General features: G+C 46.7%; 2 protein-coding genes across 6 annotated transcripts in view; one reads left to right on the forward strand and one right to left on the reverse strand.

Moving 5' to 3' along the window:
- Nucleotides 1-274: 274 nt before the first annotated feature.
- LOC106590859 (uncharacterized) lies at nt 275-35,996 on the forward strand. Of its 4 annotated transcripts, none has more exons than XM_045710284.1 (20): nt 286-585; nt 714-921; nt 1,056-1,222; nt 1,366-1,496; nt 2,975-3,141; nt 3,328-3,413; nt 4,221-4,301; nt 4,626-4,740; nt 6,997-7,172; nt 8,515-8,736; nt 13,221-13,423; nt 13,613-13,744; nt 13,882-14,022; nt 16,989-17,259; nt 17,811-18,024; nt 18,403-18,670; nt 31,086-31,216; nt 31,409-31,569; nt 33,221-33,443; nt 34,932-35,996. In XM_045710284.1, the coding sequence occupies exons 1-20, from the start codon at nt 427-429 to the stop codon at nt 35,069-35,071; spliced, it is 3,396 nt and encodes a 1,131-aa protein (XP_045566240.1). In that variant the 5' UTR covers nt 286-426; the 3' UTR covers nt 35,072-35,996. The 4 variants fall into 4 exon arrangements, with proteins under 4 accessions (XP_045566243.1, XP_045566240.1, XP_045566241.1 ...); XM_045710285.1 differs by having other exon boundaries at nt 31,089-31,216; XM_045710286.1 differs by having other exon boundaries at nt 17,811-18,012.
- Nucleotides 35,997-58,842: 22,846 nt separating this feature from the next.
- LOC106589933 (calcineurin subunit B type 1) overlaps nt 58,843-70,941 on the reverse strand; it is a 54,993-nt gene continuing 42,894 nt past the window's right edge. The window contains exons 4-7 of one of the 2 annotated variants that reach the window (XR_006762525.1): nt 67,248-67,307; nt 65,426-65,610; nt 59,595-62,317; nt 58,843-59,547 (exon numbers count right to left, since the gene is read on the reverse strand). Coding sequence is in view for 1 of the 2 variants with exons in the window: in XM_014180385.2 (XP_014035860.1) it covers nt 62,270-62,317; nt 65,426-65,610; nt 67,248-67,307 (293 nt within the window). In the remaining variant the exon portion in view is untranslated. Of the gene's footprint in view, nt 62,318-65,425; nt 65,611-67,247; nt 67,308-70,941 lie in introns of both variants that reach the window. The other variant, XM_014180385.2, reaches the window with a different exon arrangement.

Below are 70,941 nucleotides of genomic sequence, written 5' to 3' on the forward strand. Positions count from 1 at the left end.
TGTATAACTATTTTTGTGGAATAAAATACATACAGTTTTGCATTCTATTACAAAATATTTGATTGCAATATTTTTTACTTTGAGGCCTCATTTTGGGTTTCAGAACAATTATTTTTGAAAGAAAATTAAAAAATGCTCTCGAAAAAAAAAGACACAAAATGTACTTCCATAGGCTATGCTGGCTATTTTAACAGTAAAGTTAGAAGAATGATTAATTTAGGTGGCAATGGCATCATTAACAGGACTTATCGGCCTTTTAATAGCGTTTGACCCAAACGGCTTTCCGTATTTCAAAAACTAGCTTGTTTCCATGGTTACATACAGACACTGAAATGTCAGTCCGTCAGTGTATGTGCGACTGTTTACAGAAATCCTAGAATATAACAACAAAAAAATAGTTTCAAACAGCTTTAAAGAAAAGCTAAAATGGACAATTGTGATTTGGAGAAACTTGCAATTTCGGGACAGACGTTGCAGCCTGCGTTCAAAGCAGATGTAACAACTTACAAAGTTACTGTAACAAGCGATGTCGACCGGGTTACATTGGACCTGCTCACAAGTGACTGCGGAGCCTGTTATAAAATAGTAAGTCTCAACAAAGTAACGTTTGGATGCGAATATTTGTTTAATACTATAAGATATCCTACACTGTGTACTACGCACATCATTGTTTTCTTCATGCTCTTGCAAATCTATACATTTGATATTTTCAGCGTTGTGGTGATGGCTCAAAGTCCATCAGACTGAATGATGGGTTGAATTTGGTTGAAATAGAGGTGGTAGCCGAGGATGGCACCTCCAAAAAATATTGCATTGAAGTCACCAAACTGTCTGCGAGGACTGCAGAGTTGAGTGACCTTACAATCGAAGGAAATGTTCAATTACAACCTACATTTTCGGCAAACATCTATGATTACTCAAGTAAGTGGATATGCATTTAAAAAAAAAAGATATGAAAATAAAGTATGTATTCAATTTTATTCTCATGACTTATTCTATGACTTATATAATGTGCAGGTTTTTTTTTTTAAACCTGGAAATCTTTTTTCATTTAGGCACAGTTCCTTTCTACTGTAACTCGGTGACCATACTGCCCAAGGTTCCTGATAGAAACATGAAAGTTTCAGTGAATGAAGAAAGTGATTCACAACCTTCTCTATTGACTGTTGGAGAAACTAGCCTCAGTATCAAGGTCTTATCAGCAGATGGCAGCAATTCTCAGGTAATTACACAAACTGCTACTGTACTGGCAACATTTTTATGGAAACCTTTGCTAAATCTTTGTGGACTTTAGATATAATGATACATCAAATATTCAGTGATTTCTGATGGATTAAAGAATGTCTCTTTCAAAACCACTCCTAGATGTACTATGTGTTGGTGATACGAGAGCAGATTCCCATGGCTGTGTCTTTCAGTGATGTGAAAGAGCAGGTGTACTATGAGTGCCCTGTCACTCTGACGGCCCTCTACAGACCCATATCCATCAACCAGAGGTAGAGTTACTATAGCAGGGGTATTCTAATCCTACCCTGGAGGTAGAGATACTATAGCAGGGGTATTCTAATCCTACCCTGGAGGTAGAGTTAATATAGCAGGGGTATTATAATCCTACCAGAGGTAAAGTTAATATAGCAGGGGTATTCTAATCCCACCCTGGAGGTAAAGTTACTATAGCAGGGGTATTCTAATCCTACCAGAGGTAAAGTTACTATAGCAGGGGTATTCTAATCCTACCCTGGAGGTAGAGTTACTATAGCAGGGGTATTCTAATCCTACCCTGGAGGTAGAGTTACTATAGCAGGGGTATTCTAAATCCTACCCTGGAGGTAGAGTTACTATAGCAGGGGTATTCTAATCCTACCCTGGAGGTAGAGTTACTATAGCAGGGGTATTCTAATCCTACCAGAGGTAAAGTTACTATAGCAGGGGTATTCTAATCCTACCAGAGGTAAAGTTACTATAGCAGGGGTATTATAATCCTGCCCTGGAGGTAGAGTTACTATAGCAGGGGTATTCTAATTCTAACCTTGAAGGAAGAGTTACTATAGCAGGGGTATTCTAATCCTACCCTGGAGGTAAAGTTACTATAGCAGGGGTATTCTAATCCTACCCTGGAGGTAGAGTTACTATAGCAGGGGTATTCTAATCCTACCAGAGGTAGAGTTACTATAGCAGGGGTATTCTAATCCTACCAGAGGTAGAGTTACTATAGCAGGGGTATTCTAATCCTACCCTGGAGGTAGAGTTACTATAGCAGGGGTATTCTAAATCCTACCCTGGAGGTAGAGTTACTATAGCAGGGGTATTCTAATCCTACCCTGGAGGTAGAGTTACTATAGGAGGGGTATTCTAATCCTACCCTGGAGGTAGAGTTACTATAGCAGGGGTATTCTAATCCTACCCTGGAGGTAGAGTTACTATAGCAGGGGTATTCTAATCCTACCCTGGAGGTAGAGTTACTATAGCAGGGGTATTCTAATCCTACCCTGGAGGTAGAGTTACTATGGCAGGGGTATTCTAATCCTACCCTGGAGGTAGAGTTACTATGGCAGGGGTATTATAATCCTACCCTGGAGTTCCAGAGTACTGCTGGTGTTCTGTTCTACCTGATAATTAGTGGCACCCACTAAATTAGTCCCTGTTAGAGGGGAAGAATTAAGAAAAAAGCAGTGGGACTGACTTCGAGGTCCAGATTTCAATTTGACGGTACTATACTATAGGTTCGAACCCAGGTCTCTTACTCTTCAGGGCCCATAGTCACACAGAAGCTCAGAGCAGTGCTGATCTAGGATCAAGTCCCCCTTGTTTATAAAATGTTATTCAATATTATCTGAAAGGAAAAACTGATCCTAGATCAGCATTCATACTCTGAGTCGCTTTATGAATATGGGCCCTGGTCTCAGGCAAGGTTATTTATCAATGTGCATGGATTCTTTCTCATCAATTGAGACTCAGACACTGTTTTCTGCAGTGATCCACAGCACCTGTTCTCAGCCCCCTACATTGACATGCTGGCGAGAAGGTCGAAGGTCGACCCGCTAAACGAGTGTCCCCTCGGAGACAGATGGAAGGTTCTGGAACACGATCTGGACAAGACCATGTCTTCTGCCCTGGTCAAGTGCTTCTTTGCATACCGAGGTACACTGTCACAAGCCAGAACGATGATTACTTTCTCAAATAAGATTATTTATTATATCGAAAGAATGTTGTAATGTTCGAATTTCACTCATTATCAATATCAGCTAATCAGCAGTTAGAGAAGGGACCACATCTACTGTGTGTTTGTCATTAATCATGGAATATGTCTCTGTTACCTCTTCAAAGGATGTGAGAGTGTGATGAAACTGGCTGAAGTGGGGTCACATGCACTGGAGTGTCCACACAAACCCTCAGCGGACCTGGACCAAAAGGTCAGCATGAAACATTGACGTGTGTGTGTGTGTCTGTGTGTGTGAGTGAGTGAGTGCGCACGTATGTGCAGAGGACTGAAATCCCAGCCATCGATATCTAGGCTCTTCTCGTGCTTTAACATTGGTGCTTACCTCAGGTACGTTTCAGCCTGTAGGTTGAAGTGCTTTAACCAAATGACCGTCCCGTAATAAAACTTGCCGCATTGCATGTCTGTGTGAAATATTAATGTAATCTTAATCCCTTATTAATGCAATCTTTAATGCTGGAATACGTAATGGTGAAACTTCCACGTCCGTTTGAGATATTACAACCACAACAAAGAATACCTTTAAACAACTTACACCGTTTCCCCCCCCTGACATTGACAAAACAGCAGAATATGTACTGGATGTTGTTTTTAACATGATGCTGGATTTCTATTTAACCTTTATTTAACTAGGCAATTCAGTTAAGAACAAATTCTTATTTACAATGACAGCCTTGTTCAGGGGCAGAACGACAGATTTTTACCTTGTCAGCTCGGGGATTCGATCTAGCAACCTTTCTGTTACTGACCTAACGCTCTAACCACTAGGCTACCTGCCACCCCAATGTATGCTACTCCTCCTCTCCTCCTCATCCTCTCCTCCTCCTCTCCTCCTCCTCTCCTCCTCATCCTCTCCTCATCCTTTCCTCCTCCTCTCCTCCTCCTCCTCTCCTCTCCATCAAAACAAAAACAATAACATAACATACTGTATGTGCTGGGTTGAATAGTGGCACAGTTTCCTCTTATGTGGATTTCAGCTTTAAATGTACCTTTCTTTCAGGACGTCACTGAGACAAGCTGGTACAAGAAGCATTTTGCATCCTCGACCTGCTTGGAGATAGAGACCAAACACACCTTGGAGGTAATAAGAACACTTTACATATGGTTACCTATGATAGAGGTTTAGACTTTGAAAATGACTAAAGCTATGTAATTACAGTGCAACACTCTAGTTATGGATTACTCACTGATACAAGGTATTTATATAATTGATGTCCTACAGAGAACTGAAATATTGTAAAGCGTTGCCTATTTTTCATATCTTGCTCTGTTCGCTATCATCGTTGTTGCTAAGATTGTTCAAACCTTTGTCATCTCATCAGATAGATAGATTCTCTGCTATTGTGTTGCTGATGAAGCATCATTCATTCTGCATAAGTGAGGATATTTCCTTTGTTCTCCACAGGTGCATAACTGGGAGAAGAGACTTCAAAAGGCAATAGGACAGGATAGTGCCGATAATCTGTGTTCCCTGGCCCAGGACAATCTGAAACTCTACAGAGAGCGTCTGCCCAAACCAGGTCGGTAAGAGTTTCCATCCAACGCAGCTAAGCCAAACCTCTGTGAGCATAGCGGATTAGCCTTGTCCATTGGAAAAATACACAAAGAGAGGCTAGTTAGCGTTAGCATAGCGAATTAGCCTTGCTTATTGAAAAATACATGAAGAGAGGCTAGTTAGCATTAGCGTCAAGGGCCTATCCAGACATGATGCAGGACACTGTTTGTCTTTTTTTTTGTCCACTTGTTCCTGACTAATCACTGAATCTGAGAAGTGATATCAGAGAAGTGTTGAATGGGAATCGTTGGTCCTCATTCTGAAATCTAATCCTAAATCTAATTCAAAGCCACCTTAACAGTCTTCCATGATGGTCTTGAATGAGGAACAGTAAAGAGTCTTTCAGAGTTCAAAGTGCAAGAAGTCTAGGGAAACAAGCACCAGTTTCCTCTTTTCTATCGTGCTGATTATTCATTTAGAACGTATGGCTTTGGGGTCAGTCCACTGGGGTCAGTCCACTGGGGTCATTCCATGTAATTTCAGCAAGCTATGACACTGACCATCTCAGATTGTTCTGAAATCTTTTCTGTCGTTAGAAACAGATAAAGTTAGCATTCCTGCAACATTATTTTGTTAAAATATCATTTGATCTTTGAAGAAATTAAGCTAATTGATTGCATCCACATTGGCCATTTTAATGTATAGGATTCATATAATAGTCAATGAATATATTACCTAACATCCAATTGTGGACCAAACTTGTTTCTAACAATGAGTAAGACATGAGGAATCCCATTTTTTTTTTGAAAAGCCAAACACGGACGCCCCACACCAATCCCACCCCAACAACCGGTATACAGTATCAGTTCTCCCTGTCTGACTAGTAGTATGGAGCTGCTGCTTGGAGTATTGTTTCTTCATACTATGAAATGTATTCTCAGTGAATTTGGTGATGTTACGTTTATGTTGTTAGGTCTTACATCCTGATATTTCCAGGTTCTGACCACTAGATGGTGCTGTTCCTGCTGTTAGGTGTTTTATTTCTTTCTTTAAGAATCCCGACGCTAAAAGGAGTTTACTCAAATGACTAAATTACATATTGGGTTCCTTCCTGTGTACTCGTTGTTGGTGTAGGGGGGGGGGGTCCGTGGGTGGCTTCTCATTGGGCACACACTGGTTCAATCAACGTTGTTTCCACGTCATTTCAATTAAATTATGTTGAACCACTGTGGAATAGACATTGAATTGACATCCTTTCCCAGTGGGTTTTGACAATTCCTTTGGATTTCTCATGTCTTACTCATTGTTATAAAAACGTTTGGTCCCAATTGGAATGTTTGGTAATATATTTATTGACTATTATATGAATCCTATAACATTAAAATGGCCCATTTGCATGCAATCAATTAGCTTAATTTCTTAGAGATCAAATTATATTCCAACAAAATAATATTGCAGGGTTACTAATCTATTTTTTTTTTCTCACTACAGAAAGTTTTAGACCAATCTGTCACGCCCTGGCCATAGAGAGGGTTTTGTTCTCTATTTTGGTTAGGCCAGGGTGTGACATGGGCATTCTATGTGCCCTTTTCTATGTTTTGTGTATTTCTTTGTTTTGGCCGGGTATGGTTCTCAATCAGGGACAGCTGTCTATCGTTGTCTCTGATTGGGAACCATACTTAGGTAGCCTTTTCCCACAGGGTTTTTGTGGGTAGTTAATTTCTGTTTAGTGTTTTGCACCTTACGGAACTGTTTCGGTTCTTCTCTTTGTTATTTTTGTTTTAGTGTTCAGTTTATTAAAGAAAGCATGAACACTTACCACGCTGCGTTTTGGTCCGATGATTCTTCCTCTTCAGACGACAAATACTGTTACACAATCTGAGATGGTGGGTGTCCAAATCCTCTTTCTTGTGCTTTTTGAGGTGGAACGACCCTTTGGTGTGTCAGGGCTATGAAGCCATAGTTAGAGAGGGAGGCTTAGATTGTTCTAGAGTGTAAAAGGCTGTAAAAGAACATGAGCGGTGGCGATACTTCCCTCATGTGTGTTAAAATAGAAGCTCTTTATTTTACTCTGGGATGCAAAGGGCTTGACAACAATGTAAAGTGACAGGGTAGATATTGCAGAAGCAATTTACACCCATTTAATATTTCATGCAAAAAGATGCAGGCGATCTTTCACAAGTGAAAGTAAAAATTAGGCTGGCACGGAATACCCTTTTCCTCATCATGTGTGCATGTGTGCGTGTGCGCGTGTGTGTGTGCGTGTGCCGGACCTACCCAGGTGACCTGCTGCAGTATGAGGATGGTCAGTCTCCTCTGGACTGTCTGGAGCAGGCTGCTGTCCATTATGCCTCAGCCATCAAGCTCAAGCCCCGAGACCCCAGACTCCACTTCCTCCTGGGGCTGGCCCTGGAGGAGCAACACTATGCAGCAGAGATGTACGGACTGAGGAGGAAAGTAAGTAAGCCTTGGTCAAGCCAGAAAGGCTCCTGCCCTATGGGCCAATCTCCTAATTCTGTAGCGTGAGGCAGCTTGATGTACAGTCCCCTGGACAGGACGCTAGTCTATCGCAGGGCCAAACCACTCATTGTTGAATTTGTGATTTCCAACTTGTTGTGTAATGTTTATGTCCAATGGCCGATTAGCACCAATACGTTTTATCTATTGTTTCTCTTCATTATTTTTCTATATATGACAATGATTAAAAAGGATTTGCCAGCAGATTGTCAACTTGATTCATGATGATGACTGCTAGCTAAGATTTTGAAAGTATGATGTTGACATGATCAGTCCAATCAAAGCTGCTGTACATGTAACAGTGTAGGTTCCGTCCCTCTCTTCGCCCCAACCCGGGCTCGAACCAGGGACCCTTGCACACATCAACAACTGACACCCCACGAAGCATCGTTACCCATCGCGCCACAAAAGCCGCGGCCCTTGCAACGCAAGGGGAAACCCTACTTCAAGTCTCAGAGCGAGTGACGTCACTGATTGAAATGCTATTAGCGCGCACCACCGCTAACTAACTAGCCATTTCACATCGGTTACATACATATAACATGAATTGACATCATTTTATCTGTGGCCAATGAGCTTGAGCCTTCTTGGATGGGCACTTCTAATATAACTCTATGGCAGCACACAAGGAGCTAGAATTTTTGCGCTCTTCCAATAGACTTGGCGGTGACGTAGTGTCCCCATGAGTGACAGAACACTGAGCCAATCACGGCACAACGTTCCGTATTTTCTGCTGGCTTGCCCCACCACCACAGAAAGCACTGAGCTAGAGTGAAACACCTGTATTTTGGAGTTGCCTTAATCAATTATATAATTGAGTTAATAAAGCTCCATACAAACATGGTTTCTTTTGTGTTTTCTTGATTAAGGCAACTCCAAAATACAGGTATATTATATATATATATATATATATATATATATATATATATATATATATTTTTTTTTACATTGTTTGCAAACTGATATGTGACACGTATTAATGCCAAAATAACGTGCAAAACAGGCAAGCCCCCCAAATAATGTGAGGCTCAGAACAGGCTCTGCCCTGCCCGCCCTGAATAACGGGTCGCCACTGACTGAAAGTAATCAGATTACACTACTGAGTTTAATTCATCCAAAAGTTAGGCTTCTGATTACTATTTTGGACAAGTAACTAGTAACTGTAATGGTTTACATTTAGAAAATAACCTACCAACCCTGTTCCTGTATAACGCACCCTTTACTCCAAAACATGACCAATTTGAATATGTGTATTTTCTTCTTCTTCTGTTTCCTCCTCCAGGCTGATGGGGACGTTGAGGACCTAAGCAGTGCCAAGTACACGGCGCGTCAGGATGACATCCTGGCTGTGTGTAAGCTGCATGGCTTCCCTGGCACGCCTACCATGGAGAACCAGCTACAGGCCCTGGACACAGAGTACCACCAGCTGAAAGAGCAGGGCCAGTCGGGCAAGGCAGACTACATCCAGACCCTGTTCATCTTCCTCTCCAAGAAGGCAGGCAAGGTCAGAGACACAATACATACAATTACAAAGATCTATATTGAGAAAGTGGTATTCACTTTTTCAGCAGGGACCCCAACCCCCCCCCCCCCACCAGAATTGCTTGCGACAACAACCCATCCCAAATCTAATGACACAACTTTCAAATCTGAAAAAAACGAAATACCCAAATTCTCCAAGATATCAACTGATAACCGTCATTACATTTTCTCTTATTAAAGACAACCAATAAATACTTTCACTCAATAAAATGTAAATTGGTCTAATAGTCTTTCTCCAAAAAAAAGGGGCAGGAAAACCCCCACAAGGGTTTTGAATACCACACTGTATTAAGCAAATATAATTCCACTACATGTATGATGATTCTGGTGTGACTGGTATTCTAGTATCAGGGACTAGGTAATATAGTATCAGGGACTAGGTAATATAGTATCAGGGACTAGGTAATATAGTATCAGGAACTGGTATTCTAGTATCAGGGACTAGGTAATATAGTATCTGGGACTAGGTAATATAGTATCAGGGACTAGGTAATATAGTATCTGGGACTAGGTAATATAGTATCAGGGACTAGGTAATATAGTATCAGGGACTAGGTAATATAGTATCAGGGACTAGGTATTCTAGTATCAGGGACTAGGTAATATAGTATCAGGGACTAGGTAATATAGTATCAGGGACTAGGTAATATAGTATCTGGGACTAGGTATTCTAGTATCAGGGACTAGGTAATATAGTATCTGGGACTAGGTAATATAGTATCTGGGACTAGGTAATATAGTATCAGGGACTAGGTATTCTAGTATCAGGGACTAGGTAATATAGTATCTGGGACTAGGTAATATAGTATCAGGGACTAGGTAATATAGTATCTGGGACTAGGTAATATAGTATCAGGGACTAGGTATTCTAGTATCAGGGACTAGGTAATATAGTATCAGGGACTAGGTAATATAGTATCAGGGACTAGGTAATATAGTATCAGGAACTGGTATTCTAGTATCAGGGACTAGGTAATATAGTATCTGGGACTAGGTAATATAGTATCAGGGACTAGGTAATATAGTATCAGGGACTAGGTAATATAGTATCAGGGACCAGGTAATATAGTATCAGGGACCAGGTAATATAGTATCAGGGACTAGGTATTCTAGTATCAGGGACTAGGTATGCTAGTATCAGGGACTAGGTATTCTAGTATCAGGGACTAGGTAATATAGTATCAGGGACTAGGTAATATAGTATCAGGGACTAGGTAATATAGTATCAGGGACTAGGTATTCTAGTATCAGGGACTAGGTATGCTAGTATCAGGAACTAGGTAATATAGTATCTGGGACTAGGTAATATAGTATCTGGGACTAGGTAATATAGTATCTGGGACTAGGTAATATAGTATCAGGGACTAGGTAATATAGTATCAGGGACTAGGTAATATAGTATCAGGGACTAGGTAATATAGTATCAGGGACTAGGTAATATAGCATCAGGGACTATGTAATATAGTATCAGGGACTAGGTAATATAGTATCTGGGACTAGGTAATATAGTATCAGGGACTAGGTATTCTAGTATCAGGGACTAGGTAATATAGCATCAGGGACTATGTATTCTAGTATCAGGGACTAGGTATTCTGGTATCAGGGACTAGGTATTCTAGTATCAGGGACTAGGTAATATAGTATCAGGGACTAGGTAATATAGCATCAGGGACTATGTATTCTAGTATCAGGGACTAGGTAATATAGTATCAGGGACTAGGTAATATAGTATCAGGGACTAGGTAATATAGTATCAGGGACTAGGTAATATAGTATCAGGGACTAGGTATTCTAGTATCAGGGACTAGGTAATATAGTATCAGGGACTAGGTATTCTAGTATCAGGGACTAGGTAATATAGTATCAGGGACCTGGTATTCTAGTATCAGGGACTAGGTATTCTAGTATCAGGGACTAGGTATTCTAGTATCAGGAACTAGGTAATATAGTATCAGGGACTAGGTATTCTAGTATCAGGGACTAGGTATGCTAGTATCAGGAACTAGGTAATATAGTATCTGGGACTAGGTAATATAGTATCTGGACTAGGTAATATAGTATCAGGGACTAGGTAATATAGTATCAGGGACTAGGTAATATAGTATCAGGGACTAGGTATGCTAGTATCAGGGACTAGGTAATATAGTATCAGGGACTAGGTAATATAGTATCTGGGACTAGGTAATATAGTATCAGGGACTAGGTAATATAGTATCAGGGACTAGGTAATATAGTATCAGGGACTAGGTATTCTAGTATCAGGGACTAGGTAATATAGTATCAGGGACTAGGTAATATAGTATCAGGGACTAGGTATTCTAGTATCAGGGACTATGTATTCTAGTATCAGGGACTAGGTATTCTAGTATCAGGGATCTGGTATTCTAGTATCAGGGACTAGGTAATATAGTATCAGGGACTATGTATTCTAGTATCAGGGACTAGGTAATATAGTATCAGGGACTAGGTAATATAGTATCAGGGACTATGTATTCTAGTATCAGGGACTAGGTATTCTAGTATCAGGGATCTGGTATTCTAGTATCAGGGACTAGGTAATATAGTATCAGGGACTAGGTATTCTAGTATCAGGGACTAGGTAATATAGTATCAGGGACTAGGTAATATAGTATCAGGGACTAGGTAATATAGTATCAGGGACTAGGTATTCTAGTATCAGGGACTAGGTATTCTAGTATCAGGGACTAGGTAATATAGTATCAGGGACTAGGTATTCTAGTATCAGGGACTAGGTAATATAGTATCAGGGACTAGGTAATATAGTATCAGGGACTAGGTATTCTAGTATCAGGGACTAGGTAATATAGTATCAGGGACTAGGTATTCTAGTATCAGGGACTAGGTATTCTAGTATCAGGGACTAGGTATTCTAGTATCAGGGACTAGGTAATATAGTATCAGGAACTAGGTATTCTAGTATCAGGGACTAGGTAATATAGTATCAGGGACTAGGTATTCTAGTATCAGGGACTAGGTAATATAGTATCAGGGACCTGGTATTCTAGTATCAGGGACTAGGTATTCTAGTATCAGGGACTAGGTAATATAGTATCAGGGACCTGGTATTCTAGTATCAGGGACTAGGTAATATAGTATCAGGGACTAGGTATTCTAGTATCAGGGACTAGGTAATATAGTATCAGGGACTAGGTAATATAGTATCAGGGACTAGGTATTCTAGTATCAGGGACTAGGTATTCTAGTATCAGGGACTAGGTATTCTAGTATCAGGGACCTGGTTTTCTAGTATCAGGGACCTGGTATTCTAGTATCAGGGACTAGGTAATATAGTATCAGGGACTAGGTAATATAGTATCAGGGACTAGGTATTCTAGTATCAGGGACTAGGTATTCTATTATCTGGGACTAGGTAATATAGTATCTGGGACTAGGTATTCTAGTATCAGGGACTAGGTATTCTAGTATCAGGGACTAGGTATTCTAGTATCAGGGACTAGGTATTCTAGTATCAGGGACCTGGTTTTCTAGTATCAGGGACTAGGTATTCTAGTATCAGGGACTAGGTATTCTAGTATCAGGGACTAGGTAATATAGTATCAGGGACTAGGTATTCTAGTATCAGGGACTAGGTAATATAGTATCAGGGACTAGGTAATATAGTATCAGGGACTAGGTATTCTAGTATCAGGGACTAGGTATTCTAGTATCAGGGACCTGGTTTTCTAGTATCAGGGACTAGGTATTCTAGTATCAGGGACTAGGTATTCTAGTATCAGGGACTAGGTAATATAGTATCAGGGACTAGGTATTCTAGTATCAGGGACTAGGTAATATAGTATCAGGGACTAGGTATTCTAGTATCAGGGACTAGGTATTCTAGTATCAGGGACTAGGTATTCTAGTATCAGGGACTAGGTAATATAGTATCAGGGACTAGGTATTCTAGTATCAGGGACTAGGTATTCTAGTATCAGGGACTAGGTAATATAGTATCAGGGACTAGGTAATATAGTATCAGGGACTAGGTATTCTAGTATCAGGGACTAGGTAATATAGTATCAGGGACTAGGTATTCTAGTATCAGGGACTAGGTATTCTAGTATCAGGGACTAGGTATTCTAGTATCAGGGACCTGGTTTTCTAGTATCAGGGACCTGGTAGGGACCATTGAGATGAATCTATGTATCGCTATAATGTCAGAGAGACATCCAATGGATGTGGGACCCAGTTGACGTGTGACATTTCAACAGCCTGTGAAGGGCCTCTGAACGGCTTTGATCTCTCACTCATTGATCTCGGAGTAAGTAGAGCGGCACAGAGATCACTCGACCTGGCTGGCTCCCGGTGGAACAGCCCCATTCAAATCAATTATAGAACAGAATGATCAGTTAGTTCAAGATTACGTTTGAGCGCTGTTGGTGCAGACCCAGACTGGGGGTTGACGTTCCTGCCCTTGTACCTCAGGATGGCAGTGCGGGCGTAGGGGACGAAGAGAGCTGTATTCACCGGGCCCTGCTGAAGTACCTGGATGCCTGGTCGCTGAACAAGGACTTCTGGGAGTACAATCTCCATGTGGGGCGTATGCTGCTGCTGCAGAAGAGGAACACTGAGGCACTGCAGCACCTGCAGACCGGACTGGCCCTGCGGCCCTCACAGCCAGCACTTAGGTCAGCACACGCTGTAGTATGTTTAACGCAGTTGGTTCTGGGAACCAGACTTGCTTTAACTCCTCAAGCTAAATCCTTGGCTTTAGCTCAGCGGGCTACGACAAATCTGTAGCATGCAGGAGACCTGGGTTGGCCCTATTGGTCACATTGCCAGGGGTAGGTAACTCATGAACGTGTGTGTGTGGGCAGGTTCTTCACAGGTCTGGCTCTACTGCTACAGGAGGAAGCCTCAGAGGCTGTGGAGGAGGAGGCAGCTCTGTTTTTACAACAAGGCCTGGAGCATGTTATAGCACAGTACTGCAACACGGAGAACAACTACAGGTGAGAGAGAGAGAGAGAGAGAGAGAGAGAGAGACTTGATTTACAGACTTCCTAAAGTACACTTCTACGTGATGTGCAGTCAGTGTTTCTTTGTAAGCTAAAAGGTCCCCTTTTTTCCTGCCGTGACATGAACTCAGTGGTTTGGAGCAGAGCGTGACAGACCCTCTGTCCAGTGTGAGAACACAGTTCCTGCGTGGCTGCCTCACCCTTGGTGCCCTCCTCCACCAGAAGAACACTCTCTCTCAGAAGCCAATGAGCGCAGAGCAGGTCTATCACAGGTGAGTTTTATATTGCTTACCTGGTTCAAATCTCTTTGTTCTGTCTTGCCAAGTCTCTATGTATGTATACTGAACTAAAATATAAACACGGAAGTGTTGGTCCCATGCTTCATGAGCTAAAATTGTAAAAAATCCAGAGATATTTCATACGTACAAAAAAGCTTATTTTTCTCAAATTGTGTGCATAAATTTGTTTACATCCCTGTTAGTGAACATTTCTCATTTGCCAAGATAAATCCATCCACCTGACAGGTATGGCATATCAAGAAGCTGATTCAACAGCATGATCATTACACAGGTGCACCTTGTTCTTGGGACGATAAAAGGCCACTCTAAAATGTGCATTTGTGTCACACAACACAATGCCACCGATGTCTCAAGTTTTGAGGGAGCGTGTAATTGGCATGCTGACTGCAGGAATGTCCACCAGAGCTGTTGCCAAATAATTGAATGTTCATTTCTCTACCATAAGCCAGCTCGTTTTAGAGAGTTTGGCAGCACGTCCAACCGATCTTACGACCGCAGACCACATGTAACCACGCCAACCAAGGACCTCCACATCCAGCTTCTTCACCTGTGGTATTGTCTGAGACCAGCCACCCGGACAGCTGATGAAACTGTGGGTTTGTCTGAGACCAGCCACCCAGACAGTGGATGAAACTGTGGGTTTGTCTGAGACCAGCCACCCAGACAGCTGATGAAACTGTGGGTTTGTCTGAGACCAGCCACCCAGACAGCTGATGAAACTGTGGGTTTGTCTGATACCAGCCACCCAGACAGCTGATGAAACTGTGGGTTTGTCTGAGACCAGCCACCCAGACAGCTGATGAAACTGTGGGTTTGCACAACTGAAGAATTTCTCCACAAACTGTCAGAAACAGTCTCAGGGAAGCTCATCTGAGTGCTCGTCATCCTCACCAGGGTCTTGACCTGACTGCAGTTCGGCGTCGTAACTGACTTCGGTGGGCAAACGCTCACCTTCAATGGCCACTGGCACGTTGGAGAAGTGTTCTCTTCGCGGATGAATCCTGGATTCAACTGTACCGGGCAGATGGCAGACAGCGTGTATGGTGTTGTGTGAGCTAGCGGTTTGCTGATGTCAACGTTGTGAACAGAGTGCCCTGTGGTGGTGGGGTTTATGGTATGGGCAGGCATAAGCTACAGACAACAAACACAATTGCATTTTATTGATGGCAATTTGAATGCACAGAGGTACTGTGAAGAGATCCTGATGCCCATTGTCGTGCCATTCATCCGTCGCCATCACGTCACGTTTCAGCATGATAATGCACAGCCCCATGTCGCAAGGATCTGTACACAATTCTTGGAAGCTAAAAATCACCCAGTTCTTCCATGGTCTGCATACTCACCAGACATGTCACTTATTAAGCATGTTTGGAATTCTCTGGATCGATGTGTACGACAGCATGTTCCAGTTCCCGCCAATGTCCAGCAACTTCTCACAGCCATTGGAGAGGATGGGGGAGCAACATTCCACAGGCCACAATCAACAGCCTGATCAACTTGTCTATCACAGTGCCATCCTTTTTGTCACCAAATCCACATAAACTACCCACCACTGCGACCTGTACGCTCTCGTTGGCTGGCCCTCGCTTCATATTCATAGCCAAACCCACTGGCTCCAAGTCATCTATAAATATCTGCTAGGTAAAGCCCCGCCTTATCTCAGCTCACTGGACACCATAGCAGCCCCCACCCGTAGCACGCGCTCCAGCAGGTATATCTCACTGGTCAACCCAAAGCCAACACTTCCTTTGGCCACCTTTCCTTCCAGTTTTCTGCTGCCAATGACTGGAACGAATTGCAAAAATCACTGAAGCTGGAGTCTTATATCTCCCTCACTAGCTTTAAGCACCAGCTGTCAGAGCAGCTTACTGTACCTGTACACAGCCAATCTGTACCTGTACATAGCCAATCTTGTCACGTCCTGACCATATACTTAGGTATTTTTGTATTATATTTGGTCAGGACGTGGCAGAGTTATGTTTGGTTATGGTATAGTGGGGTTGTGAGTGTGGGTTTAGGTTCTAGGTTAGGTTTTCTATGTGTAGGTTGGGTGCTGGACTCTCAATTGAAGGCAGGTGTGTTGAGTTGCCTTTGATTGGGAGTCCTATATTAGTAGGGTGTGTTTGTCTGTGTGTTTGTGGGTAATTGTATTTTACACTGTGTTTCGTTTCACCTGTGAAACTGTCACCTTTCTCCTTTGCGTGTTTATTTTGTTTTGTCGTTTCCATCTATAATAAATATGATGTGGAACAGTCAACCCGCTGCGTATTGGTCATCGAGTGATTTCGACATATCTTCCGATGAGGGAGAATACGAGGAACGTGACAAATCTGTAAATAGCTCACCCAACTACCTCATCCCCATATTGTTATTTATCCTCTTGCTCTTTTGCACCCCAGTATCTCTACTTGCACATCATCATCTGCACATCTATCACTCCAGTGTTAATGATAAATTGTAATTATTTCACCACTATGGCCTATTTATTGCCTTACCTTCCTCCTCTTCTACATTTGCACACACTGTATGTAGATTTTTCAATTGTGTTACTGACTGTACGTTTGTTTATGTGTAGTTCTGTGTTTTTGTATGTTGTCGAACTGCTTTGCTTTATCTTGGCCAGGTCGCAGTTGTAAATGAGAACTTGTTCTCAACTGGCCTACCTGGTTAAATAAAGGTGAAATAAAATTAAAAAAACTCTATGCAAAGGAGATGTGTCGCGCTGCATGAGGCAAATGGTGGTCACACCAGATACTGGCTGTTTTTCTATCCACACTCATACCTCTGTTGAGGACAGAATTTAAGTATATATGCAGGAAACTACAACAATTCTGGTCTGCCTCTGTCTTAGTGTGTGTGTGTGTGTGTGTGTGTGTGTGTGTGTGTGTGTGTGTGTGTGTGTTTGTTTGTACCCATCTTCCTTTACACCCCCATAACAGTGTTGTGGTGCTGGCAGCCCGCGGTGTGTGTCGGTGCGTGTGTCGGGACGAGGTGGCTCAGCAGCTGGAGTGGGTGTTGCTAGATGCCCACTTTGCCCTCCTCCAGAGCCTCATTCAACAAAAGAAGGCTGCTGGGTTAACCCAGGGTCAGGGCAAGCAGGGAGAGACAGAGAGACAGGCCTGGGTGACCAAGAGATGTCAGGCTCTCACAGGTCTGATCCTCCTCACCTCCATCCCCGCCTGCAGGGAGCTGCTGGACATGCAGGAGAAGGTTAGACTGGAGAAGTTGACCCAGTGTTTCCCAAACACGGTCCTGGGTACCCCAAGGGGTACACATGCTGAAATTAAATCATCTATAAATCTATTTATCATCAAGCTTTGACTATATGAATCAGTTGGTGTACTCGTGCAAAAAAACTTTAAAAAAAACAATGAAATACCCCTTGGGGTCTTCAGGACATGATTTGGGAAACGTTGCCTTACCTACTGATACTGCATCAGATATTCTTCCATCCCCAGAATCAGATTGAGGGTTAATCTGATCCTGGATCTGTGTGGTGTCGTCTCATATTTACTTACCTACTGATACTGCATCAGATATTCTTCCATCCCCAGAATCAGATTGAGGGTTAATCTGATCCTGGATCTGTGTGGTGTCGTCTCATATTTACTTACCTACTGATACTGCATCAGATATTCTTCCATCCCCAGAATCAGATTGAGGGTTAATCTGATCCTGGATCTGTGTGGTGTGTGATCATTGGTGTGTTGCATACAAACAAATAAACAAACAAAACAAAAACTCCCATCGGCGGTGTCCAGGTCTGCCAGGTCGCCGTGGTAACGGCTCCTCGTGACAGCCACGCGCTGTGCCTCCTGGGGCTGGCCCAGCTGGCTCAGTGTGACAACGACCACAGCGCCCAGAGGTTAGAAGGAGCCATTGCCAACGCCTGCCTCAGCTTCCAGGCAAGCATCGAACTGGAGGACAAACCTCAGAGCGGAGAGCCACCCACACAGCTCACCAGTGAGACAAATAGTGTGTGTGTGGGGATATTAATGAAGTGTGTGTGTGTGTGTGTGTGTGTGTGTGTACATGCTTCTGTGTGTGTGGGGATATTAATGAAGTGTGTGTGTGTGTGTGTGTGTGTGTGGTGATATTAATGAAGTGTGTGTGGGGGGATATTAATGAAGTGTGTGTGTGTGTGTGTGTGTGTGTGTGTGGGGGATATTAATGAAGTGTGTGTGGGGGGATATTAATGAAGTGTGTGTGTATGTGTGTGAGGATATTAATGAAGTGTGTGTGGGGGGATATTAATGAAGTGTGTGTGTGTGTGTGTGTGTGTGTGTGTGTGTGTGTGTGTGTGCACGTTGATATATGCAACTGAGCCTTGTGCCATCCCTCCCCCTCCCTCAGAGCAGCAGTGGTGGCAGGACAGGCTGGCAGCAGACAAGGAGAAGGCAGTCAAGGAGACAGACAGCCAGGGAGCGGGCGGGGGTGGCTCTGGGCCTTCTGACACTGCAGTGGCTGCCGGGAGAGGATGTGGGCGTGGCATGGGAGGTCCTGCTGGAGGGGGCACTGCGGCTGCAGCCAAGACCCCCACGAGAGGAGGCAAGACTGCCCCTCTAGCCAAAAACACCCCCTCTACTGCCCCTCCAGCCAAAAACACCGTCTCTCCAGCCAGGTCAGTCGGATAGACTTTAGACGTGTTGAAGAGCATAAATGTTACGCAGTCGCTGATTTCTGTTGCTGCAGATGCACCTCCCCTGACTGTAAACGCCTGCTTTTAAGGCTTTCAGTATTTGATGTAGAACACGGCCTAGTAAGAGGTCTAGTAAGAGGCCTAGTAAGAGAGGTCTAGTAAGAGGTCTAGTAAGAGGTCTAGTAAGAGGCCTAGTAAGAGGCCTAGTAAGAGAGGCCTAGTAAGAGAGGCCTAGTAAGAGAGGCCTAGTAAGAGAGGCCTAGTAAGAGGCCTAGTAAGAGAGGCCTAGTAAGAGGCCTAGTAAGAGGCCTAGTAAGAGGCCTAGTAAGAGGCCTAGTAAGAGAGGCCTAGTAAGAGAGGCCTAGTAAGAGAGGCCTAGTAAGAGGTCTAGTAAGAGGCCTAGAAAGAGGCCTAGAAAGAGGCCTAGAAAGAGGCCTAGAAAGAGGCCTAGTAAGAGGCCTAGTAAGAGGCCTAGTAAGAGGCCTAGTAAGAGGCCTAGTAAGAGGCCTAGTAAGAGGCCTAGTAAGAGGCCTAGTAAGAGGCCTAGTAAGAGGCCTAGTAAGAGGCCTAGTAAGAGGCCTAGTAAGAGGCCTAGTAGTAGGCCTAGTAGTAGGCCTAGTAAGAGGCCTAGTAAGAGGCCTAGTAAGAGGCCTAGTAAGAGGCCTAGTAAGAGGTCTAGTAAGAGGCCTAGTAAGAGGCCTAGTAAGAGGTCTAGTAAGAAGCCTAGTAAGAGGTCTAGTAAGAGGCCTAGTAAGAGGCCTAGTAAGAGGCCTAGTAAGAGGCCTAGTAAGAGGCCTAGTAAGAGGCCTAGTAAGAGGCCTAGTAAGAGGCCTAGTAAGAGGCCTAGTAAGAGGCCTAGTAAGAGGCCTAGTAAGAGGCCTAGTAAGAGGCCTAGTAAGAGGCCTAGTAAGAGGTCTAGTAAGAGGCCTAGTAAGAGGCCTAGTAAGAGGCCTAGTAAGAGGCCTAGTAAGAGAGGCCTAGTAAGAGAGGCCTAGTAAGAGGCCTAGTAAGAGGCCTAGTAAGAGGCCTAGTAAGAGGCCTAGTAAGAGGCCTAGTAAGAGGCCTAGTAAGAGGTCTAGTAAGAGGCCTAGTAAGAGAGGTCTAGTAAGAGGCCTAGTAAGAGGCCTAGTAAGAGAGGTCTAGTAAGAGGCCTAGTAAGAGAGGTCTAGTAAGAGGCCTAGTAAGAGGCCTAGTAAGAGGCCTAGTAAGAGGCCTAGTAAGAGGCCTAGTAAGAGGTCTAGTAAGAGGCCTAGTAAGAGGCCTAGTAAGAGGCCTAGTAAGAGGTCTAGTAAGAGGCCTAGTAAGAGGCCTAGTAAGAGGCCTAGTAAGAGGTCTAGTAAGAGAGGCCTAGTAAGAGGTCTAGTAAGAGGTCTAGTAAGAGGCCTAGTAAGAGGCCTAGTAAGAGGCCTAGTAAGAGAGGTCTAGTAAGAGGCCTAGTAAGAGGCCTAGTAAGAGGCCTAGTAAGAGGCCTAGTAAGAAGCCTAGTAAGAGGTCTAGTAAGAGGTCTAGTAAGAGGCCTAGTAAGAGGCCTAGTAAGAGGCCTAGTAAGAGGCCTAGTAAGAGGCCTAGTAAGAGAGGCCTAGTAAGAGAGGCCTAGTAAGAGAGGCCTAGTAAGAGAGGCCTAGTAAGAGAGGCCTAGTAAGAGGTCTAGTAAGAGGCCTAGAAAGAGGCCTAGAAAGAGGCCTAGAAAGAGGCCTAGAAAGAGGCCTAGTAAGAGGTCTAGTAAGAGGCCTAGTAAGAGGTCTAGTAAGAGGTCTAGTAAGAGGTCTAGTAAGAGGTCTAGTAAGAGGCCTAGTAAGAGGCCTAGTAAGAGGCCTAGTAAGAGGCCTAGTAAGAGGCCTAGTAAGAGGTCTAGTAAGAGGCCTAGTAAGAGGCCTAGTAAGAGAGGCCTAGTAGTAGGCCTAGTAAGAGGCCTAGTAAGAGGCCTAGTAAGAGGCCTAGTAAGAGGCCTAGTAAGAGGTCTAGTAAGAGGCCTAGTAAGAGGCCTAGTAAGAGGTCTAGTAAGAGAGGCCTAGTAAGAAGCCTAGTAAGAGGTCTAGTAAGAGGCCTAGTAAGAGGCCTAGTAAGAGGTCTAGTAAGAGGCCTAGTAAGAGGTCTAGTAAGAGGCCTAGTAAGAGGCCTAGTAAGAGGCCTAGTAAGAGGCCTAGTAAGAGGTCTAGTAAGAGGCCTAGTAAGAGGTCTAGTAAGAGGTCTAGTAAGAGGCCTAGTAAGAGGCCTAGTAAGAGGCCTAGTAAGAGGCCTAGTAAGAGAGGCCTAGTAAGAGAGGCCTAGTAAGAGGCCTAGTAAGAGGCCTAGTAAGAGGTCTAGTAAGAGGCCTAGTAAGAGAGGTCTAGTAAGAGGTCTAGTAAGAGGCCTAGTAAGAGGCCTAGTAAGAGAGGTCTAGTAAGAGGCCTAGTAAGAGAGGTCTAGTAAGAGGCCTAGTAAGAGGCCTAGTAAGAGGCCTAGTAAGAGGCCTAGTAAGAGGCCTAGTAAGAGGTCTAGTAAGAGGCCTAGTAAGAGGCCTAGTAAGAGGCCTAGTAAGAGGTCTAGTAAGAGGCCTAGTAAGAGGCCTAGTAAGAGGCCTAGTAAGAGGCCTAGTAAGAGGTCTAGTAAGAGAGGCCTAGTAAGAGGTCTAGTAAGAGGTCTAGTAAGAGGCCTAGTAAGAGGCCTAGTAAGAGGCCTAGTAAGAGGCCTAGTAAGAGAGGTCTAGTAAGAGGCCTAGTAAGAGGCCTAGTAAGAGGCCTAGTAAGAAGCCTAGTAAGAGGTCTAGTAAGAGGTCTAGTAAGAGGCCTAGTAAGAGGCCTAGTAAGAGGCCTAGTAAGAGGCCTAGTAAGAGGCCTAGTAAGAGGTCTAGTAAGAGGCCTAGTAAGAGGTCTAGTAAGAGGTCTAGTAAGAGAGGTCTAGTAAGAGGTCTAGTAAGAGAGGCCTAGTAAGAGGCCTAGTAAGAGGCCTAGTAAGAGGTCTAGTAAGAGGCCTAGTAAGAGGCCTAGTAAGAGGTCTAGTAAGAGGCCTAGTAAGAGGCCTAGTAAGAGGCCTAGTAAGAGGTCTAGTAAGAGGCCTAGTAAGAGGCCTAGTAAGAGGCCTAGTAAGAGGCCTAGTAAGAGGCCTAGTAAGAGGTCTAGTGAGAGGCCTAGTGAGAGGCCTAGTGAGAGGTCTAGTGAGAGGCCTAGTGAGAGGCCTAGTGAGAGGCCTAGTGAGAGGCCTAGTGAGAGGCCTAGTGAGAGGCCTAGTGAGAGGCCTAGTAAGAGGCCTAGTAAGAGGCCTAGTAAGAGGCCTAGTAAGAGGCCTAGTAAGAGGCCTAGTAAGAGGCCTAGTAAGAGGCCTAGTAAGAGGCCTAGTAAGAGAGGCCTAGTAAGAGGTCTAGTAAGAGGCCTAGTAAGAGGCCTAGTAAGAGGCCTAGTAAGAGGCCTAGTAAGAGAGGTCTAGTAAGAGGTCTAGTAAGAGGCCTATAGTAAGAGGCCTAGTAAGAGAGGCCTAGTAAGAGGTCTAGTAAGAGGCCTAGTAAGAGGTCTAGTAAGAGGCCTAGTAAGAGGCCTAGTAAGAGGTCTAGTAAGAGGCCTAGTAAGAGGCCTAGTAAGAGGCCTAGTAAGAGAGGTCTAGTAAGAGGCCTAGTAAGAGGCCTAGTAAGAGGCCTAGTAAGAGGCCTAGTAAGAGGCCTAGTAAGAGGCCTAGTAAGAGGCCTAGTAAGAGAGGTCTAGTAAGAGGCCTAGTAAGAGAGGTCTAGTAAGAGGTCTAGTAAGAGGCCTAGTAAGAGGTCTAGTAAGAGGCCTAGTAAGAGGCCTAGTAAGAGGCCTAGTAAGAGAGGCCTAGTAAGAGGTCTAGTAAGAGGTCTAGTAAGAGGCCTAGTAAGAGGCCTAGTAAGAGGCCTAGTAAGAGGCCTAGTAAGAGGCCTATAGTAAGAGGCCTAGTAAGAGGCCTAGTAAGAGGCCTAGTAAGAGGCCTAGTAAGAGGTCTAGTAAGAGGCCTAGTAAGAGGCCTAGTAAGAGAGGTCTAGTAAGAGGCCTAGTAAGAGGCCTAGTAAGAGGCCTAGTAAGAGGCCTAGTAAGAGGTCTAGTAAGAGGCCTAGTAAGAGGTCTAGTAAGAGGTCTAGTAAGAGGTCTAGTAAGAGAGGCCTAGTAAGAGGCCTAGTAAGAGGCCTAGTAAGAGGTCTAGTAAGAGGCCTAGTAAGAGGCCTAGTAAGAGGTCTAGTAAGAGGCCTAGTAAGAGGCCTAGTAAGAGGTCTAGTAAGAGGCCTAGTAAGAGGCCTAGTGAGAGGCCTAGTGAGAGGCCTAGTGAGAGGCCTAGTGAGAGGCCTAGTGAGAGGCCTAGTGAGAGGTCTAGTGAGAGGCCTAGTGAGAGGCCTAGTGAGAGGCATAGTGAGAGGCCTAGTGAGAGGCCTAGTGAGAGGCCTAGTGAGAGGCCTAGTGAGAGGCCTAGTGAGAGGCCTAGTGAGAGGCCTAGTAAGAGGCCTAGTAAGAGGTCTAGTAAGAGGCCTAGTAAGAGGCCTAGTAAGAGGTCTAGTAAGAGGTCTAGTAAGAGGCCTAGTAAGAGGCCTAGTAAGAGGTCTAGTAAGAGGTCTAGTAGGAGGCCTAGTAAGAGGTCTAGTAAGAGGCCTAGTAAGAGGCCTAGTAAGAGGCCTAGTAAGAGAGGTCTAGTAAGAGGTCTAGTAAGAGGCCTAGTAAGAGGCCTAGTAAGAGGTCTAGTAAGAGGTCTAGTAAGAGGCCTAGTAAGAGGCCTAGTAAGAGAGGTCTAGTAAGAGAGGTCTAGTAAGAGGCCTAGTAAGAGGCCTAGTAAGAGGCCTAGTAAGAGGTCTAGTAAGAGGCCTAGTAAGAGGCCTAGTAAGAGGCCTAGTAAGAGAGGTCTAGTAAGAGGCCTAGTAAGAGGCCTAGTAAGAGACCTAGTAAGAGGCCTAGTAAGAGGCCTAGTAAGAGAGGCCTAGTAAGAGAGGTCTAGTAAGAGGCCTAGTAAGAGAGGTCTAGTAAGAGAGGTCTAGTAAGAGAGGTCTAGTAAGAGGTCTAGTAAGAGGCCTAGTAAGAGGCCTAGTAAGAGGCCTAGTAAGAGAGGCCTAGTAAGAGGCCTAGTAAGAGGCCTAGTAAGAGGCCTAGTAAGAGAGGTCTAGTAAGAGGCCTAGTAAGAGGTCTAGTAAGAGGCCTAGTAAGAGGTCTAGTAAGAGGCCTAGTAAGAGGTCTAGTAAGAGGCCTAGTAAGAGGTCTAGTAAGAGGCCTAGTAAGAGGCCTATAGTAAGAGGCCTAGTAAGAGAGGTCTAGTAAGAGGCCTAGTAAGAGGCCTAGTAAGAGGCCTAGTAAGAGGTCTAGTAAGAGGCCTAGTAAGAGGCCTAGTAAGAGAGGTCTAGTAAGAGGCCTAGTAAGAGGCCTAGTAAGAGGCCTAGTAAGAGGTCTAGTAAGAGGTCTAGTAAGAGGCCTAGTAAGAGGCCTAGTAAGAGGTCTAGTAAGAGGTCTAGTAAGAGGTCTAGTAAGAGAGGCCTAGTAAGAGGCCTAGTAAGAGGCCTAGTAAGAGGTCTAGTAAGAGGCCTAGTAAGAGGCCTAGTAAGAGGCCTAGTAAGAGGTCTAGTAAGAGGCCTAGTAAGAGGCCTAGTAAGAGGCCTAGTAAGAGGTCTAGTAAGAGGCCTAGTAAGAGAGGTCTAGTAAGAGGCCTAGTAAGAGGCCTAGTAAGAGGCCTAGTAAGAGGCCTAGTAAGAGGCCTAGTAAGAGGCCTAGTAAGAGGCCTAGTAAGAGGTCTAGTGAGAGGCCTAGTGAGAGGTCTAGTGAGAGGCCTAGTGAGAGGCCTAGTGAGAGGCCTAGTGAGAGGCCTAGTGAGAGGTCTAGTGAGAGGCCTAGTGAGAGGCCTAGTGAGAGGTCTAGTGAGAGGCCTAGTGAGAGGCCTAGTGAGAGGCCTAGTGAGAGGCCTAGTGAGAGGCCTAGTAAGAGAGGTCTAGTAAGAGGCCTAGTAAGAGGCCTAGTAAGAGGCCTAGTAAGAGGCCTAGTAAGAGGCCTAGTAAGAGGCCTAGTAAGAGGTCTAGTAAGAGGCCTAGTAAGAGGTCTAGTAAGAGGCCTAGTAAGAGGCCTAGTAAGAGGCCTAGTAAGAGAGGTCTAGTAAGAGAGGTCTAGTAAGAGGCCTAGTAAGAGGCCTAGTAAGAGGCCTAGTAAGAGGTCTAGTAAGAGGCCTAGTAAGAGGCCTAGTAAGAGAGGTCTAGTAAGAGGCCTAGTAAGAGACCTAGTAAGAGGCCTAGTAAGAGGCCTAGTAAGAGAGGCCTAGTAAGAGAGGTCTAGTAAGAGGCCTAGTAAGAGAGGTCTAGTAAGAGAGGTCTAGTAAGAGAGGTCTAGTAAGAGGTCTAGTAAGAGGCCTAGTAAGAGGCCTAGTAAGAGGCCTAGTAAGAGAGGCCTAGTAAGAGGCCTAGTAAGAGGTCTAGTAAGAGGTCTAGTAAGAGGCCTAGTAAGAGGTCTAGTAAGAGGCCTAGTAAGAGGCCTAGTAAGAGGCCTAGTAAGAGGTCTAGTAAGAGGCCTAGTAAGAGGTCTAGTAAGAGGCCTAGTAAGAGGCCTATAGTAAGAGGCCTAGTAAGAGAGGTCTAGTAAGAGGCCTAGTAAGAGGCCTAGTAAGAGGCCTAGTAAGAGGTCTAGTAAGAGGCCTAGTAAGAGGCCTAGTAAGAGAGGTCTAGTAAGAGGCCTAGTAAGAGGCCTAGTAAGAGGCCTAGTAAGAGGTCTAGTAAGAGGCCTAGTAAGAGGCCTAGTAAGAGGTCTAGTAAGAGAGGTCTAGTAAGAGGTCTAGTAAGAGAGGCCTAGTAAGAGGCCTAGTAAGAGGCCTAGTAAGAGGTCTAGTAAGAGGCCTAGTAAGAGGCCTAGTAAGAGGTCTAGTAAGAGGCCTAGTAAGAGGCCTAGTAAGAGGCCTAGTAAGAGGCCTAGTAAGAGGCCTAGTAAGAGGTCTAGTAAGAGGCCTAGTAAGAGAGGTCTAGTAAGAGGCCTAGTAAGAGGCCTAGTAAGAGGCCTAGTAAGAGGCCTAGTAAGAGGCCTAGTAAGAGAGGTCTAGTAAGAGGTCTAGTAAGAGGTCTAGTAAGAGGTCTAGTAAGAGGCCTAGTAAGAGGCCTAGTAAGAGGCCTCTAGTAAGAGGTCTAGTAAGAGGCCTAGTAAGAGGCCTAGTAAGAGGCCTAGTAAGAGGCCTAGTAAGAGGCCTAGTAAGAGGCCTAGTAAGAGAGGTCTAGTAAGAGGTCTAGTAAGAGGCCTAGTAAGAGGCCTAGTAAGAGGCCTAGTAAGAGTTCTAGTAAGAGGCCTAGTAAGAGGCCTAGTAAGAGAGGTCTAGTAAGAGGTCTAGTAAGAGGCCTAGTAAGAGGCCTAGTAAGAGGTCTAGTAAGAGGCCTAGTAAGAGGTCTAGTAAGAGGCCTAGTAAGAGGTCTAGTAAGAGGTCTAGTAAGAGGCCTAGTGAGAGGCCTAGTGAGAGGCCTAGTGAGAGGCCTAGTGAGAGGCCTAGTGAGAGGCCTAGTGAGAGGCCTAGTGAGAGGCCTAGTGAGAGGCCTAGTAAGAGAGGTCTAGTAAGAGAGGTCTAGTAAGAGGCCTAGTAAGAGGCCTAGTAAGAGGCCTAGTAAGAGGCCTAGTAAGAGGCCTAGTAAGAGGCCTAGTAAGAGGTCTAGTAAGAGGCCTAGTAAGAGGTCTAGTAAGAGGTCTAGTAAGAGGCCTAGTAAGAGGCCTAGTAAGAGAGGCCTAGTAAGAGGTCTAGTAAGAGGCCTAGTAAGAGGCCTAGTAAGAGGCCTAGTAAGAGGCCTAGTAAGAGGCCTAGTAAGAGGCCTAGTAAGAGGCCTAGTAAGAGGCCTAGTAAGAGGCCTAGTAAGAGGTCTAGTAAGAGGCCTAGTAAGAGGCCTAGTAAGAGGCCTAGTAAGAGAGGTCTAGTAAGAGACCTAGTAAGAGGCCTAGTAAGAGGCGCCTAGTAAGAGAGGCCTAGTAAGAGAGGCCTAGTAAGAGAGGCCTAGTAAGAGAGGTCTAGTAAGAGGCCTAGTAAGAGAGGTCTAGTAAGAGAGGTCTAGTAAGAGGCCTAGTAAGAGGCCTAGTAAGAGAGGCCTAGTAAGAGGCCTAGTAAGAGGCCTAGTAAGAGGCCTAGTAAGAGGCCTAGTAAGAGGTCTAGTAAGAGGCCTAGTAAGAGGCCTAGTAAGAGAGGCCTAGTAAGAGGCCTAGTAAGAGGCCTAGTAAGAGGCCTAGTAAGAGGTCTAGTAAGAGGCCTAGTAAGAGGCCTAGTAAGAGGCCTAGTAAGAGGCCTAGTAAGAGGTCTAGTAAGAGGCCTAGTAAGAGGCCTAGTAAGAGGCCTAGTAAGAGGTCTAGTAAGAGGCCTAGTAAGAGGTCTAGTAAGAGGTCTAGTAAGAGGTCTAGTAAGAGGCCTAGTAAGAGGTCTAGTAAGAGGCCTAGTAAGAGGCCTAGTAAGAGGCCTAGTAAGAGTTCTAGTAAGAGAGGTCTAGTAAGAGAGATCTAGTAAGAGAGGCCTAGTAAGAGGCCTAGTAAGAGGTCTAGTAAGAGGCCTAGTAAGAGGCCTAGTAAGAGAGGTCTAGTAAGAGGCCTAGTAAGAGAGGTCTAGTAAGAGGCCTAGTAAGAGGTCTAGTAAGAGGTCTAGTAAGAGGCCTAGTAAGAGGCCTAGTAAGAGGCCTAGTAAGAGGCCTAGTAAGAGAGGCCTAGTAAGAGGTCTAGTAAGAGGCCTAGTAAGAGGCCTAGTAAGAGGCCTAGTAAGAGAGGTCTAGTAAGAGGCCTAGTAAGAGGCCTAGTAAGAGGTCTAGTAAGAGGCCTAGTAAGAGGTCTAGTAAGAGGTCTAGTAAGAGGCCTAGTAAGAGAGGTCTAGTAAGAGGTCTAGTAAGAGGCCTAGTAAGAGGTCTAGTAAGAGGCCTAGTAAGAGGCCTAGTAAGAGGCCTAGTAAGAGAGGTCTAGTAAGAGGTCTAGTAAGAGGCCTAGTAAGAGGTCTAGTAAGAGGCCTAGTAAGAGGCCTAGTAAGAGGCCTATAGTAAGAGGCCTAGTAAGAGAGGTCTAGTAAGAGGTCTAGTAAGAGGCCTAGTAAGAGGCCTAGTAAGAGGCCTAGTAAGAGAGGTCTAGTAAGAGGTCTAGTAAGAGGCCTAGTAAGAGGCCTAGTAAGAGGTCTAGTAAGAGGCCTAGTAAGAGGCCTAGTAAGAGGTCTAGTAAGAGGTCTAGTAAGAGGTCTAGTAAGAGAGGTCTAGTAAGAGGCCTAGTAAGAGGCCTAGTAAGAGAGGCCTAGTAAGAGAGGTCTAGTAAGAGAGGTCTAGTAAGAGGTCTAGTAAGAGGTCTAGTAAGAGGTCTAGTAAGAGGCCTAGTAAGAGGCCTAGTAAGAGGCCTAGTAAGAGAGGTCTAGTAAGAGGTCTAGTAAGAGGCCTAGTAAGAGGTCTAGTAAGAGGTCTAGTAAGAGGCCTAGTAAGAGGCCTAGTAAGAGGCCTATAGTAAGAGGCCTAGTAAGAGAGGTCTAGTAAGAGGTCTAGTAAGAGGCCTAGTAAGAGGCCTAGTAAGAGGCCTAGTAAGAGGCCTAGTAAGAGAGGTCTAGTAAGAGGTCTAGTAAGAGGCCTAGTAAGAGGCCTAGTAAGAGGTCTAGTAAGAGGTCTAGTAAGAGGCCTAGTAAGAGGTCTAGTAAGAGGTCTAGTAAGAGAGGTCTAGTAAGAGGTCTAGTAAGAGGCCTAGTAAGAGGCCTAGTAAGAGGTCTAGTAAGAGGTCTAGTAAGAGGCCTAGTAAGAGGCCTAGTAAGAGGTCTAGTAAGAGGCCTAGTAAGAGGTCTAGTAAGAGGTCTAGTAAGAGGCCTAGTAAGAGGCCTAGTAAGAGGCCTAGTAAGAGGCCTAGTAAGAGGTCTAGTAAGAGGCCTAGTAAGAGGCCTAGTAAGAGGCCTAGTAAGAGGCCTAGTAAGAGGCCTAGTAAGAGGCCTAGTAAGAGAGGCCTAGTAAGAGAGGCCTAGTAAGAGAGGCCTAGTAAGAGGTCTAGTAAGAGGTCTAGTAAGAGGTCTAGTAAGAGAGGTCTAGTAAGAGGTCTAGTAAGAGGCCTAGTAAGAGGCCTAGTAAGAGGCCTAGTAAGAGGCCTAGTAAGAGGCCTAGTAAGAGAGGTCTAGTAAGAGGCCTAGTAAGAGGCCTAGTAAGAGAGGCCTAGTAAGAGAGGCCTAGTAAGAGAGGCCTAGTAAGAGGTCTAGTAAGAGGTCTAGTAAGAGGTCTAGTAAGAGGTCTAGTAAGAGGCCTAGTAAGAGAGGTCTAGTAAGAGGTCTAGTAAGAGGCCTAGTAAGAGGCCTAGTAAGAGGCCTAGTAAGAGGCCTAGTAAGAGAGGTCTAGTAAGAGGCCTAGTAAGAGGCCTAGTAAGAGGTCTAGTAAGAGGTCTAGTAAGAGGCCTAGTAAGAGGTCTAGTAAGAGGTCTAGTAAGAGAGGTCTAGTAAGAGGTCTAGTAAGAGGCCTAGTAAGAGGTCTAGTAAGAGGCCTAGTAAGAGGCCTAGTAAGAGGTCTAGTAAGAGGCCTAGTAAGAGGCCTAGTAAGAGGTCTAGTAAGAGGTCTAGTAAGAGGCCTAGTAAGAGGTCTAGTAAGAGGTCTAGTAAGAGGCCTAGTAAGAGGCCTAGTAAGAGGCCTAGTAAGAGGTCTAGTAAGAGGCCTAGTAAGAGGCCTAGTAAGAGGCCTAGTAAGAGGCCTAGTAAGAGGCCTAGTAAGAGGCCTAGTAAGAGAGGCCTAGTAAGAGAGGCCTAGTAAGAGAGGCCTAGTAAGAGGTCTAGTAAGAGGTCTAGTAAGAGGCCTAGTAAGAGGTCTAGTAAGAGGCCTAGTAAGAGAGGTCTAGTAAGAGGCCTAGTAAGAGGCCTAGTAAGAGGCCTAGTAAGAGGCCTAGTAAGAGGCCTAGTAAGAGGCCTAGTAAGAGGCCTAGTAAGAGAGGTCTAGTAAGAGGCCTAGTAAGAGGCCTAGTAAGAGAGGCCTAGTAAGAGAGGCCTAGTAAGAGGTCTAGTAAGAGGTCTAGTAAGAGGTCTAGTAAGAGGCCTAGTAAGAGAGGTCTAGTAAGAGGTCTAGTAAGAGGCCTAGTAAGAGGCCTAGTAAGAGGCCTAGTAAGAGGCCTAGTAAGAGAGGTCTAGTAAGAGGCCTAGTAAGAGGCCTAGTAAGAGACCTAGTAAGAGGCCTAGTAAGAGAGGCCTAGTAAGAGAGGTCTAGTAAGAGGCCTAGTAAGAGGTCTAGTAAGAGGCCTAGTAAGAGGTCTAGTAAGAGAGGTCTAGTAAGAGGTCTAGTAAGAGGCCTAGTAAGAGGTCTAGTAAGAGGCCTAGTAAGAGGTCTAGTAAGAGGCCTAGTAAGAGGCCTAGTAAGAGGCCTATAGTAAGAGGCCTAGTAAGAGAGGTCTAGTAAGAGGTCTAGTAAGAGGCCTAGTAAGAGGCCTAGTAAGAGGCCTAGTAAGAGGCCTAGTAAGAGAGGTCTAGTAAGAGGTCTAGTAAGAGGCCTAGTAAGAGGCCTAGTAAGAGGTCTAGTAAGAGGTCTAGTAAGAGGCCTAGTAAGAGGTCTAGTAAGAGAGGTCTAGTAAGAGGTCTAGTAAGAGGCCTAGTAAGAGGCCTAGTAAGAGGTCTAGTAAGAGGTCTAGTAAGAGGCCTAGTAAGAGGCCTAGTAAGAGGTCTAGTAAGAGGCCTAGTAAGAGGCCTAGTAAGAGGTCTAGTAAGAGGTCTAGTAAGAGGCCTAGTAAGAGGTCTAGTAAGAGGCCTAGTAAGAGGCCTAGTAAGAGGTCTAGTAAGAGGCCTAGTAAGAGGCCTAGTAAGAGGCCTAGTAAGAGGTCTAGTAAGAGGCCTAGTAAGAGGCCTAGTAAGAGGCCTAGTAAGAGGCCTAGTAAGAGAGGCCTAGTAAGAGAGGCCTAGTAAGAGAGGCCTAGTAAGAGGTCTAGTAAGAGGTCTAGTAAGAGGCCTAGTAAGAGGTCTAGTAAGAGGCCTAGTAAGAGAGGTCTAGTAAGAGGCCTAGTAAGAGGCCTAGTAAGAGGCCTAGTAAGAGGCCTAGTAAGAGGCCTAGTAAGAGAGGTCTAGTAAGAGGCCTAGTAAGAGGCCTAGTAAGAGACCTAGTAAGAGGCCTAGTAAGAGGCCTAGTAAGAGAGGCCTAGTAAGAGAGGCCTAGTAAGAGAGGTCTAGTAAGAGGCCTAGTAAGAGGCCTAGTAAGAGGCCTAGTAAGAGGCCTAGTAAGAGGCCTAGTAAGAGGCCTAGTAAGAGGTCTAGTAAGAGGCCTAGTAAGAGGTCTAGTAAGAGGTCTAGTAAGAGGCCTAGTAAGAGGTCTAGTAAGAGGGGTATCGGAAGGAATGGGAACAACATGCTTTTGGACACGTGTGTTGTTTTATCAATCGTTAGTTTTCCCAGTCAGGGTTGAGTAAAATGATATTTAAATTCAGTCATTTCAGGAAGTATACTGAAATTCCAGTCTGAATTGTTTTAATTGAAATGGAAATTGAGCCCAACCCTAATCCAAGTAGTTTCTGTTTGTACTCAGCAGGGGGCAAGGTGGAGCAGCCAAAACCCTTGGCCCTGCCAAGCCCAGCAGCTCCAAGACTCAGCTCATCTCCCCCAGCAAGTCTAAACCAGACTGCTCCCCAAGCCCAGCCAAACCTGGGCCCACAGAAGGTAGGCTACCAACCAGGGTAGCAATTATACTCAAGGGTATCCAGTCTTTGGCCTAGTAACACTGGGGAGCGCTATTGGGTTTAGCCCACTGTTCATTTCATTGATTGTGTCATTTTCTGTGTGTGGGCTACTTAGTATTTCTCCATTTGGAACCGATTGCTCCATCTGTGGGTTGTGTCTCTATGACTACAGAATCAGCTGTGGCAGAGAGTGGCAACGGTCTCCCCAAAGCTCGGTTGAACCATCGATCCCATGCCCCTCGCCTCGGCTTGGCCCGCGCCCTCTCCCGCTCCGCAGACAGCCACGACCAGGCACGCCAGCTCTACCAGGAGGTCATCACCATGGCACCAGAGGTCACATATTACTATCAGTTATTATACAGCTAGTAAAGCTCTTCCTGTTATTGTTGGCTCCATCCAATGACTGGTCAGTCTGGAGTGTTCTTCCTGTTATTGTTGGCTCCATCCAATGACTGGTCAGTCTGGAGTGTTCTTCCTGTTATTGTTGGCTCCATCCAATGACTGGTCAGTCTGGAGTGTTCTTCCTGTTATTGTTGGCTCCATCCAATGACTGGTCAGTCTGGAGTGTTCTTCCTGTTATTGTTGGCTCCATCCAATGACTGGTCAGTCTGGAGTGTTCTTCCTGTTATTGTTGGCTCCATCCAATGACTGGTCAGTCTGGAGTGTTCTTCCTGTTATTGTTGGCTCCATCCAATGACTGGTCAGTCTGGAGTGTTCTTCCTGTTATTGTTGGCTCCATCCAATGACTGGTCAGTCTGGAGTGTTCTTCCTGTTATTGTTGGCTCCATCCAATGACTGGTCAGTCTGGAGTGTTCTTCCTGTTATTGTTGGCTCCATCCAATGACTGGTCAGTCTGGAGTGTTCTTCCTGTTATTGTTGGCTCCATCCAATGACTGGTCAGTCTGGAGTGTTCTTCCTGTTATTGTTGGCTCCATCCAATGACTGGTCAGTCTGGAGTGTTCTTCCTGTTATTGTTGGCTCCATCCAATGACTGGTCAGTCTGGAGTGTTCTTCCTGTTATTGTTGGCTCCATCCAATGACTGGTCAGTCTGGAGTGCTCTTCCTGTTATTGTTGGCTCCATCCAATGACTGGTCAGTCTGGAGTGTTCTTCCTGTTATTGTTGGCTCCATCCAATGACTGGTCAGTCTGGAGTGTTCTTCCTGTTATTGTTGGCTCCATCCAATGACTGGTCAGTCTGGAGTGTTCTTCCTGTTATTGTTGGCTCCATCCAATGACTGGTCAGTCTGGAGTGTTCTTCCTGTTATTGTTGGCTCCATCCAATGACTGGTCAGTCTGGAGTGTTCTTCCTGTTATTGTTGGCTCCATCCAATGACTGGTCAGTCTGGAGTGTTCTTCCTGTTATTGTTGGCTCCATCCAATGACTGGTCAGTCTGGAGTGTTCTTCCTGTTATTGTTGGCTCCATCCAATGACTGGTCAGTCTGGAGTGTTCTTCCTGTTATTGTTGGCTCCATCCAATGACTGGTCAGTCTGGAGTGTTCTTCCTGTGCTCTCCAACTGTTGCACTCCCAAGCTGTGTTTAGCTAAGTCCAGGTTGTGTCTAGATTATGTTTAGTTAAGTCCAGGTTGTATCTAGATTATGTTTAGTTAAGTCCAGGTTGTATCTAGATTATGTTTAGTTAAGTCCAGGTTGTATCTAGATTATGTTTAGTTAAGTCCAGGTTGTGTCTAGAATATGTTTAGTTAAGTCCAGGTTGTATCTAGAATATGTTTAGTTAAGTCCAGGTTTTGTCTAGAATATGTTTAGTTAAGTCCAGGTTGTATCTAGAATATGTTTAGTTAAGTCCAGGTTGTATCTAGAATATGTTTAGTTAAGTCCAGGTTTTGTCTAGAATATTGGTAAACACCTTTGAAATACAATGTGATTGATTTTCATTGGTAGATTGATGAATGACTTGGTGGACTGTGATTGATTTTCATTGGTAGATTGATGAATGACTTGGTGGACTGTGATTGATTAACAGGTCCACGATGCGTACATTGAGCTAGCAGAGATGCTGGGGCAGTCAGACCCCCTGGCTGCTGTAGAGGTGTACTGTCGGTTCCCCCTGAAGCCCGTCTCAGAGCAGAACTTTGACGACGCCTTCATCACTGGAGAGATCGTACGCATCCTGATGAAACAAGGCCTCTACGAGCACCCAGAGCTGGGACACAACCTCATCGCCTACGGGAAAGTCATGGGCCTGGGTGAGTTATGTCTTGGAACCGTCTTGCATCAGATGGTTTTTAGATCATACAATGGTTCTTTAAACTTTTTTAGCTCAAGACGCAAATCAGAAATGTACTCAAAATATTCCTCCTGTAGCTCAGTTGGTAGAGCATGGTGTTTGCAACGCCAGGGTTGTGGGTTCGATTCCCACGGGGGGCCCAGTACGGGGAAGAACATTTTTTTTAAAGAAAAAATAAATATATGAAATTAAATTAAATGTATGCATTCACTACTGTAAGTCGCTCTGGATAAGAGCGTCTGCTAAATGACTCAAATGTAAATGTAAGAAGACAGTGTGTGATTTATAGATGTATTCTCATAATTCGTGACCCATATTCTCACATGCCCAGGATCCACTTTTCTGTCCCAATCCATAGAGCAGGATTAAATCCGTATTGCTGCAGTATCGCAGAAGATTTGCGTTGAAATTAAGGTAATTTCAGGATGAGCCATCATTTTTGTCGGTGTTTAACGTGAATGCAGGAACATTGCCTTTAAAATTTTAAACGAGCTATAACACGGATCTTCTGCTATACGGATTGAACTGAGCCCTCCTTCCTGTATGCAAATACAGAAATAGAACATTTGGAAGAGAAATTAAATACAGATGTACGATCTTAATTTGACCAGTTTCTCACAGCAGGAAAATAATCCTGCAGCAACAGGAAATGTGAATTATTGTGAGGATTATAGTTAATTAACATTTTTGTAGGGGTTCATACTGTCACGTCCTGACCAGTAAAAGGGTCATTTTGCCTTAGTAGAATGGTCAGGGCGTGGCAGGGGGGGGTTGTTTTGTGTGTTTTGGGGTTGGTTTGTTTCTAGGGGAATTTGTTCTAGTTTTCTATTTCTAGGTTTCGTTTTCCATGTTTGGCCGAGTATGGTTTCCAATCAGAGGCAGGTGTCTTTCGTTGTCTCTGATTGGAAGCCATACTTAGGCAGCCTGTTTTTCCTTTGGGGTTTGTGGGTGGTTGTTTTCTGTTTAGTGTCTTAGGATACCTGACAGAACTGTTTGGCTGTCATTTGTTTTTTCTTTGTGAAGTGCTTTTTTTTCATTCAAAAATAAAAGGTGAGCACTCAACACGCTGCGCCTTGGTCTGTTCACTACGACGCCTGTGACACACACATTTTTTTGTTTGGCCAAATCAAGGCTGAAATTTTAAAGTGGAAGTTTAATACAGTATCTCTAAAAGCCTTTTTAAACCTAGAATACACTACAAGTTAGCATTTCCTGCGGTGCAGCAAATTTCCTGCAACAGGGTGATCAAATTAAGATCCTACATCTGTATAGCAGGCAGACGCTAAAGGGAAGGATGTCTTTTTTAAATACAATCTCTTACTGTATTCTCTTCGAAAAGTCTTACTACTTAAAATTGTATAAATAATATTAGTGAATGTTAAGGGTAATGCTTCAGCCTCATCAGATTGTGTTGTTTGTTTGTTTGTTTGTTTGTTTGTATGTGAAGGTTGCCTTGAGAAATACATCGACATCCTTGAAGGGAAGTTCATGAGCAGCCTTCTAAAGAGAGTGTATGCTGGGATACATGATAAATCAGTAGAAGACAAGGATCTGCAGGACTTCTTCAAGTTCAAGTGCTGGATATGAACTTTCCTTTCATAAAGAGACGGGCTGTTTATTCCTTGATCAAAGTATGAATGTATCTTTTTAGACCAATAGACTAGTCACATCATCTTTAGACCAATAGGCTAGTCACATCATCTTTAGACCAATAGACTAGTCACATCATCTTTAGACCAATAGACTAGTCACATCATCTTTAGACCAATAGACTAGTCACATCATCTTTAGACCAATAGACTAGTCACATCATCTTTAGACCAATAGGCTAGTCACATCATCTTTAGACCAATAGGCTAGTCACATCATCTTTAGACCAATAGGCTAGTCACATCATCTTTAGACCAATAGACTAGTCACATCATCTTTAGACCAATAGGCTAGTCACATCATCTTTAGACCAATAGGCTAGTCACATCATCTTTAGACCAATAGACTAGTCACATCATCTTTAGACCAATAGACTAGTCACATCATCTTTAGACCAATAGGCTAGTCACATCATCTTTAGACCAATAGGCTAGTCACATCATCTTTAGACCAATAGGCTAGTCACATCATCTTTAGACCAATAGGCTAGTCACATCATCTTTAGACCAATAGACTAGTCACATCATCTTTAGACCAATAGGCTAGTCACATCATCTTTAGACCAATAGACTAGTCACATCATCTTTAGACCAATAGGCTAGTCACATCATCTTTAGACCAATAGACTAGTCACATCATCTTTAGACCAATAGGCTAGTCACATCATCTTTAGACCAATAGGCTAGTCACATCATCTTTAGACCAATAGGCTAGTCACATCATCTTTAGACCAATAGGCTAGTCACATCATCTTTAGACCAATAGGCTAGTCACATCATCTTTAGACCAATAGGCTAGTCACATCATCTTTATAGGCTAGTCACATCATCTTTATAGGCTAGTCACATCATCTTTAGACCAATAGACTAGTCACATCATCTTTAGACCAATAGACTAGTCACATCATCTTTAGACCAATAGACTAGTCACATCATCTTTAGACCAATAGACTAGTCACATCATCTTTAGACCAATAGACTAGTCACATCATCTTTAGACCAATAGGCTAGTCGACAGAGTGAAACAGCTGTCGTTGTTAAACCCCCCCCCCCCCAACAACAACAGCTTCCCTGGCGCCCAATCTGGCAGTCCCCCGCACCTCTCCGATTCAGAGGGGTTGGGTTAAAAGCAGAAGGGAGGGGTTGGACCTTGTGCAATTAAAGGTAAAAAAAAATGTATGTAATCCTTTAAAGAATATTAACTGTTACTATTCCTTGGGTTATGCCTACACCAGGAAAAATGAGGTCGCCGACGAGTTAAAATAAAAGAAAGCAAATAACACAATACTTTGATGGTTTTCTCAAAAAGGCCATTTCAATCTGGATCACTTCATCCCCTGTAGGCTGTTTTATAACAGTGTCACAGTAAGAACATCAGTAGGTAAAACTGGAGGCATGTGTCAATGAAACATCCTGTCTAGCAGAAGAATATCTTAACTTTAGTTAGCAAAGCAGTTTGTTCAGAGTACAACATTCTGCCATGGGAATGAACAGGAGAAAGGATGAGGAGACAGGATGACAGGGAGAAAAAGGATATTGAGTCCCACACAATCCTTACTACTACTACGTTACTCTCTCCTAACAACTTAATAGAAGCTGTTTAAAACCTGTTAGGGCTAGGGGGCAGCATTGACACGGCTGGATAAAAAACATACCCGATTTAATCTGGTTACCACTCCTACTCAGTAACTAGAATATGCATATACTTATTACATATGGATAGAAAACACCCTAAATTTTCTAAAACTGTTTGAATGGTGTCTGTGAGTATAACAGAACTCAAATGGCAGGTCAAAACCTGAGAGATTCCTTTACAGGAAGTGGCCTGTCTGACCATTTCTGGAACTTCTTTGCCATCTCTATCATTTACTAAGGATCTCTGCTCTAACGTGACACTTCCCACGTCGTCCATAGGCTCTCATAGCCCGGGAAAAAAGAGAATGTCGTCATTCCAGCCCCAGGCTGAAACACATTATCGCCTTTCTCAAGTGGCCCATCAAGAGACACTAGCTTATGCGCGTGACCCCGACCGCCCCCGCCTTTGGGATTTTTTCCTCTGTTTGCCGAAAAGGAGATTCCCTGTCGGAATTTTACCGCTTTTCTACGAGAAAAATGACGTAAAAATTGATTTTAAACAGCGGTTGACATGCTTCGACGTACGGCAATTGAATACTTTGAATTTTATTGTCGGGAATTGCGCCAAGCGCGCGACACTTCTTTACTATTTCGGATAGTGTCTGGAACGCATCGAACAAAACGCCGCTATTCGGATATAACGATGGATTATTTTGGACCAAACCAACATTTGTTATTGAAGTAGACGTCCTGGGTGTGCATTCTGACGAAGACAACAAAAGGTAATGACATTTTTATAATAGTAAATATGATTATGGTGAGTGCTAAACTTGCCGGATGTCTAAATAAGCGAGCCCGTGATGCCTGGGCTATATACTTAGAATATTGCAAAATGTGCTTTCACCAAAAAGCTATTTTAAAATCGGACATATCGAGTGCATAGAGGAGGTCTGTATCTATAATTCTTAAAATAATTGTTATGCTTTTTGTGAACGTTTATCGTGAGTAATTTAGTAAAATGTTAGCGAATTCCCCGTAAGTTTGCGGGGGTATGCTAGTTCTGAACGTCACATGCTAATGTAAAAAGCTGGTTTTTGATATAAATATGAACTTGATTGAACAAAACATGCATGTATTGTATAACATAATGTCCTAGGGTTGTCATCTGATGAAGATCATCAAAGGTGAGTGCTGCATTTAGCTGTCTTCTGGGTTTTGGTGACATTATATGCTGGCTTGAAAAATGGGTGTCTGATTATTTCTGGCTTGGTACTCTGCTGACATAATCTAATGTTTTGCTTTCGTTGTAAAGCCTTTTTGAAATCGGACAGTGTGGTTAGATTAACGAGAGTCTTATCTTTAAATGGCTGTAAAATAGTCATATGTTTGAGAAATTGAAGTAATAGGATTTTGAAGATTTTGAAAATCGCGCCACAGGCTGGCAGTGGATGTTACGTAGGTGGGACGAATTCGTCCCGCCGGTCCCATAGAGGTTAATAAGAGAGCGAGGTTAGAGAGAGACTGGAGAGAGAGAGTGAGGCTAGAGAGAGAGACTGGGGAGAGAGAGAGACTGGAGAGAGAGAGAGAGAGAGAGAGACTGGGGAGAGAGAGAGACTGGAGAGAGAGAGAGGCTAGAGAGAGAAGCTAGAGAGAGAGACTGGGGAGAGAGAGAGAGAGAGAGAGCCCCTGGAGAGAGAGAGACTGGAGAGAGAGCCCCTGGAGAGAGAGAGACTGGAGAGAGAGAGAGACTGGAGAGAGAGACACTGGAGGGGGAGAGAGACGGGAGAGGGACTGGAGAGGGAGAGCGAGAGACTGGATAGAGAGCGACTGGAGAGACTGGAGAGAGAGGTAGAGACTGGAGCGAGGGAGAGAGAGAAAGAGAGACTGGAGAGAGAGGGAGAGAGATTGAGAGGGAGAGAGAGACACTGGAGAGAGAGAGGGAGGGAGAGAGACTGGAGAGGGACTGGAGACGGAGAGAGAGAGACTGGAGAGAGAGAGACTGGAGAGAGAGAGCCCCTGGAGAGAGAGAGAGAGAGAGAGAGAGATTGGAGAGAGATTGGAGAGAGAGAGACTGGAGAGAGCCCCTGGAAAGAGAGAGGGAGAGAGAGAGAGAGAGAGTCTCTAAAGGATGTGGCACTTGGTAGACAAACACCCCATGCCGCACTGGACAGAGGACCACCCAGAGAACCCTACCAGACCACTGCACCACCAAGGTGCCCCAGGCCCCTTCAACGCCACACCAGACCCAGCGCACCCCACAGGCCCCACCCACCACCAGAGCATCACCACTTATCCAGACTGGACCGGGCCCAGCTTACTACCCCGCACCAGACCACCACCTCTACCAGACCAGAGAGGAAGCCCCACGGCCCAGACCTGGCCCCCCTCCACTCCACAGAGCCCAGCCTACTACCAGACCACCACCTCTACCAGACCAGAGAGGAATCCCCACGGCCCAGACCTGGCCCCCCTCCACTCCACAGAGCCCAGCCTACTACCAGACCACCACCTCTACCAGACCAGAGAGGAATCCCCACGGCCCAGACCTGGCCCCCCTCCACTCCACAGAGCCCAGCCTACTACCAGACCACCACCTCTACCAGACCAGAGAGGAAGCCCCACGGCCCAGACCTGGTCCCCCCTCCACTCCACAGGGCCCAGCCTACTACCAGACCACCACCTCTACCAGACCAGAGAGGAAGCCCCCACGGCCCAGACCTGGCCCCCCTCCACTCCACAGGGCCCAGCAGCAGGACCAGCGCAGCTACGCAGAGGTCGTCAGAGGACAGGAGAACCCTGTAGGATTAAGTGAGATTAAACAGCTCCTCCAATACATCTGCACTAAACTGCACTAAACACACACACACACACACACACACACACACACACACACACACACACACACACACACACACACACACCTATTGTACTAGAATTTACTTGATCAATGAATAGGAATATTTATATAATATATATAACAGAAAGATGGTTAGCTGTTATCCTGTTTTATCTATTAACAACTTATTAGTTAGTAGTTACTGTATTTCTGACTGCTATTCTTTCTTTTTGCAACATGAAATCCCTATCAGTTAGCATGTGGAACATTCAGGGTCTAAACTCATCAACCTATCAGTTAGCATGTGGAACATTCAGGGTCTAAACTCATCAACCTATCAGTTAGCATGTGGAATATTCAGGGTCTAAACTCATCAACCTATCAGTTAGCATGTGGAACATTCAGGGTCTAAACTCATCAACCTATCAGTTAGCATGTGGAACATTCAGGGTCTAAACTCATCAACCTATCAGTTAGCATGTGGAACATTCAGGGTCTAAACTCATCAACCTATCAGTTAGCATGTGGAACATTCAGGGTCTAAACTCATCAACCTATCAGTTAGCATGTGGAACATTCAGGGTCTAAACTCATCAACCTATCAGTTAGCATGTGGAACATTCAGGGTCTAAACTCATCAACCTATCAGTTAGCATGTGGAACATTGAGGGCCTAAACTCATCAACCTATCAGTTAGCATGTGGAACATTCAGGGTCTAAACTCATCAACCTATCAGTTAGCATGTGGAACATTCAGGGTCTAAACTCATCAACCTATCAGTTAGCATGTGGAACATTCAGGGCCTAAACTCATCAACCTATCAGTTAGCATGTTGAACATTCAGGGTCTAAACTCATCAACCTATCAGTTAGCATGTGGAACATTCAGGGTCTAAACTCATCAACCTTCAGACTGAAGAGTTTAACACTGGAGCTCAACAAAAATCTTAAAGATGTTGATGTCATTTTTCTGCAGGAGACATGGCGTAAGGCTGACATTGTCACTCACTGTCCCACAGGCTACAGAGAGGTCATTGTGCCGTCACAGAAACACAGCTCTGTCAATAGAGGCAGAGACTCTGGAGGACTGATCATTTGGTACAAATCCGAACTACAAAATCGAATTAATCCCCTCAAAATTGGTAAATATCACATTTGGTTAAAACTAAAAAAAGAACTTGTACTGACAGGAAAAAATGTGTGCCTTTGCACAATATATACTGCTCAAAAAAATAAAGGGAACACTTAATCAACACATCCTAGATCTGAATGAAAGAAATAATCTTATTAAATACTTTTTTCTTTACATAGTTGAATGTGCTGACAACAAAATCACACAAAAATAATCAATGGAAATCCAATTTATCAACCCATGGAGGTCTGGATTTGGAGTCACACTCAAAATTAAAGTGGAAAACCACACTACAGGCTGATCCAACTTAATGTAATGTCCTTAAAACAAGTCAAAATGAGGCTCAGTAGTGTGTGTGGCCTCCACGTGCCTGTATGACCTCCGTACAACGCCTGGGCATGCTCTTGATGAGGTGGCGGATGGTCTCCAGAGGGATCTCCTCCCAGATCTGGACTAAAGCATCCGCCAACTCCTGGACAGTCTGTGGTGCAACGTGGCATTGGTGGATGGAACGAGACATGATGTCCCAGATGTGCTCAATTGAATTCAGGTCTGGGGAACGGGCGGGCCAGTCCATAGCATCAATGCCTTCCTCTTGCAGGAACTGCTGACACACTCCAGCCACATAAGGTCTAGCATTGTCTTGCATTAGGAGGAACCCAGGGCCAACCGCACCAGCATATGGTCTCACAAGGGGTCTGAGGATCTCATCTCGGTACCTAATGGCACTCAGGCTACCACTGGCGAGCACATGGAGGGCGGTGCAGCCCCCCAAAGAAATGCCACCCCACACCATGACTGACCCACCGCCAAACCGGTCATGCTGGAGGATGTTGCAGGCAGCAGAACGTTCTCCACGGTGTCTCCAGACTCTGTCACGTCTGTCACGTGCTCAGTGTGAACCTGCTTTCATCTGTGAAGAGCACAGGGCGCCTGTGGCGAATTTGCCAATCTTGGTGTTCTCTGGCAAATGCCAAACGTCCTGCACGGTGTTGGGCTGTAAGCACAACCCCCACCTGTGGACGTCGGGCCCTCATACCACCCTCATGGAGTCTGTTTCTGACCGTTTGAGCAGACACATGCATATTTGTGGCCTGCTGGAGGTCATTTTGCAGGGCTCTGGCAGTGCTTCTCCTGCTCCTCCTTGCACAAAGGCGGAGGTAGCGGTCCTGCTGCTGGGTTGTTGCCCTCCTACGGCCTCCTCCACGTCTCCTGATGTACTGGCCTGTCTCCTGGTAGCGCCTCCATGCTCTGGACACTACGCTGACAGACACAGCAAACCTTCTTGCCACAGCTCGCATTGATGTGCCATCCTGGATGAGCTGCACTACCTGAGCCACTTGTGTGGGTTGTAGACTCCGTCTCATGCTACCACTAGAGTGAAAGCACCGCCAGCATTCAAAAGTGACCAAAACATCAGCCAGGAAGCATAGGAACTGAGAAGTGGTCTGTGGTCCCCACCTGCAGAACCACTCCTTTATTGGGGGTGTCTTGCTAATTGCCTATAATTTCCACCTGTTGTCTATTCCATTTGCACAACAGCATGTGAAATGTATTGTCAATCAGTGTTGCTTCCTAAGTGGACAGTTTGATTTCACAGAAGTGTGATTGACTTGGAGTTACATTGTGTTGTTTAAGTGTTCCCTTTATTTTGTTGAGCAGTGTATATCCCCCCCTCAGAATCCCCATATTACTCAGAGGAGATCTTCCCCAGCCTTGAGGAAGAGACGGTTCATTTCCAGGACCAGGGAAATGTGCTCGTCTGTGGAGATACAAATGCGCGCACAGGAACACTACCTGATCTAACGAGCACACGAGGGGACAGCTTTATTACAGGCCATACTGTTTCTAACTGTCTTCATCTCCCCCATAGAAACAACAGTGACAGCACCGTCAACAACAACGGAAGGGATCTGTTGCAGCTCTGTAGAAGACTGGGTCTGTATTTTGTCAATGGTAGGTTATGGAGGGACTCTTTGGGGAGATTCACCTACTGCTCACCTCTTGGCCACAGCACAGTAGACTATATGATTACAGACATTGACCCTTTCTCTCTCAGCTCATTCACTGTCAAGTCACTAACACCTCTGTCTGATCACAGCCAAATTACGTTGTTCCTCAAAATAACAGACATGGAAACAACCACACATTCACAGCCCAGTAAGCTGTACGACATCAGAAATTCATACAGATGGGCCCAAAACAGCACAGAAGAATACCAAAAAGCAACCAGTAACCAAAATATCCAAACACTCTTAGATAACTTTCTGGATACCACATTCACTCACAGTAAAGAAGGCATCAATCTAGCAGTAAAAAAAACATAAACTACATATTCAGGCAAACGGAAAAAGAAGCACAATTGAAAGTGATAAAAAACAAAACAAAAAAGACCACAGATGACAACTGGTTTCATGCCGATTGTAAAATTATAAGGAAAAAACTTAGAACACTATCCAACCAAAAGCACAGAGACCCAAATAATGTTGAATTACGCCTTCATTACTGTGAGACTTTAAAACTCTATAAATGTACACTCAGAACCAAAAAAGCACAGTACAACAGCAAGCAGCTGACACTAATTGAGGAGTCCATAAACACAAACAACTTCTGGCAAAATTGGAAAAAACTAAAAAAAAATCTAAACAAGAGGAATTAGCGATACAAAATGGTGACATATGGACGACCCATTTTAAAACACTCTACAACACCGTTCAAATTGACACAAACGCAGAACAACGCCAAATTCATGAGAAGTTGAATGGATTAGAAAAAGCTATAAAGGACAATCAAAATCCATTGGACTCCAAGAAAATAACAGAATTCTTTAACCAGGGGTGGGGCCTTCGTCAGGGTTGTAATCTGAGCCCTGCACTCTTCAATATTTACATTAACGAATTGGCCACTATTCTAGAAAAATCCTCAGCCCCTGGTGTTAGTCTCCACAATTCAGAGGTTAAATGCCTACTCTTCGCAGATGACCTATGCCTGCTGTCACCCACAGCACCTGGCATACACAGCAGAGCCTGGACCTGCTAGAGCAGTACTGCCAGACCTGGGCCCTGGCAGTAAACCCCCACAGCACCTGGCCTACAGCCTGGACCTGCTAGAGCAGTACTGCCAGACCTGGGCCCTGGCAGTAAACCCCAAAAAGACTAAAATAATGATTTTCCAGAGAAGATCCAGATCTCAGGGAATTAGACCAAAGTTCTCAATTGGTACAAAATATATAAAGTACAGCACACACTACAATTACTTAGGTTTAAAAATAAGCTCAACTGGACACCTTAATGATGCAGTGAATGAACTGAGAGAGAAAGCACGCAGGGCATTCTACGCCATTAAAAAGCAAATACAAATTGAAATACCTATTAAAATTTGGATAAAACTAATTGAATATGTCATTGAACCAATTACACTTTATGGCAGTGAGGTGTGGGGTCCACTTGCAAAACAAGATTTCATCAAATGAGACAAACACCCCATTGAAACCATGCTTTCAGAGTTCTGTAAGATTCTCCTACATGTCCAGAGGAAAACTACAAACAATGCATGCAGGGCAGAATTAGGCCAATATCCACTAATAATAAAAACTCAAAAAATAGCAATTAAGTTTTGGAAACATCTAAAATACAGTGACCCCCTCTCATATCATTACCAAGCCCTGCAATGCCAAGAGCTGAGCAAAGAAAAGAGTCCCCTCATCCAGCTGGTCCTGGGGCTGAGTTCACAAACCTGTTCTACAAACACACTGAAGCCTCAGGACCAGAACATCCAATCAATCAGAATAAACCAAATTACAACACAGTCAAAACAAAACTACATTGCTTATTGGGAAACACAAGCACAAACACAAAGCAAAATGCAGTGCTATCTGGCCCTAAATCGACAGTACACCGTGGCTAAATATTTGACCATGGTTACTGATCAAAACCTTGACAAAGTACAGGCTCAGTGAGCACAGCCTTGCCATTGAGAAGGGTAGACACAGGAAAACCTGGCTCCCTGTAGAGGAAAGGCTGTGCAACCACTGCACCACAGCAGAACCTGAGACAGAGCTGCATTTCCTGACAAAATGTCAAAAATATAAAACAATTAGAGAGTGTCATTTCCCCAAATTTGAAACCCTTATTCAAGGTTTCAAAGACCTCTCTGATGAGGATAGGCTACCCGTCCTGTTGGGGGAGGACGCAGAGAGCTGTGGGTTGGCAGCGCACTACATTGCTGCCTGCCATAAGTTGAGGGACAGTGTCTGACAGACCAATAAACCTGTACATGTCCTCTACTGTATGCTTATTGTTGAATGTATGGTTATTTTGACCCTTGGTTATTGTTGTTACTGTTGTCCTGTTGACAATTTTGATTCTCATTACTTTTCATATTGTAAATATCCAAAGTAAGCTTTGGCAAAATGTACATTGTTACGTCATGCCAATAAAGCAAATTGAATTGAGAGACTGGAGAGGGACTGGAGAGAGAGAGAGAGAGACTGGAGAGAGAGAAAGACTGGAGAGAGAGAGAGACAGAGAGAGAGACAGAGAGAGACTGGAGAGAGAGAGAGAGAGAGAGACTGGAGACAGAGAGCGAGAGAGACAGAGAGCGAGAGAGACAGAGAGCGAGAGAGACAGAGAGCGAGAGACAGAGAGAGAGAGAGAGAGAGAGAGAGGTGGGGGGGAAATGCAGAACTGAACCCAGATCACCGTCTATGTGCAACTTCCCCCTACACCTCACACACGGTTGAGCTTGGTCACGATGAGGATGTGGACAGACAAGTCAAAGGCAGAGCAGACAGAGACAAAAAAGAGACAATTATTTTTTCATGCCAGGAGAGGTACCGGATTCTGGTAAATGGGTTCCGGAACAAAACAGTCCAAAACTGAGAAGTGCCAGATTCTGTTCCGGAAGGATCTGGCTCAAATTAAGCACTGCGCATAACTCAGACTTTCACATACAGTGAGTGCATCATGCACTGATACCAATTATTGTCACGTGTGCTTCCTCTCTGGCCTCTAGGTCACCAGGCTGCTCGTTATGGCGCACCTGTGTGTCCTCAGACTCACCTGGACTCCATCACTTCCTTGATTACCTGCCCTATATGTCACTCCCTTTGGTTCCTTCCCTATATATGTCACTCCCTTTGGTTCCTTCCCTATATATGTCACTCCCTTTGGTTCCTTCCCTATATATGTCACTCCCTTTGGTTCCTTCCCTATATATGTCACTCCCTTTGGTTCCTTCCCTATATATGTCACTCCCTTTGGTTCCTTTCCTATATATGTCACTCCCTTTGGTTCCTTCCCTATATATGTCACTCCCTTTGGTTCCTTCCCTATATATGTCACTCCCTTTGGTTCCTTCCCTATATATGTCACTCCCTTTGGTTCCTTCCCTATATATGTCACTCCCTTTGGTTCCTTCCCTATATATGTCACTCCCTTTGGTTCCTTCCCTATATATGTCCCTCCCTTTGGTTCCTTCCCTATATATGTCACTCCCTTTGGTTCCTTCCCTATACATGTCACTCCCCTTTGGTTCCTTCCCTATATATGTCACTCCCCTTTGGTTCCTTCCCTATATATGTCACTCCCTTTGGTTCCTTCCCCTATATATGTCACTCCCTTTGGTTCCTTCCCTATATATGTCACTCCCTTTGGTTCCTTTCCTATATATGTCACTCCCTTTGGTTCCTTCCCTATATATGTCACTCCCTTTGGTTCCTTCCCTATATATGTCTCTCCCTTTGGTTCCTTCCCTATATATGTCACTCCCTTTGGTTCCTTCCCTATATATGTCACTCCCTTTGGTTCCTTCCCTATATATGTCACTCCCTTTGGTTCCTTTCCTATATATGTCACTCCCTTTGGTTCCTTCCCCAGACGTCGTTGTTTGAGGTTCTTGTTTTGTATTATGTTCCATTTATTTGATTAAAAACACTCCCTGAACTCGCTTCCCGACTCTCAGCGCACATCGTTACAATTATGCACATTTATCTCAAGTTATGATTCAGATCATATACTGTACCAGCAGTGTCCCTCCAGAACCACTCATTTAACTCTTAACTAATCATGTTGGATGTTCCTGTAACATTATAGAAACATGTTTCTGAGGTTATGGATTTAAATCCATTTGACTGTTAGTAGAGAATAGATAAAGTTACTTACTATTTCCATAAATGAAGGTTTCCAGCTCCTCCTGCTGTCAGAAAGATGTCTCTGTCCTGGGGGAAGATGTCTCTGTCCTGGGGGCAGATGTCTCTGTCCTGGGGGCAGATGTCTCTGTCCTGGGGGCAGATGTCTCTGTCCTGGGGGCAGATGTCTCTGTCCTGGGGGCAGATGTCTCTGTCCTGGGGGCAGATGTCTCTGTCCTGGGGGCAGATGTCTCTGTCCTGGGGGAAGATGTCTCTGTCCTGGGGGCAGATGTCTCTGTCCTGCGGGAAGATGTCTCTGTCCTGGGGGAAGATGTCTCTGTCCTGGGGGAAGATGTCTCTGTCCTGGGGGAAGATGTCTCTGTCCTGGGGCAGATGTCTCACTTGCCAGATATGCCTGGAATGAAATGGAAAGAATCCATAAGATACAAAACTATGTACTTCAACATGTTTAAATGATATTTATTATCTATGCAAGCATTGAAATACAATTCATAAAAAAAGGGGATCCTCATTGAAGTTAATGGGTGGTGATTCTCTATCTATGAATGCAAGTTCACAGGGGTATCGCACAATGATTAGCTGACCGACTGGACAGCATGCTCCTTACTCCCTAGAAATCACACAAACCAAAAGTCTAGTTGCATATTCAGTCAACGGTTCGTAATGTTGGAATGACTGTGGTAGATGTACAACCCTACAACCTTGATCAGAGGAAAGGGGGGGATGAAACTAGAAATAATTCAGGCTTTTTAAAAGAAACACAAAAAAATCTAAGTGGATTGAAAAACGCTTCCAACTTCCAACCTTTTAAAATGCCATCCGAAATGAGGTTAGACATATTATGTGACGACTGTTGATCGCTCAATGAATTACACAAACATTTGATGAGCAATGCCCCAGACCACAAAACGGGGACGAACGAGGCCAGGGTTGCGTGCTAAATGTCACACTATTCCCTATAAAGTGTACAAATTTTGATCAGGGCCCATAAGGCTCCAAAGTAATGTACTAATGTAGGGAATAAAGTGTGTTTTTTATTTCACGGGGGCATGATTGGAAAAAGCCACACTCTTCCTCTCCACCGGCTCGGCGTGATCTTTGGCAGGCAGCTTCACGGCCACGAGCGTGTTAAACAAACATGGCCGCCAAACTAATCCAGCTGCGAAAACACCCAACTGACCTTCTCTCTCCCCCGTCTCCACAACGGACTCACCACCACTGGAGGATGAAAAATAACTTTTTGACACGTTTTCCGTCGACAGGAGCCAAGTTCCATCTACCCTTTCAATTCGGCTAATTACCTTTTTCGTGAAACGGAGTCGAAGCCCTTGGTAGGGTGCTGGGTCCTCATGTCAATGACGTGGAATTTCCCCTCCAACGAAGTGGCCACTAGCTTGTTCATATTGATATACTTCCTGTCCAACTTCACGTGGCACACCTGCCAGACAGGTACAGGATGGAGTGGACAGCCGAGCCATCACCTCCGTAGAACTACCTTCAGCTCCTAGCGCTGCGTTACTGTTAGCGTCAGAGTTTGTTGAAGTGTAATTACAGTGAACATATAGTAATAATTAAAATACTGAAGAAAAAACACTCATTTAAAGTACACTTCATAAGTGTATTGAGGTGAAATGATAGTATAGTATACTTAAAGATGTACTTTTCTAGTATATCTCATATTTGAAGTATATTCTATTAATTTGTAGTATATTTAAGTATACATGTAATATTTTAAAATATTGGGTCTCAGTGAGTACGGTTACATACACACAATGCGATTATTGTGGATAGTCAGATGAATATAATAGTTTGATTAAAACGTTTACATGCTTTGCAAGAAGGACGATTTCGCCAATAATCCTGTTTACGTGGACATATCTGAAATCAGGCTCCCTGATGGCACTCTGATAAATCGGCAATCAAAACAACCATTCTTGTCACGTCCTGACCATAGTAAGATGTTATTTTCTATGGTAGAGTAGGTCAGGGCGTGACGGGGTGTGTTTCTATGTTTTCTATATCTATGTGTAGTTCTAGTTTTCTATTTCTATGTTTTTTTGGGGGGGATGATCTCCAATTAGAGGCAGCTGGTCCTCATTGTCTCTAATTGGAGATCATACTTAAGTAGGGGTTTTTTCCACCTGTGTTTGTGGGTAGTTATTTTCTGTTTAGTTATCTGTTACCTGACAGAACTGTTGGCTGTCTCGTTATTTTGTCTTTAGTGTTTTTGAGTTAAAATAAATGTTCATCATGAGCACTCAACACGCTGCGCTTTTGTCCCCTCTCTACGACAGTCGTTACAATTCTACCACAGCGACCATGTTATTTTTGGGAAGCACATTTGATTCTGAGTTCGAACATATGAAAGCTTTTAGGCGCACGCACAAATCAAATACACCGCTGGAATGCCGATAAAGGTGTTTACATGTCCTAATAATTAGAACGATTGCTCAGAAAACCAGGTGTTTTTAAATCGTCGCATGCCTACTCCGATTATGACCTCACGCCGATTAAGATACGCACAGTAAGGTGTTTACACGAATATTGCATAATCTGTCATAATGCCTACTGTCATAATCAGTTTGATATCAAAGTATTACTGTGCTCACCAGGGAAACAGATCCCCCCCCACTACTCACCAGGGAAACAGAACCCCCCCCACTACTCACCAGGGAGACAGAACCCCCCACTACTCACCAGGGAAACAGAACCCCCCCCACTACTCACCAGGGAAACAGAACCCCCCCTACTCACCAGGGAAACAGAACCCCCCACTACTCACCAGGGAAACAGAACCCCCCCCCCTACTCACCAGGGAAACAGAACCCCCCCACTACTCACCAGGGAAACAGAACCCCCCCCCCACTACTCACCAGGGAAACAGAACCCCCCCACTACTCACCAGGGAAACAGAACCCCCCCACTACTCACCAGGGAAACAGAACCCCCCCTACTACTCACCAGGGAAACAGAACCCCCCCCCACTACTCACCAGGGAAACAGAACCCCCCCACTACTCACCAGGGAAACAGAACCCCCCCACTACTCACCAGGGAAACAGAACCCCCCCACTACTCACCAGGGAAACAGAACCCCCCCCACTACTCACCAGGGAAACAGAACCCCCCCCACTACTCACCAGGGAAACAGAACCCCCCCACTACTCACCAGGGAAACAGAACCCCCCCCACTACTCACCAGGGAAACGGATCCCCCCCCCTACTCACCAGGGAAACAGAACCCCCCCACTACTCACCAGGGAAACAGATCCCCACCCCCACTACTCACCAGGGAAACAGAACCCCCCCCCACTACTCACCAGGGAAACAGAACCCCCCACTACTCACCAGGGAAACAGAACCCCCCCCACTACTCACCAGGGAAACGGATCCCCCCCCACTACTCACCAGGGAAACAGAACCCCCCCCCACTACTCACCAGGGAAACAGACCCCCCCCACTACTCACCAGGGAAACAGAACCCCCCCCACTACTCACCAGGGAAACAGAACCCCCCCCCCACTACTCACCAGGGAAACAGATCACCCCCCACTACTCACCAGGGAAACAGAACCCCCCCTACTACTCACCAGGGAAACAGAACCCCCCCCACTACTCACCAGGGAAACAGAACCCCCCCACTACTCACCAGGGAAACAGACCCCCCCACTACTCACCAGGGAAACAGAACCCCCCCCACTACTCACCAGGGAAACAGAACCCCCCCACTACTCACCAGGGAAACAGAACCCCCCCCACTACTCACCAGGGAAACAGAACCCCCCCACTACTCACCAGGGAAACAGAACCCCCCCCACTACTCACCAGGGAAACAGATCACCCCCCACTACTCACCAGGGAAACAGAACCCCCCCCCCACTACTCACCAGGGAAACAGATCACCCCCCACTACTCACCAGGGAAACAGAACCCCCCCCTACTACTCACCAGGGAAACAGAACCCCCCCCCACTACTCACCAGGGAAACAGAACCCCCCCACTACTCACCAGGGAAACAGAACCCCCCCTACTACTCACCAGGGAGACAGACCCCCCCCACTACTCACCAGGGAAACAGAACCCCCCCACTACTCACCAGGGAGACAGAACCCCCCACTACTCACCAGGGAGACAGAACCCCCCCACTACTCACCAGGGAAACAGAACCCCCCACTACTCACCAGGGAAACAGAACCCCCCCACTACTCACCAGGGAGACAGAACCCCCCACTACTCACCAGGGAAACAGAACCCCCCTCACTACTCACCAGGGAGACAGAACCCCCCACTACTCACCAGGGAAACAGAACCCCCCCCCCACTACTCACCAGGGAAACAGAACCCCCCCACTACTCACCAGGGAAACAGAACCCCCCCCACTACTCACCAGGGAGACAGAACCCCCCCCCCCACTACTCACCAGGGAAACAGACCCCCCCCACTACTCACCAGGGAAACAGACCCCCCCCCACTACTCACCAGGGAAACAGAACCCCCCCACTACTCACCAGGGAAACAGAACCCCCCCACTACTCACCAGGGAAACAGAACCCCCCCTACTACTCACCAGGGAGACAGACCCCCCCCACTACTCACCAGGGAAACAGAACCCCCCCCACTACTCACCAGGGAGACAGAACCCCCCCCACTACTCACCAGGGAGACAGAACCCCCCCACTACTCACCAGGGAAACAGACCCCCCCACTACTCACCAGGGAAACAGACCCCCCCCCCACTACTCACCAGGGAAACAGAACTCCCCCACTACTCACCAGGGAAACAGAACCCCCCCACTACTCACCAGGGAAACAGACCCCCCCACTACTCACCAGGGAAACAGAACCCCCCCACACTACTCACCAGGGAAACAGAACCCCCCCCACTACTCACCAGGGAAACAGAACCCCCCCACACTACTCACCAGGGAAACAGAACCCCCCCACTACTCACCAGGGAAACAGAACCCCCCCACTACTCACCAGGGAAACAGAACCCCCCCACTACTCACCAGGGAAACAGAACCCCCCCACTACTCACCAGGGAAACAGAACCCCCCCACTACTCACCAGGGAAACAGAACCCCCCCCCACTACTCACCAGGGAAACAGAACCCCCCCACTACTCACCAGGGAAACAGAACCCCCCCACTACTCACCAGGGAAACAGAACCCCCCCCACTACTCACCAGGGAAACAGACCCCCCCCACTACTCACCAGGGAAACAGAACCCCCCACTACTCACCAGGGAAACAGAACCCCCCCCCCACTACTCACCAGGGAAACAGAACCCCCCCACTACTCACCAGGGAAACAGACCCCCCCACTACTCACCAGGGAAACAGAACCCCCCCCCCCCACTACTCACCAGGGAAACAGACCCCCCCCACTACTCACCAGGGAAACAGACCCCCCCCACTACTCACCAGGGAAACAGAACCCCCCCACTACTCACCAGGGAAACAGAACCCCCCCCACTACTCACCAGGGAAACAGACCCCCCCCCCACTACTCACCAGGGAAACAGAACCCCCCCACTACTCACCAGGGAAACAGACCCCCCCCACTACTCACCAGGGAAACAGAACCCCCCCCACTACTCACCAGGGAAACAGAACCCCCCCCACTACTCACCAGGGAAACAGACCCCCCACTACTCACCAGGGAAACAGAACCCCCCCCACTACTCACCAGGGAAACAGAACCCCCCACTACTCACCAGGGAAACAGACCCCCCCACTACTCACCAGGGAAACAGAACCCCCCCACTACTCACCAGGGAAACAGACCCCCCCACTACTCACCAGGGAAACAGAACCCCCCCCACTACTCACCAGGGAAACAGAACCCCCCCACTACTCACCAGGGAAACAGACCCCCCCCACTACTCACCAGGGAAACAGAACCCCCCCACTACTCACCAGGGAGACAGAACCCCCCCCCACTACTCACCAGGGAAACAGAACCCCCCCACTACTCACCAGGGAAACAGAACCCCCCCCACTACTCACCAGGGAAACAGAACCCCCCCACTACTCACCAGGGAAACAGAACCCCCCCCTACTACTCACCAGGGAGACAGACCCCCCCCCCACTACTCACCAGGGAAACAGAACCCCCCCCACTACTCACCAGGGAGACAGAACCCCCCCACTACTCACCAGGGAGACAGAACCCCCCCCCCCCACTACTCACCAGGGAAACAGAACCCCCCCACTACTCACCAGGGAAACAGACCCCCCCCACTACTCACCAGGGAAACAGAACCCCCCCCCACTACTCACCAGGGAAACAGACCCCCCCCACTACTCACCAGGGAAACAGAACCCCCCCCACTACTCACCAGGGAAACAGAACCCCCCCCACTACTCACCAGGGAAACAGACCCCCCCCCACTACTCACCAGGGAAACAGAACCCCCCCACTACTCACCAGGGAAACAGACCCCCCCCACTACTCACCAGGGAAACAGAACCCCCCCCCACTACTCACCAGGGAAACAGAACCCCCCCCACTACTCACCAGGGAAACAGACCCCCCCCACTACTCACCAGGGAAACAGAACCCCCCCCACTACTCACCAGGGAAACAGAACCCCCCACTACTCACCAGGGAAACAGACCCCCCCCCACTACTCACCAGGGAAACAGAACCCCCCCCCACTACTCACCAGGGAAACAGACCCCCCCACTACTCACCAGGGAAACAGAACCCCCCCCCACTACTCACCAGGGAAACAGAACCCCCCCACTACTCACCAGGGAAACAGACCCCCCCCACTACTCACCAGGGAAACAGAACCCCCCCACTACTCACCAGGGAGACAGAACCCCCCCCCACTACTCACCAGGGAAACAGAACCCCCCACTACTCACCAGGGAAACAGAACCCCCCCACTACTCACCAGGGAAACAGAACCCCCCCCACTACTCACCAGGGAAACAGAACCCCCCCTACTACTCACCAGGGAGACAGACCCCCCCCCACTACTCACCAGGGAAACAGAACCCCCCCACTACTCACCAGGGAGACAGAACCCCCCCACTACTCACCAGGGAGACAGAACCCCCCACTACTCACCAGGGAAACAGAACCCCCCCACTACTCACCAGGGAAACAGAACCCCCCCCTACTACTCACCAGGGAAACAGACCCCCCCCCACTACTCACCAGGGAAACAGAACCCCCCCACTACTCACCAGGGAAACAGACCCCCCCCACTACTCACCAGGGAAACAGAACCCCCCCCCACTACTCACCAGGGAAACAGACCCCCCCCACTACTCACCAGGGAAACAGAACCCCCCCCCCACTACTCACCAGGGAAACAGAACCCACCCCACTACTCACCAGGGAAACAGAACCCCCCCCCACTACTCACCAGGGAAACAGACCCCCCACTACTCACCAGGGAAACAGACCCCCCCCCCACTACTCACCAGGGAAACAGAACTCCCCCCACTACTCACCAGGGAAACAGAACCCCCCCACTACTCACCAGGGAAACAGACCCCCCCCACTACTCACCAGGGAAACAGAACCCCCCCCACACTACTCACCAGGGAAACAGAACCCCCCCCCACTACTCACCAGGGAAACAGAACCCCCCCCACACTACTCACCAGGGAAACAGAACCCCCCACTACTCACCAGGGAAACAGAACCCCCCACTACTCACCAGGGAAACAGAACCCCCCACTACTCACCAGGGAAACAGAACCCCCCACTACTCACCAGGGAAACAGAACCCCCCCACTACTCACCAGGGAAACAGAACCCCCCCCCACTACTCACCAGGGAAACAGAACCCCCCACTACTCACCAGGGAAACAGAACCCCCCCACTACTCACCAGGGAAACAGAACCCCCCCACTACTCACCAGGGAAACAGACCCCCCCCCACTACTCACCAGGGAAACAGAACCCCCCCACTACTCACCAGGGAAACAGAACCCCCCCCACTACTCACCAGGGAAACAGAACCCCCCCCACTACTCACCAGGGAAACAGAACCCCCCACTACTCACCAGGGAAACAGAACCCCCCACTACTCACCAGGGAACCCCCCCCCCACTACTCATCAGGGAAACAGAACCCCCCACTACTCACCAGGGAAACAGAACCCCCCCCACTACTCACCAGGGAAACAGAACCCCCCCCACTACTCACCAGGGAAACAGAACCCCCCACTACTCACCAGGGAAACAGAACCCCCCCACTACTCACCAGGGAAACAGAACCCCCCACTACTCACCAGGGAAACAGAACCCCCCCACTACTCACCAGGAAGACAGAACCCCCCCCACTACTCACCAGGGAAACAGAACCCCCCCACTACTCACCAGGAAGACAGAACCCCCCCCCACTACTCACCAGGGAAACAGAACCCCCCCACTACTCACCAGGGAAACAGAACCCCCCCACTACTCACCAGGGAAACAGAACCCCCCCCACTACTCACCAGGGAAACAGAACCTCCCCCACTAATCACCAGGGAAACAGAACCCCCCCACCCCACTACTCACCAGGGAAACAGAACCCCCCCACTACTCACCAGGGAGACAGAACCCCCCCCCACTACTCACCAGGGAAACAGAACCCCCCCACTATTCACCAGGGAAACAGAACCCCCCACTACTCACCAGGGAAACAGAACCCCCCACTACTCACCAGGGAAACAGAACCCCCCCCACTACTCACCAGGGAAACAGAACCCCCCCCCCACTACTCACCAGGGAAACAGAACCCCCCCCACTACTCACCAGGGAAACAGAACCCCCCCCACTACTCACCAGGGAAACAGAACCCCCCCACTACTCACCAGGGAAACAGAACCCCCCACTACTCACCAGGGAAACAGAACCCCCCCACTACTCACCAGGGAAACAGAACCCCCCACTACTCACCAGGGAAACAGAACCCCCCCCACTACTCACCAGGGAAACAGAACCCCCCACTACTCACCAGGGAAACAGAACCCCCCACTACTCACCAGGGAAACAGAACCCCCCCACTACTCACCAGGGAAACAGAACCCCCCCCACTACTCACCAGGGAAACAGAACCCCCCCACTACTCACCAGGGAAACAGAACCCCCCCTACTACTCACCAGGGAAACAGAACCCCCCACTACTCACCAGGGAAACAGAACCCCCCACTACTCACCAGGGAAACAGAACCCCCCCCCACTACTCACCAGGGAAACAGAACCCCCCACTACTCACCAGGGAAACAGAACCCCCCACTACTCACCAGGGAAACAGAATCCCCCCCCACTACTCACCAGGGAAACAGAACCCCCCCACTACTCACCAGGGAAACAGAACCCCCCACTACTCACCAGGGAAACAGAACCCCCCCCTACTACTCACCAGGGAAACAGACCCCCCCCCCACTACTCACCAGGGAAACAGAACCCCCCACTACTCACCAGGGAAACAGACCCCCCCACTACTCACCAGGGAAACAGAACCCCCCCCACTACTCACCAGGGAAACAGACCCCCCCACTACTCACCAGGGAAACAGAACCCCCCCCACTACTCACCAGGGAAACAGAACCCCCCCACTACTCACCAGGGAAACAGAACCCCCCCCCACTACTCACCAGGGAAACAGACCCCCCCACTACTCACCAGGGAAACAGACCCCCCCCCACTACTCACCAGGGAAACAGAACTCCCCCACTACTCACCAGGGAAACAGAACCCCCCCACTACTCACCAGGGAAACAGACCCCCCCCCCACTACTCACCAGGGAAACAGAACCCCCCCCCTACTCACCAGGGAAACAGACCCCCCCCCCACTACTCACCAGGGAAACAGAACCCCCCCACTACTCACCAGGGAAACAGAACCCCCCCACTACTCACCAGGGAAACAGAACCCCCCCACACTACTCACCAGGGAAACAGAACCCCCCACTACTCACCAGGGAAACAGAACCCCCCACTACTCACCAGGGAAACAGAACCCCCCCACTACTCACCAGGGAAACAGAACCCCCCCACTACTCACCAGGGAAACAGAACCCCCCCACTACTCACCAGGGAAACAGATCACCCCCCACTACTCACCAGGGAAACAGAACCCCCCCACTACTCACCAGGGAAACAGAACCCCCCACTACTCACCAGGGAAACAGAACCCCCCCACTACTCACCAGGGAAACAGAACCCCCCCACTACTCACCAGGGAAACAGAACCCCCCCCCCCACTACTCACCAGGGAAACAGAACCCCCCCCACTACTCACCAGGGAAACAGAACCCCCCCCACTACTCACCAGGGAAACAGATCACCCCCCACTACTCACCAGGGAAACAGAACCCCCCCACTACTCACCAGGGAAACAGAACCCCCCCACTACTCACCAGGGAAACAGACCCCCCCCCCCCACTACTCACCAGGGAAACAGAACCCCCCACTACTCACCAGGGAAACAGAACCCCCCCCACTACTCACCAGGGAAACAGAACCCCCCCCCACTACTCACCAGGGAAACAGAACCCCCCACTACTCACCAGGGAAACAGAACCCCCCCACTACTCACCAGGGAAACAGAACCCCCCCCACTACTCACCAGGGAAACAGAACCCCCCACTACTCACCAGGGAAACAGAACCCCCCCACTACTCACCAGGGAAACAGAACCCCCCCCCACTACTCACCAGGGAAACAGAACCCCCCCACTACTCACCAGGGAAACAGAACCCCCACTACTCACCAGGGAAACAGAACCCCCCCACTACTCACCAGGAAGACAGAACCCCCCCCACTACTCACCAGGGAAACAGAACCCCCCCCACTACTCACCAGGAAGACAGAACCCCCCCCCACTACTCACCAGGGAAACAGAACCCCCCACTACTCACCAGGGAAACAGAACCCCCCACTACTCACCAGGGAAACAGAACCCCCCCACTACTCACCAGGGAAACAGAACCCCCCCACTACTCACCAGGGAAACAGAACCCCCCCACTACTCACCAGGGAAACAGAACCCCCCCCCCACTACTCACCAGGGAAACAGAACCCCCCCACTATTCACCAGGGAAACAGAACCCCCCCACTACTCACCAGGGAGACAGAACCCCCCCCCCACTACTCACCAGGGAGACAGAACCCCCCCCCACTACTCACCAGGGAAACAGAACCCCCCCCACTATTCACCAGGGAAACAGAACCCCCCCACTACTCACCAGGGAAACAGAACCCCCCCACTACTCACCAGGGAAACAGAACCCCCCCCCACTACTCACCAGGGAAACAGAACCCCCCCCACTACTCACCAGGGAGACAGAACCCCCCCCACTACTCACCAGGGAAACAGAACCCCCCCCCACTATTCACCAGGGAAACAGAACCCCCCCCACTACTCACCAGGGAAACAGAACCCCCCCACTATTCACCAGGGAAACAGAACCCCCCCACTACTCACCAGGGAAACAGAACCCCCCACTACTCACCAGGGAAACAGAACCCCCCACTACTCACCAGGGAGACAGAACCCCCCCCCACTACTCACCAGGGAAACAGAACCCCCCCCCACTACTCACCAGGGAAACAGAACCCCCCCACTACTCACCAGGGAAACAGAACCCCCCCACTACTCACCAGGGAAACAGAACCCCCCACTACTCACCAGGGAAACAGAACCCCCCCACTACTCACCAGGGAAACAGAACCCCCCCACTACTCACCAGGGAAACAGAACCCCCCCACTACTCACCAGGGAAACAGAACCCCCCCCTACTACTCACCAGGGAAACAGAACCCCCCACTACTCACCAGGGAAACAGAACCCCCCCCCACTACTCACCAGGGAAACAGAACCCCCCCACTACTCACCAGGGAAACAGAACCCCCCCACTACTCACCAGGGAAACAGAACCCCCCACTACTCACCAGGGAAACAGAACCCCCCCACTACTCACCAGGGAAACAGAACCCCCCCACTACTCACCAGGGAAACAGAACCCCCCACTACTCACTAGGGAATAAAGTGATCACAATACTCACAATGTTTCAAAGTGTTTTTATTTGTTATTGTCATACAGTATCACGTTTCCAACAGTCCCACAGCATCAGATGCAGCATGCAGAGAAAGGGGGAAAAGAAATCTCAAACTTAAACCATTTTCAGTTTCCACATACTAAAAAAACCAAAAAAAAACAGTCTCCTTCAAAGAAAATAGAAAAAGTAGCCGTTATAAAACTAAGGAGCGGTCTGAACTATAAGGACGACAGAACAGAAAGCTGGAACTGCATTTAATAAATACGTATATACAAAACCAACAACATCGTATCTCCCCGTGAAAGCAGAGTTGACATAGGAATTGACCTTTTTAACTGGGAAAAAGAACAATGATGTCGTTGATTCGGGAGGAAAATACTAAACACACTTAAATAGTTCAGTTGGTTTTGGATTACTGCTCATAATGTGTACATTTACCAACGTTTGGCAACATCCATATTGTACCCCCAGTGGATGATTAAATATCATAATTACTAACGTCACCATTCATGTGTTAACAAGAGCATTATTTGAAATGGATTATCTACATGCACAACCAAAATCATGCAAGCAAATGGGAGGCCTTATGACCAGAGTCCTATGAGCCCTGGTCAAAAGTAGTGCACTACACATCCAATGACTCTCCAACTCAATGTTTCTCACTAAAAATCATTGGTGTCCAAACCAGGAAATCAGGTCACTCAAAGTCAACCTGACACCAAATCACTGGTGTCCAAACCAGGAAATCAGGTCACTCACCTGACACCAAATCACTGGTGTCCAAACCAGGAAATCAGGTCACTCACCTGACACCAAATCACCTGGTGTCCAAACCAGGAAATCAGGTCACTCACCTGACACCAAATCACTGGTGTCCAAACCAGGAAATCAGGTCACTCACCTGACACCAAATCACCTGGTGTCCAAACCAGGAAATCAGGTCACTCAAAGCCAATCCGACACACCATTTTGTTATTATTTTTGCCAGGGATGCCCACCTCCCCTTATATACGGTAGTTTGGTAATGCTTGTGTTAATCTCCCTGCTTTGAATACCACAGAGAGAGAGAGAGGAACGATGAGGCGTCCATGATTGGAAAAAAAGTGGTGAAAGAAGATACGTTTTTGAAATGTACAAACAACAAAATGTACACCATCCCATTTGCACATTGATTACGCCAACATGTGGAGTAACTCCGTTGTTACATTAGAAAGAACTCTGTAGTTTAACAGCACTACTCAGGAGGGCTTTGACATCTAACTAAACAAACATTGACCTAATCCAGTATACACTGAGTGGACAAAACATTAGGAACAACTACTCTATCCATGACATAGGCTGACCAGGTGAAAGATATGATTCCCTTATTGAAGTCACTTATTAAATCTCCTTCCGAGTGGCGCAGCGGTCTAATGTACTGCATCTCAGCATCCCTGTGGAACGCTTTCGACACCTTGTTGAATCCAAGCCCCGACGAATTGAGGCTGTTTTGAGGGCAAAGGGTGGAGGGTTGCAACTCAATATTAGCAGGGTGTTCTTAATGTTTTGTACACTCAGTGAATATTGTTACAAAACGAACAATGCGGCCTACAGGTGAGTCTCAATATGATGCCTTGACATTATTTATACCATGGCGTTGTTGGATACTCGTTTCTGATTGGCTTGAAGGGCATTCTAGAGCGTGGATTATTTCCCTATAACACACAGTATATCAGCACGGTAGAATTCAATGCAATTGAAAACGGCATCGTTGAATTCGATTTTCATCATAGCAAGCTTGGACTGATGGTTTGGTTAACTAAACTAGCAAGTCTCTTTTTGTTTGGTTACCGTGGCAAGTTTCTAGCTACTTTGCAAATGAACACATTTCTAGCGGCAAATGTGTTAAATTATTAGCCGTGTTATAAAAGGAATAATCAACTCAGGTTCTCTGGAAAATAAATGACTCAGTGGTTAGTTTCCCTCCGTTAGAGCGTCGTGCATTATTTTCCATAGAGCTGCTCATAGCCTCTCGTTGATTATCCCTTACACACGTTTGTCTCAATAACACACTTACATTTATAATCTACGTCGATCATTTTTCATCTCGATGTCATAGGTTCAGCATATTCCTCCAAACTTCAGTTCAAAATGTAATACAATAGATATACATAGATGCGCTCCAGGCCACTTTATTCAAGGTGTAACTGAAACGTGACTATTCCAAAAGCCTCTGAAAGACACAAACACAGGTTGGAGCAAGAGACTGCCATGCCAACGAGCCCGTGGAGCGGTTGTTGTTGTGGGGGGTTAAGTGCCTTGCTCAAGGTCACAACGGCAGGCAATGGCATCTAGGATTTTGATACCAGTAACCATCTCGTTTCCTGCTCACTTCCTTCCCATCTGATTTTTCCTATCAGACCTCGGGAATACAAAACGGGCAACCCTCTGGTTGCTGGCTAACCTCTAACCTCTAACTGCCAGGCTACCTGTTACTCTGCATTTGAGGGACTGTTATGTGGACCGAAACAGACTGTTCAACGTAAAAACATGTCATCAAAGTGAATAAATGACAAAACCACTTTCTTGGTATCTGTCTCTACTTGACATTTCGGTTTGTTTTTTTGTTCCTCTCTTCAGAAAGTCTGACAAGAAACAGAATAATAATTTCCAACAATATAAGTAACTATAAATAGAACATTCTATCACTCGTGTTACAATAATAACATTGCATTTATTGTACGTTTCATGTGATTGGAAGTTTAACTGATCTAATCACAACTTGCTCAAGAGTCAAATGGAAACAAAAGAAATGGTTGTTTATTTGTGAAAATAAACTGTGCATCTAACCATCATGTGATGATGTAGCGAGTGCTTGACTTATCACAGACTAGTCATCCATCACTGTCAGCGATGCTGGATGGTTAATAATAACAATATCATCTGCTTTCTGGATATGTCCTGGTTGGCACTTCACACCCTACTTTTTGTAACTGAAATCAAGTATATTATTTAATGTTACACCTCAGATAATGACACATTTAACCACGAGAGAGCCATTATAAGATATACATGTGTATTTGTGTATTTAAAAAAAAAAGAAAAGAGACCAGAACAAAAATAAATATTTAAAAAAGAAAATTAATGAACTAAATATAAACAAGCAAACCTTTCTCCCCCCCCCTCCTCCCTCCAACTGGGATGCTCTTTACAAACAAGAATATCTGTCTCTCTTCGGGTTATTCAGAGGATCGGAGTTCAATAACACTTAAAAGTTGGCTTCACGAGGCTCGTGGTTTCTTAAGAAAAAAAGTGGCTTCAAGGAGAGAGAGAGAGAGAGAGAGAGAATACTTCCATTGAAATACACTGAGAGCGTTTGTCAGATGTCTTGAGCAGCTCTTCAGAGACAGACGGAGAAGAAAGCGAGGGGAGGGGAGAGAAGCGGAGGGACGGGCTCACACGTCCACCACCATCTTTTTGTGTATGTCAAGGCCACCTACCACCTAGGAGAAGAGAGGAGGAACACAAGTATTGAGTTAGAATTATTATTCTAGTTCTAATTCCAATTCTAATTCCAATTCCAATTCCAATTCTAATTCTAATTCTTATTCCAAAAGCAGGTTGGAACAGATTGATTCTTAATGCTATTGGCTACATTTGTGAACTTCAAAATCATGCAACATGGTTCTACCTAAGAGAGACAACTCACTACTTGAAAAACTACTGTATGCTGTTAACCCCTTAGTACTAGTATAACTACTGTATGCTGTTAACCCCTTAGTACTAGTATAACTACTGTATGCTGTTAACCCCTTAGTACTAGTATAACTACTGTATGCTGTTAACCCCTTAGTACTAGTATAACTACTGTATGCTGTTAACCCCTTAATACTAGTATAACTACTGTATGCTGTTAACCCCTTAGTACTAGTATAACTACTGTATGCTGTTAACCCCTTAGTACTAGTATAACTACTGTATGCTGTTAACCCCTTAGTACTAGTATAACTACTGTATGCTGTTAACCCCTTAATACTAGTACAACTACTGTATGCTGTTAACCCCTTGTCTTGTTCTGTAATACTGTCCTGCACTCTCAGCTATTTTTATGAATGAGTCTCTTCAAATGAAGCCACACAATCCCTCCACAACAACCTGGTCCAGCTCAAACCAATTCTAACCATGGTCCAACCAGCTCAAACCAATTCTAACCATGGTCCAACCAGCTCAAACCAATTCTAACCATGGTCCAACCAGCTCAAACCAATCCTAACCATGGTCCAACCAGCTCAAACCAATCCTAACCATGGTCCAACCAGCTCAAACCAATTCTAATCATGGTCCAACCAGCTCAAACCATGGTCCAACCAGCTCAAACCATGGTCCAACCAGCTCAAACCAATTCTAACCATGGTCCAACCAGCTCAAACCAATTCTAACCATGGTCCAACCAGCTCAAACCAATTCTAACCATGGTCCAACCAGCTCAAACCAATTCTAACCATGGTCCAACCAATTCTAACCATGGTCCAACCAGCTCAAACCAATTCTAACCATGGTTCAACCAGCTCAAACCAATTCTAACCATGGTTCAACCAGCTCAAACCAATTCTAACCATGGTCCAACTAGCTCAAACCAATTCTAACCATGGTCCAACCAACTCAAACCAATTCTAACCATGGTCCAACCAGCTCAAACCAATTCTAACCATGGTCCAACCAATTCTAACCATGGTCCAACCAGCTCAAACCAAATTCTAACCATGGTCCAACCAGCTCAAACCAAAAATAATACTCACACAAGGACAGAGCATTTTAGTTGAAGGCTTTAGAGAAACATACCAGAGTGAAACAGAATACAGAATGTTCAGATAGAAACTGGCTCGAGTCATGTCATCTCTATACATAGCATTTCTAATGTTACACTAAATATGTTTTTCCCCCCTCGTCAATCTACACACAATACCCCATAATGACAAAGCAAAAACAGGTTTTTACACATTTTTGCTCATTTATAAAAAAAATATCACAATTACATAAGTATTCAGACCCTTTGCTCAGTACCTTGTTGAAGCACCTTTGACAGTGATTACAGCCTCGAGTCTTCTTGGGTATGATGCTACAAGCTTGGCACACCTGTTTTTGGGGAGTTTCTCCCATTCTTCTCTGCAGATCCTCTCAAGCTCTGTCAGGTTGGATGGGGAGCGTTGCTGCACAGCTATTTTCAGGTCTCTCCAGAGATGTTCGATCGGGTTCAAGTCCGGGCTCTGGCTAGGCCACTCAAGGACATTCAGAGACTTGTCCCGAAGCCACTCGTGCGTTGTCATGGCTGTGCTTAGGTTCGTTGGAAGGTGAACCTTCGCCTTTAGGGATGGTAGGGCTAAAGAGTTCAGTCTTGGTTTCATCAGACAAGAGAATCTTGTTTCTCATGGTCTGAGAATCTTTAGATGCCTTTTGGCAAACTCCAAGCGGGCCGTCACATGTGCCTTTTACTGAGGAGGGGCTTCCATCTGGCCACTCTACCATAAAGGTCTGATTGGTGGAGTGCTGCAGAGATGGTTGTCCTTCTGGAAGGTTTTCCCATCTCCTCAGAGGAACTCTGGAGCTCTGTCAGAGTGACCATCGGGTTCCTGGTCACCTCCCTGACCAAGGCCCTTCTCCCCTGATTGCTCAGTTTGGCCGGGCGTCCAGCTCTAGGAAGAGTCTTGGTGGTTCCAAACTTCTTCCATTTAAGAAAAATGGAGGCCACTGTGTTCTTGGGGACCTTCAATGCTGCAGAAATGTTTTGGTACCCTTCCCCAGATCTGTGCCTTGACACAATCCTGTCTTGGAGCTCTACAGACAATTTCTTTGAACTCTTGGTTTTTGCTCTGACATGCACTGTCGACTGTGGGACCTTATATAGACAGGTGTGTGCCTTTCCAAATCATATCAATCAATTGAATTTACCACAGGTGGACTCCAATCAAGTTGTAGAAACATCTCAAGGATGATCAATGGAAACAGGATGCACCTGAGCTCAGTGTTGAGTCTCATAGCAAAGCGTCTGAATACTTATGTAAATAAGATATTTCTGTTTTAGTTTTTTTTATATAAATTAGCAAAAATGTCTACAAATCTGTTTTCATTTTGCCATTATGGGGTATTTGTGTGTAGATTGCTGAGGATTTTTATTTATTTAATCTATTTTAGAATAAGGCCGTAACGTAACAAAATGTGGAATAAGTCAAGGGATCTGAATACTTTCCGAAGGCCCTGTAAAAAAAGGATGAGCCATGACTAGAATACAGTATTTACATATGAAGTGGGTAAAATAGTATGTAAACATTGAAGTGACCAGTGTTCAATGTCTCTATATACATTGGGTCAGCAATACATTAGGTCAGCAACCATAGCAACCCTCCATAGCAACCCTCCAGAACAACCCCCCGAATAGGGTTGCACAGTTCTGGAACATTTCCTCATGCTCTATCCCTGCTTGTTCCTTCCAGATACCAGGAATCCTCCAACCAGAATTTTGGAAAAACCTGGGGAACTTTCGAAAAAAATGTCAGAGATTTTGTTTAACCGCCCCACCACAGTTCCCCCGGACATCAAGACCTCAGACTTACTAAGCAGAACTCTTCGAAGGATATCCTGCCGTCCCCGTCCTTGTCTGCGTTGATGATGGTCTTGTCCACGATCTGCTGCAGCTGTGTGTCCTTCAGGTTGTTTCCTACCATCATCTTCAGCACCTGGAAGAGCTCCCCGTTGGAGATGTAGCCATCCTTGTCCATGTCGTAGATCCGGAAGGCGACTGGAGAGGGGGAGGTAGAGAGAGAGAGGGGTGGAGAGTGAGGGACAGGGGGGTAGGAGAGAGGGGGAAGGAGAGAGGGGGTAGGAGAGAGGGGGGTAGAGGGAAGGAGTAGAGAGGTCAGGGTCAAGGAGGGAGAGGGGGGGTAGGAGAAAGAGGTGGAGGAGGGAGAGAGAGGGGTGGAGAGGGGGGTAGGAGAGAGGGGTAGAGGGAAGGAGTAGAGAGGTCAGGGTCAAGGAGGGAGAGGGGGGGGTAGGAGAAAGAGGTGGAGGAGGGAGAGAGAGGGGTGGAGAGGGGGGTAGGAGAGAGGGGTAGAGGGAAGGAGTAGAGAGGTCAGGGTCAAGGAGGGAGAGGGGGGGTAGGAGAAAGAGGTGGAGGAGGGAGAGAGAGGGGTGGAGAGGGGGGTAGGAGAGAGGGGTAGAGGGAAGGAGTAGAGAGGTCAGGGTCAAGGAGGGAGAGGGGGGGTAGGAGAAAGAGGTGGAGGAGGGAGAGAGAGGGGTGGAGAGGGGGGTAGGAGAGAGGGGTAGAGGGAGGGAGTAGAGAGGTCAGGGTCAAGGAGGGAGAGGGGGGGTAGGAGAAAGAGGTGGAGGAGGGAGAGAGAGGGGTGGAGAGGGGGGGTAGGAGAGAGGGGTAGAGGGAGGGAGTAGAGAGGTCAGGGTCAAGGAGGGAGAGGGGGGGTAGGAGAAAGAGGTGGAGGAGGGAGAGAGAGGGGTGGAGAGGGGGGGTAGGAGAGAGGGGTAGAGGGAGGGAGTAGAGAGGTCAGGGTCAAGGAGGGAGAGGGGGGGTAGGAGAAAGAGGTGGAGGAGGGAGAGAGAGGGGTGGAGAGGGGGGTAGGAGAGAGGGGTAGAGGGAGGGAGTAGAGAGGTCAGGGTCAAGGAGGGAGAGGGGGGGTAGGAGAAAGAGGTGGAGGAGGGAGAGAGAGGGGTGGAGAGGGGGGTAGGAGAGAGGGGGTAGAGGGAGGGAGTAGAGAGGTCAGGGTCAAGGAGGGAGAGGGGGGGGTAGGAGAAAGAGGTGGAGGAGGGAGAGAGAGGGGTGGAGAGGGGGGTAGGAGAGAGGGGTAGAGGGAGGGAGTAGAGAGGTCAGGGTCAAGGAGGGAGAGGGGGGTGGGAGAGGGGTAGAGGGAAAGGGGTCAGGGAGGGAGAGGGTGTGGCGAAGGGAGAAAGAGGTGGAGGGGGAGAATGCAGGAATGCGTGTGTAAATAGACAACAATGGTTTGAACACAGAGCTTTGGTTTGGTGTTTTGGAGAATGCCTCATCATTAATGCCATCAGACATTCTGTTTCTACTGTGGCGACTGGAGGAGGGGGACGGAAGAAGGAACGTGTGTAAATACAAAATAAACAACAGTAGTACAGATCGTTTTAACTTTGTAGTACAGATCGTTTTGTCTTTGTAGTACAGATCCTTTTAACTTTGTAGTACAGATCCTTTTAACTTTGTAGTACAGATCCTTTTAACTTTGTAGTACATATACTTTTAACTTTGTAGTACAGATCCTTTTAACTTTGTAGTACAGATCCTTTTAACTTTGTAGTACAGATCCTTTTAACTTTGTAGTACAGATCGTTTTGTCTTTGCATGGTGTAACGGTGTGTAGATGGAGAGGAAGTAGTGGAGATGGAGTAGATTTGTCTACTTACACCGAAGCTTTGACTCCTTGTCCCCCTTGACACTGAACTGTGAGACTCCCTCGATGAATTCTGATTGGGGGGAGAGATGGAGAAATGGTTTAGAGTTAGACTTCATATGACTGCTTGTATGCAGCCTATGCTAGACTTTTTTAAATGAACTGTGGGAGTGATCACATGCAGATACAGTACTTTATGCATTCATAAGTCTAATGAAAATCTCTCTTTGTAAACACAACAGCAGACTACTACTTGGGGCTAAATTCAATCCCATCGCACCTTTTCGGGCTTTGCATCTTTTAGAACGCATTCACGGTAAACGCAGCATATGTCGGGTCCATCGGAAATTATCTTTACACGTCAATCACGCTATAACGCGGGTCTTCCGCGGTCCGGATTGAATCTGGGCCTAAGGTGATCTAGTTGTGACTGTCTTGTGTTCAGGTGATCTAGTTGTGACTGTTAGAGCAGGTAGCCTAGTGGTTAGAGAGAGGTAGCCTAGTGGTTAGAGACAGGTAGCCTAGTGGTTAGAGCAGGTAGCCTAGTGGTTAGAGAGAGGTAGCCTAGTGGTTAGAGACAGGTAGCCTAGTGGTTAGAGACAGGTAGCCTAGTGGTTAGAGACAGGTAGCCTAGTGGTTAGAGACAGGTAGCCTAGCGGTTAGAGACAGGTAGCCTAGTGGTTAGAGACAGGTAGCCTAGTGGTTAGAGCAGGTAGCCTAGTGGTTAGAGACAGGTAGCCTAGTGGTTAGAGCAGGTAGCCTAGTGGTTAGAGAGAGGTAGCCTAGTGGTTAGAGACAGGTAGCCTAGTGGTTAGAGACAGGTAGCCTAGTGGTTAGAGACAGGTAGCCTAGTGGTTAGAGACAGGTAGCCTAGCGGTTAGAGACAGGTAGCCTAGTGGTTAGAGACAGGTAGCCTAGTGGTTAGAGCAGGTAGCCTAGTGGTTAGAGCAGGTAGCCTAGTGGTTAGAGGCAGGTAGCCTAGTGGTTAGAGCAGGTAGCCTAGTGGTTAGAGAGAGGTAGCCTAGTGGTTAGAGACAGGTAGCCTAGTGGTTAGAGACAGGTAGCCTAGTGGTTAGAGCAGGTAGCCTAGTGGTTAGAGAGAGGTAGCCTAGTGGTTAGAGACAGGTAGCCTAGTGGTTAGAGGCAGGTAGCCTAGTGGTTAGAGGCAGGTAGCCTAGTGGTTAGAGACAGGTAGACTAGTGGTTAGCGCAGGTAGCCTAGTGGTTAGAGACAGGTAGCCTAGTGGTTAGAGGCAGGTAGCCTGGTGGTTAGAGACAGGTAGCCTAGTGGTTAGAGCAGGTAGTCTAGTGGTTAGAGACAGGTAGACTAGTGGTTAGCGCAGGTAGCCTAGTGGTTAGAGACAGGTAGCCTAGTGGTTAGAGACAGGTAGCCTAGTGGTTAGAGACAGGTAGCCTAGTGGTTAGAGACAGGTAGCCTAGTGGTTAGAGACAGGTAGACTAGTGGTTAGAGATAGGTAGCCTGGTGGTTAGAGACAGGTAGCCTAGTGGTTAGAGACAGGTAGCCTAGTGGTTAGAGACAGGTAGACTAGTGGTTAGAGATAGGTAGCCTGGTGGTTAGAGACAGGTAGCCTAGTGGTTAGAGACAGGTAGACTAGTGGTTAGAGACAGGTAGCCTAGTGGTTAGAGACAGGTAGCCTAGTGGTTAGAGACAGGTAGCCTAGTGGTTAGAGACAGGTAGCCTAGTGGTTAGAGACAGGTAGCCTAGTGGTTAGAGACAGGTAGCCTAGTGGTTAGAGACAGGTAGACTAGTGGTTAGAGACAGGTAGCCTAGTGGTTAGAGCAGGTAGCCTAGTGGTTAGAGCAGGTAGCCTAGTGGTTAGAGCAGGTAGCCTAGTGGTTAGAGAGAGGTAGCCTAGTGGTTAGAGACAGGTAGCCTAGTGGTTAGAGCAGGTAGCCTAGTGGTTAGAGTCAGGTATCCTAGTGGTTAGAGCAGGTAGCCTAGTGGTTAGAGCAGGTAGCCTAGTGGTTAGAGACAGGTAGCCTAGTGGTTAGGGACAGGTAGCCTAGTGGTTAGAGACAGGTAGACTAGTGGTTAGAGGAGGTAGCCTAGTGGTTAGAGTCAGGTATCCTAGTGGTTAGAGCAGGTAGCCTAGTGGTTAGAGCAGGTAGCCTAGTGGTTAGAGACAGGTAGCCTAGTGGTTAGAGACAGGTAGCCTAGTGGTTAGAGACGGGTTGCCTAGTGGTTAGAGCAGGTAGCCTAGTGGTTAGAGACAGATAGCCTAGTGGTTAGAGCAGGTAGCCTAGTGGTTAGAGACAGCCTAGTGGTTAGAGACAGGTAGCATAGTGGTTAGAGCAGGTAGCCTAGTGGTTAGAAACAGGTAGCCTAGTGGTTAGAGACAGGTAGCCTAGTGGTTAGAGACAGGTAGCCTAGTGGTTAGAGACAGGTAGCCTCGTGGTTAGAGACAGGTAGCCTAGTGGTTAGAGACAGGTAGCCTAGTGGTTAGAGCAGGTAGCCTAGTGGTTAGAGACAGCCTAGTGGTTAGAGACAGGTAGCATAGTGGTTAGAGCAGGTAGCCTAGTGGTTAGAGCAGGTAGCCTAGTGGTTAGAGACAGGTAGCCTAGTGGTTAGAGACAGGTAGCCTAGTGGTTAGAGGCAGGTAGCCTAGTGGTTAGAGAGAGGTAGCCTAGTGGTTAGAGGCAGGTAGTCTAGTGGTTAGAGGCAGGTAGCCTAGTGGTTAGAGCAGGTAGCCTAGTGGTTAGAGACAGGTGGCCTAGTGGTTAGAGACAGGTAGCCTAGTGGTTAGAGACAGGTAGCCTAGTGGTTAGAGCAGGTAGCCTAGTGGTTAGAGACAGGTAGCCTGGTGGTTAGAGACAGGTAGCCTAGTGGTTAGAGACAGGTAGCCTGGTGGTTAGAGACAGGTAGCCTGGTGGTTAGAGACAGGTGGCCTAGTGGTTAGAGCAGGTAGCCTAGTGGTTAGAGCAGGTAGCCTAGTGGTTAGAGCAGGTAGCCTAGTGGTTAGAGCAGGTAGCCTAGTGGTTAGAGCAGGTAGCCTAGTGGTTAGAGACAGGTAGCCTAGTGGTTAGAGCAGGTAGCCTAGTGGTTAGAGACAGGTAGCCTAGTGGTTAGAGCAGGTAGCCTAGTGGTTAGAGCAGGTAGCCTAGTGGTTATAGACAGGTAGCCTAGTGGTTAGAGACAGGTAGCCTAGTGGTTAGAGCAGGTAGCCTAGTGGTTAGAGACAGGTAGCCTAGTGGTTAGAGACAGGTAGCCTAGTGGTTAGAGACAGGTAGCCTAGTGGTTAGAGACAGGTAGCCTGGTGGTTAGAGGCAGGTAGTCTAGTGGTTAGAGACAGGTAGCCTGGTGGTTAGAGCAGGTAGCCTAGTGGTTAGAGACAGGTAGCATAGTGGTTAGAGCAGGTAGCCTAGTGGTTAGAGGCAGGTAGCCTAGTGGTTAGCGCGTTGGGCCAGTAACCATAAAGGTTGCTAGGTCGAATCCTTGAGCTGACAAGGTAAAAATCTGTCGTTCTGCCCCTGAACAAGGCAGTTAACCCACTGTTCCTAGGCTGTCATTGAAAATAAGATTTTTAACTGAGTTGCCTAGTTAAATTTTGAAAAAAATGACATTTCTAAGTGACCCCAACATTTTGAACGGTAGTGTATGTATGTCTTTCAGAGGGGTTGGGATAAAGAGGAAGTCGACGTTTAGTTGGACCTTGCGTACAATTGATGATTAACGTGATCTTAATTATT

The sequence above is a fragment of the Salmo salar genome, chromosome ssa28 (assembly GCF_905237065.1).
Source record: "Salmo salar chromosome ssa28, Ssal_v3.1, whole genome shotgun sequence".
Classification (NCBI taxonomy): domain Eukaryota; kingdom Metazoa; phylum Chordata; class Actinopteri; order Salmoniformes; family Salmonidae; genus Salmo; species Salmo salar.

What these genes read in the sequence shown, in the direction of transcription:
- LOC106590859 (XM_045710284.1), top strand. Translation starts at nt 427, where the DNA reads ATGGACAATTGTGATTTGGAGAAACTTGCAATTTCGGGACAGACGTTG. An exon ending in TCTCCAAGAAGGCAGGCAAG is followed by an intron (nt 8,737 to 13,220) that starts GTCAGAGACACA and finishes CTTGTACCTCAG; the next exon opens with GATGGCAGTGCGGGCGTAGG. An exon ending in CAAACCTGGGCCCACAGAAG is followed by an intron (nt 31,217 to 31,408) that starts GTAGGCTACCAA and finishes CTATGACTACAG; the next exon opens with AATCAGCTGTGGCAGAGAGT.